Genomic DNA, 72,089 nt, shown 5'->3' on the forward strand with positions numbered 1-72,089 from the left:
ATAGATATATCACGCCTTCTTTATTTGTGCAGGCTGATATAGATACAAACTAGCATAGCAATAGCCAACCTAACAAATGGAGAAGGTTTCTTTTAATGAGAGTCCTTGGGTAAAAAGTGAGTGAGGACAAACTGGGTATGATATGTGCTACAAAGATCGGGGCAGCAAAATAATCTCTCACCCTATAGTCACGATTTCGTTTTTAATTTTCTTATAGTCTTCTCTATCACGCCTTCTTTATTGTGAAGGCTGACATAGATCTTTTTCTTATAGTCTTCTCTATCATGCCTTCTTTATTTGTGAAGGCTAACATAGATCTTTTTTGAAGGCCGACATAGATCTTCTCTATCACGCCTTCATTATTTGTGAAGGCTGACATAGATATATCACGCCTTCTTTATTTGTGCAGGCTGATATAGATACAAACTAGCATAGCAATAGCCAACCTAACAAATGGAGAAGGTTTCTTTCAGTGAGAGTCCTTGGGTAAAAAGTGAGTGAGGACAAACTGGGTATGATATGTGCTACAAAGATCAGGGCAGCAAAATAATCTCTCACCCTATAATCACGATTTCGTTTTTAAAAATTTTTCTTATAGTCTTCTCTATCATGCCTTCTTTATTTGTGAAGGCTGACATAGATCTTTTTTGAATTGTAGTTAGAAAGAGATTGTGAAAATACCAGAAGTAGGCAAACACACCCAAAGGACCTTGGAATGCCAAGTGATAACAAGGAGCTCCATAAATACATAGCAAGGAAACATACTAGACCCAACTTATTGACCTTGTCATGGAGCTAGTTGTAAATCTTACAGGAGAACTGGGAGAACATGTGCAAGTGCTAGTAGATGCAATGATCTTCAAATCATGTCGGGAGTTGCACTTCAAGGATGCCTTCCATTATTTGCATGATAGCATAGAGTTCCTTTACCCCTTACAAGCAACCCGAATTGGCAATATTTGTGCATTGTCTTGTGTATCGGTATGAGTGTGGACTATTCCAAGTGTACCATTTCAAGACATTATCAATCTCAAGCTAACAAGATTTGGTTTCTTGCAGGTGTATTCTTAGGCTTATGCAAGTGGGGGATCTTCCAAATCTTCCAATGGATTGCAATGATTAGCTTATTGAGGGAGCCTCTTCCATATATCTAGAGGCATGGAGTGATAATAACATGATATCGTGGGAGCTGAAGAAGTGTCCATGGTGGTAGAGTATCCTCATGGCAAGAGACACCAGTTTGAGGCATCTCTATTTGCAGGTAATGTTCTTCCCTTTATAGAAATTGAGAGAGAGAGAGAGAGAGAGAGAGAGAGAGAGAGAGAGTACATGTGTGCAGGTGTGCGTGTGTGTGCGCACGCGTGAGTGCATAAATCAAATAAATTATTAAGATAAATTAATGTGTGTGTGTGTGTGCGTGTGTGTGTGTGTAGAAGAGATTATTTAGAGTAGGAATGAGAAATGTTTTATTAACAAACTTTAAAATAAATAGGAAATCCACTATGAATGAAGTAGCATTACTAGAGGGTGAACATTTTTGAAAAAAGGAAATGAGAGGAGTTGAGCTTTGATAAGTCATTGGCAGCATCATTTTTATTGAAGAGGGGAATCTACCTACTTGCCACCATCCAACAAGAAAAACATGGTGAGAACCAGTTAACCTTAGTTGGGAAGACAGGTGTCATAAAAACCCCTCCCTTGTTATTGGAGTCACAATAAAAATAAACCCTTAACCACTCACTTACAAAGCTAGTTGTAAAAATGTATGAGTGCAAAGTTGTATGGAGTGTGTAGATTTATGTTAAGAGAATTATGGGGGTGATAAAGTGGTACGTGCAAAGAAGAAATAGACATAAGCATTACAAAAAAAAGTGGGGATGAGAGTTTAAGCTTAATGGACAAATTAAAGTTATGAGCATATAAAGCTAGGGAAAGAAAAAAAGGTTAGGAGAGACCATTTAGAAAACATTAGACTATATAGATAAGAAGGTTAAAAAGAAATTATAAAGGGATGTTAATGCTCATGAGTGTAAGGGGGAAGGGTAAGGGACAAGGAGGTAAAATATGGCATTAGGATAAAGGGGGGGGGGGCGAGGGTAAATGGTGAGTAGAAATAAAAAGGCAAGGGTTATGAGAGCTTAGAAAACAAAGGGTTTGGGGGGGGAAGTTAATCAATGAATTGCAATATTTAAATTCTATAGTACCTATATCAAAGAGTCGGGTTCATCAAGAAGTAGAATGCCATGAAGTTGTAGGCATCGCGGGCGTCTGCATGTAGGGTAGTCAAACAGGGTAGTTTGGAAGCAGGGCAGTCAAGGTTGAGTAGTGGGGCATTCGAGGCTTGTGTGAAAGGTCACACAGTTCGGGGGTAGCGCTAGTGGGTTGTGGTAGTTGGCTAGCATAGAGGAAAAGGGAAGGTTACTGTGGTCTTGGAGTAAAAGCATACGGTGAGGCACGGTGTGCATAAATCGAGGCCCGTGAGTATCAGCAACCACAGTCACTGAGCAATGGATAGTAGCAGCGTGCGAAAAGGTCGAGACAGTAGCGCGAAAGAAGGACGAGGAGGGGAGGTTATACAGAGAGAGGGGCAAAGTAGAAGGGCAATGTACCAGAGAAGCTGTATAAGGCATAGCAAGGCACCTACAAGGAGTTTTAGAGCTGCGTGCGATCAGTAAGGTGGTGGGAGGAGCAAGAGCAGTAAGGGTTGTGGGAGGGGCGGTGCAGTGCAGGTGAGTAGATGGGTGAGTGTGGAGGCTTGTAAGGTGTTTTAAATAGGGTATGTAGTTGAGGGAGTCAGGAGAGTGAACATCATCAGAGTGAGAGAGTTTGGAGATAGGAGAAGTCAGGGGGGGTTTAGGGGGGTGGAAAGGTTAGGTGGGTTTAGGAGGATTAGGATACAGATAATTGAGAATAAATTAGAATATTTGACCAAACTAAAATAAACAAAAATTAGAGAAAATATAAGAAAAAGGAAAGTTTTAGGATAATAAGAGAATTAAAAATGCTCCTGCCATGCACAAAGCCTGTCTGAGTATCATGGATGAGGTCTGGAAGAAGGGGTTGTAATCGGATGCTGATTGCCTTGGCAAGGATTTTGTAAAGAGTGACCAAAAGAGTGATGGGTCTCCAATGGGATACAAAATTCCTGTTGCCACCTTTCAGGATAAGGTGAATGAGTCCCTCGGTCAGTGAGTCAGGCATCTCACCCGAGTCCCAAATGCCCTGCAAGGCTGAAGTAATATGGTCACCTATCATATCCCAAAAGGCTATAAAAAAAGGAGTAAGACCATCGGAACCAGGGCATTTGCCCTTATGAAGGGCAAAGAGAGCAGTCTTGAATTCTGTGTTGGTAAAGCATGCATCAAGTGAGCATAAAATCTCTGAGGTGACCAACACAGGTAAACTCTGCCAAACTTCATCTCTAGCCACCTCTCTGGCCTATGAGTTCGCATCTGCGGAAACTAGGGAGGTATAGAAAGCTGTCACTAAAAGCATGACGGTTTCTGGATGGGACTGCAAAACACCATCAGAGTTAATAAGCTGCCTGACACTCTCTCTACTATGTCTGGGACCAAGTGTAGAGAAAAAGTGTTTATTGACTCTCCCTCCCATCTATATCCAAAAGGACTCCCGTGCATGGAAGGCATACTCTGCTCTCTAATCAAGCAAGGTCTACAAGTAAGCCCTTGCCGTAGCTCGCAACAAGGCGCTCCTGTATCCAAGCAACTCATGGTCATTTATGCTCCTCCCTCTGTAGGGCTGCCAACTGCCGGCGGATACCGATCTCTCGCCTAAGTACCTCACCTCGCTGAGCACTACCAACGGAGTGATAGAAGTCACTGATACTGGCAAGTGCTGTGGCCACATGTGAAGGACCGGCCACCCCCTGCATATGAGAAACCCAAATCTCCAACACTGCCTCTGTAAGAGTCTCATCCGTGTATAAGGCGTCTGGGATCCTGATACTATGAGATCGTCCTCTTAGATGAGGCTCTGAAATGGACAAAATTACTGGAAAATGGTCTGAAGTGGAAACACCGGGTGCAATGCAAACTATCCCCCCTCTATCAAGAGCCCAGTCACCCACATAGAATCTGTCAATCTGAGCATGGATAGGCATCTGCACCCTATGGTTCGTCCACGAAAACAAAAGTGACTGAGACTGAACAAGAAATGCATCATCTGACCAAACATCTCTGCCACTGAACCTGAATAAGAAGGCATCCCAGGCTGCTCTCTCAAGGGAGTGGATACCACCTTCTTTGCCCCCTTTCTTATCAGAAGGTGCCTCAACCATGTTGAAGTCACCTCCAATAATCCACGAATCCGCAATGTCAGCCCACAAGAGCAACTCTTTCCAAAACAAAACACGGTCCCCTCTGTTGTTCGGAGCATAAAGGTTGAGGAAACCAACCTTACATCCGTCAATCAAAAGTAAAACCCACTGGGCCCTGGAGGGGATTATGGTACCGTGTCCAATCACCAGAGGGAGAATAGAGTCTGAAACTGAAATGCATGTACCTCCTCTGGTTCCCAAGGCAGGAAGCCAAAAAGTCTAGCCTGAGAGCAGCTTACTTGACTTGGAGCAATCTCTGATATCCAGTTTGTGTTCTTGAAGAAAAAGAATGTCTAGGGAACCACCTAAAACACCTGGATGGAGCTGATTCCTGATCAGCTATCTACGACGGCGATGAGGGATGCCGCCCAATCCCTGTATATTCCAACTGGCTATCCTCATCGACGGGAGGAAGTGGGTTGGAATAGAATACCTCACCGAGAAGACAATTTAGAGTAGGAATGAGAAATGTTTTATTGACAAACTTTAAAATAAATAGAAAATCCACTATGAATGAAGTAGCATCACTAGAGAGTGAACATTTTTTTTAGAAAAAAGGAAATGTGAGAAGGTGAGCTTTGATAAGTCATTGGCAACATCATGTTTATTGAAGAGGGGAATCTGCCTACCTGCCACCATCACACACACACACACACACACACACACACACACACACACACACACACACACACACACACACACACACACACACACACACACACACACACACATACATACATACATACACACATAAATACATAGATACATACGCAATAAAAATAAACACTTAACAACTGACTTACAAAGCAAGTTATAAAAATTATTAGTGCAAAGTTTGTATGGAGTACTGGTATGATCGCTAGAAGTGAAGTACTTCCATAGATTGAAAGAGAAATTAAGTTTAATGAAAAAAATTATAGTTATGAGCATATAGAAGGTAGGGAGAGAGAAAATTTTAGAAGAGACCATTAAGAAAACATTTAGGGGAAGGATAGTGAATTGGAGGGTTTAGGTGAATGTGTGATAGGTGGGAAAGACAATAAGTAAGAGGGGGAACTTTGGAAGGAGTTTAAAAGGAAAGGAGGGGGAAGAAGTTGGAAAGAGATAGGTTAAGGTATAAAGAAATAGTGTGTTAGGAGGGTGGATTAAGGGAGATAGAAAGATTAGGAAGAAAATAGAGAGATAGGTTTAGGTATTATAAAGAAATTAGAGGGGTTAATTGCAAAAAATTAAGGGTAAGGAGGGAAAGAAAAGGGAGTAAGGACACATGTTGAAAATATCAAAAAATAGAGGGGGAAATTAGAAAATAGAAAGATAAGTTAGGATTTTAAAAAATAGTGGGAAATTGCCGAAAATTAAGGGTAAGGAGGGAAAGAGAAAACTGAAGACACATGCTAAAAGTATCTAGAAATAGGGGGGGAAATCGAGGGGAAAAAAAGGGGGGAAGATGTTGAGAGTTCACGCTCAACATCATGTGATCGTGTGTGCATAGCACCATCACGTGATCATATGTGCATAACACTAACCTTATAGAGTGCTATAAAGAAAAGGGTTAGATCCCCTAACCCTAACCTTAAATGGGTTTGTATATATTCTATTTTTTCAACTAAATCTAGTGTACAGTTAGTCATTTGTGGTGTGCTCTCTAGCTGTGCCCTCTCTCCTCATCTCCACTCTTCTCCTCTCCCCTCTTCATATTTTGTCATGGTATCAGAGCTCCCTTGCCTTCCGTTGAGGCATTGCAATTCTTGAGAGAGTGAGAGTTCTCTTGAGTGTTGTCTGTGAGAGTCCCCTTCTGGTGAGAGATCTTCATCCATTATTTGAAAGAAAATTCCATCCATTTGAGAGGGATTTCCATCCATTCAACTCCATTGGGAGAGTTCTTTGATTGAAAGCAAGAGAGAGTATGGATCAAGGCAGCTTGGATAGCTTTCAATGGCCGTTGTCCATCATTCTGTAGCTCCAACGACTACAACTTTACTAAGGAAAATACTGTGGCTATATGAAAGAGAAGACGATGGTCTAGAGTTGGCAACATCAAACAAGAACGGAGCAAAAGGCCACAGTTTACCTCTGCCTCACAACTACAGAAAACACCACAGCGCCATAGCTTCCAAAGGCAACATCGACAAGCTTTGACTCGACAGCCCGCGACCACCATAAACGATGCTCCAACATGGCCTCTCAACACACGGAGATGGAGGTGAGCCCTCTGCCTTGGTCTCTTTTGTAGCGAGGCTACCTTTCCTTGCAATGGTCGTTGATGTCTGGTCCTTCTTACCCTTGATGGCTTCTGCCAACGTCTCCGTCGTCCATCGCCAGTAGCTCCAAAGCCTGCCGACTTCCATAGCACTCTCCACGACCTGCAGCCCACCGATGGGCTCAGCTCCTGCTCTCCAAACCAAACGACTCCATCCCTAGCTCAGTAGCTTCATCAACCAATGCTATCCAGCGCTCCTCTCACGGGCACTGCGAGCTGACTACTGGCTCCACGAGCTCTAGCAGCCATTCGATACGATTCCTTCAACGAGCTCATAACTTCTAACCCATGTCCTCTCGTGAAATAGTTTCCAAGCAACACCCTTCAGCGACCTCCATGATAAGCATGCAAAGCCTCTTCTTGCAGCTAGCACATGGGTAGCCAACGATCGTGCCATCCGCTCCTTCTACAAACTGTGCGCAGACGCCTCCAGTAGCTCCATGCAAAGTCTTCAATGCCAAATAATAGAATCTCGTTGATTTTGACAGTATCTCCAAAGATTTCGATCTCCACGAAGGAGACATGTGGAGGATAGGCTCGTCAAAGCTCACCACACAAGGGTTAGCTCAGAAATGCCATGTAGCAGATAAGCCATAACCATAGTTGAGAAACTAACCATGATTGGTTAGTCAAGGTTTGGTCCATAGTTGGCCACGTGGGAGTCAATCCCATCACCTAGCTTGAGTGAACTTAACTTGGGTATCTTAACCCTGTAGGAGTGGATAGGGTTGGTTACATAACTCAAGGTCAGGTTAACCCTCCGTTAAGGTATGTTTTAGGTGTGACACGTGACTCCCTATCAATCACCTCAGCAAGTGCCATGTCATCATCAAGGACACATCATCACTGCCACGTCTGTAGGCCACATCATCACTGCCATGTCATCAAGGACACGTCATCAATGACACGTCATTTGCCACATCACCAGTGACACGTCACCTATCACATCACTAGTGACACATCACCTGCCATGTCATCAAGGACACATTATCAGTGCCACATCATTTGCCACATCATTAGTGCCATGTCATCTGCTGACATCATCATTTGTGCCACCTCAACAGTGCCACGTCAGCTATCTAGTCAACACTGACCTCTGCAGGCACACACAATGCTCCACAATCACTTCATGTGATCACTCTTGCCACCTCAGCACAGGCTCCACTAGCACACCTCTTGCTAGGCACAGTGCCACATCATCACTGCATGTGACCCACAGTGACACATCATCATTGAGCACATTTGCACTCCTTTTGCCCCTTCACCTAGATCAAGTCATATCTCTTGATCCAGGAAGAATTTGAGGGCGCTCCAAAAAGGAAAGTCGCTCGTTTTTTCATGCTCTACGTGCTCATCACATCACATGCACATTTTGGTGCAAGTTACACTCACATTTGAGCCTCGCTGACAAAACCACTTCCTTCACACACGTTTGCCTCTACATCGATGCATCTGACCCAGCACTTAAAAAGAACAAAAGAAAAGGAATTATTTTGCTATTCTTTCATTGATCGACGGTTGGTATAGATCTAGATCAGAGTAAACTGAATTGCCATAGAGGGGACGCTTTGAATCTCCCCAAGTTGCCAATCTAAGCCATGCCCGAAATTCTCGACTAGTACCTACTCGGAGTCAGTCCATATACTCACATACGGTTTCACATCATTACATTACCTGAAACCTTATGTTCATCAGTTCAGTGAGTAGACTTCAGAGTTCAGAGGCATTGCAGATTGTTTCAGTGGGTAGATAGCATTTGATTTCACACACAATGCCACCATTGTAAAGCCTATTTGGCTATCTCACGGCATTGTGCACATCATTTCAACCTAATACAGATCAGAGTTTATATACTGCAGTTCTATCTTCACCAACGGTTTAGAGATATCACTTGGCATAGTTCGTGTATTTGACGACACTTTTGAGTACATTTCTTGCACCATGTCTATGACTAGCAACCTTAATCTGGAGGCATCTACTAAGTTAGAGAACTCTAATTATGGTACATGGAAATACCGAATGGAGACCATTCTTGTACTTCCCGACAAATGGGAGTATGTCGATGGGTCTACACCTAGACCATTGGCCGATCCAGCCACAAGTAGCTCTACTCCATCTATTGTCACAGCACCAGCAACGGGATCTACATCTACACAAACAATTTCCGCACCAGTAGTAGATCCTGCCAGTGCCTGAGCTCAGGTAGAATGGGATAAGAAAGACAAGTATGCCTATCACTTGATCAAGCAGAATGTGCAAGATGTCATGCTAGGACATCTTAACACAGTCAAGACATCAAAAGAAGCATGGGATATGTTCGTAGCTCTCTACGAGTCCAAGAACACATATAGGATTCTCACACTGAGAAACCAGATCAACCAGAGTTTCTGCAATAGTAGTGAAACCGGTCATGCTTATGTACTCCGCATAAAAGACTACAACAATCAACTTGCAGCAGCAGTAGAGACCATGAACCCCGCAGAAATGGTTCAAGTCATCGTGAATGGACTAGGAGAGGGATATGAGAATCTAGTCTAGAGTATTGCCAGGCCAATCATCTATCGTAGGGTTTTTTCCGACCTCCCATTTGACGGCCCCTCTATGATTGGGGGGGGAACCCGAAAAACCCACATGTAGGAGAAAGACTTAGTAATAATTATGCAAAGTGGAAGGACTAGACCTGAGAATCCATGGTCGTAGAGGGCGGTTAGTCATGACTTTCGACTCGTGGTGATTGTTGTAGACAATGTGGAGGCGCGCAGGGATCGAGATACAACCTTTGTGATCCTAGAAGGGGCAGCTATTAGAAGCGGCCAGAGTGAAGAGGCAGAGAGTAGACTGAGCAGCACAGCGGCGGATGGTGACGAGAGTCATGCTGTTGAGAGTCTGAGAGAGCGTGGATAGTCAGAGGGCAGTGAGACAGCGAGGAAGGCAGGAGAAAGGTAGCGTAGCAAGGGGAGCAAGTGACTGTATGGTTTTGGAGTAATGAGGTAAGGGAGCGTGTTATTTAAATAGGAGGTGAATGGTAGTGGAAAGGTTAGGGGAGCGGGGGAACCGAGTCGGTTTATTATAGATTTTGGGGAAGTGTGACAGTTGGGGTAGAGAAGCGTGATAGTTGGGGGTTAGGAATAGTTTAGTAGGTTTAAACTACGTGGGGTTAAATAAAAAATGTGTAGGAAAAGCAAGGAAATTAAATAAGAAAGGAGAGTTTTATTAATAAGAAAGGAAATTAGGGAGAAAAGAGTGATAAAAGTAGGGGAAATTAGATGAAATTCAAAGGATTAAAAAAAAATTTAATTAGGGGAAAGTAGGGGTTAGACAACCACAATGATATCATAATTGAAGAATTTACACGTTAGACAAACATGATGATATCATGATTGAAGAATTTGTAAACTTAGGAGTCACACTTTTCCTATTGAACATACTTTTGTACTTGTTGAGATTTAGAACTCTCAAAAGCCCATTTAGTTATTGCGCAATAAAGGACCCATGGCAGGATTTGTTGCTAATTGCTAATGCCCTTAATAGGGAGGAATAGATAGATAGATAGAGAGAGAGAGAGAGAGAGAGAGAGAGAGAGAGAGAGAGAGAGAGAGAGAGAGAGAGAGAGAGAGAGAGAGAGCAATAAATTTAATAATTTATGGTTTTAATTAATTTAAAATTTATTTTTTTAAAATAAAGTTTTTTTAGGGCAATAACCCCTTTTTAAAGTACACTTATTTTCACACTCATTTTCAACATTGCACTGTTCACACTGCTGCGTAACCCTACTTGCCACACCCTTCTCTTTCATCTTCCCTAGCATCCTTAGACACTCGTGACTTCCCTTAAAAAAGCCTTTGACTAGTGGATTTCATTCATTGATTCCCATGCCTCATCAGACCAAATTTACCCTACCTTTTGCAAGCGAATCCATCTCGAGTCAACCTTGAGATCTTTCCTTCCTACTTCTCTTTAATTTTTTGAAAGACTTATTTATGGCAAGTCTGTCATGATTGCTCTCTCTCCTCACCAATGGGATTCTTCTTCTACGTTGAGGAGCAACATCTTGGAGTTGGGATAGGAATGACTCTTTGAATGCTAGTGTTGCAACTTCACTTTATTTCAATAGGCTTGTAGGACCTTCGAACCAGTGGGCTCAAAGATAAGCTATGTCCATTGTCATGGAGGAGTTGAAAACCACGTCTTAAACCCTAAACCACCCACGATCTCCTAGGGACTCTGTAATTCCTAAATTTCAGTCTCGCCTTGATTGTCTCTTGGAAGCGAGCTTTGAGTGTTGAGGCCAAAGCTGAGGCTCACGAGATGGGCGACTTTGGAGATGTGTACATGCGCAAGGACATGGCTGGGCCTCCTGGCCGAACCAAGGCCCAGAATCGAGCAACTGTCCAGCAACTAAAGCTGGTAAACACAACTTTCTCAGATCCCAGGAGTTGCTTTAACTTCATCCCTCCTTCTGCGCCTTTTGGAGGGGTCTTTTGTGTTGCTGTGCATTCACAATGTCGTGGTAATTAGTGCGGCGGAGAGGTCTCGAGATTCCAATATCTTGGTTTGAATTTTGCGCAGATAGGTCAAAGTCACCCTACGGGTCTCACGGCGAACCTTTTGAAATTATTTGAGCCGCGGGGACCCTTGGAATTCAAAATACCTCCGGAGAAGCGGAGATGCCCTCCATACACAGGCGGGTACTCGACGTGGACAATTTTAGCCTTGTTACCACGCTAACTGGTTTTGCTATCCCCCCAAATTTTACTAATCGGCCCAATTTTTTTTAAAAATCACACGTGTTGTTGTACCTCTGACTATCCACATGATAACAGAGCACTTTTTGCTCTTTCATGTTGAGAATTATTAGTAAGCAATGCTGGTGTCACCATACGACCTTTGGGAGCTGGTGCTGTCATGCATTTTCCCATCTCGTTTTCTGACATTTGATGTTGAACATGGAGAGTTTCCTGCTTGGTTCTCCTTAGACAATATCAAGTTGCATTCCTTTGTGACTTGAGGTTTTGTGTCAATATGTATGCGGGCATTTGAAACCGGATTCTTAGTCAAGGCAGTGCAACTGCGGTTATTACATACAATCCACCTAGCGGCTTTTTGCTCATCCCCAATCAACTTACATGCCTCTGATCACTCATGCTTAACACGCTGTAATTGGTGATCCTTGCGTCCTGGCTTTAAGAGTAATGCAACAATGGCTTTAATGCAACATGTTTTCGATAATATAAAATCTTTATACCAGCTTGCCTTGGATAGATGCTATCAAGACCTATTTTTAGTTATTGTAAATCATCCTCATATTTACACTATTGCCAGAAATCTTTTTAGCACATAAAGGAAATGATCATAGTTACTTTCCCTAAAGATTAGGGTTATACATACTTTTCAGCAAGTGGGGAAAGGAAAGACCTCTTGACCTTTGAACATAAATTTTCACGGAGTTGCATATACACTTCAAGGTCTCAGCTGACTTCAGTTCATTATTTGAAGTCTCCATGGATCGGGGTCACGTATCAGAGTGTTTAACCTTAAGGTGGTTGGCATGATGTTAAATATGCATTGTTTGTTCTGTTTTCAATGTACAAGGTTGGCTTTACTCTTGAATTATGTTTTTGCATTGGAGATCATGCAAATTAATTATTGGGAAGGGTTCGTGGCTTGTTGATATTACAATAATTGGGGATAGGGGGCCTAAAGAGCTTGTCTAGGAGGGGGCTTAAAAAGCTTGTCTGGGAGGGACTAACATGAAATACTTTCGTCTTCATAGGCAATTGCAGCTTAGATGAAGAGATTGTGGAATATTTCCTGTGTGTGTAACACATGGGTATGTGTGAGAGCAAGTGTTTCTATGATATGGCTTGATCATATTGCTAGGATGTCTAGTAGCTTGGCATTGCTATGCGTGTTGGAGCCTAGTGTTTCCAACCTGAGGGATAACTCTTGAGGTTAAAAGTATATTGTTAGTTTGGTTGGGAATTGCATATTGTGATTTCTTATCAAAGTTGCGGCTTGTTGATATTGTCCATAATGTCCTAACTTCATAGTTATGATAGCCACTGGAATGTGTCCAAAGCCCATCTGCTAGCCTAGGTCTCAACCTAGGTTATCAACCTACCCTTAGTTAGTCGCCTTGAAATTATCAAGCTAACATTTTCAACCCCTTAAGCAAAATAGTTCCAAAGATGAATTATTGAAATTGCATATGTAAGGGCTCAATATCATTGCTGTTATTATATAGATACCCTTTTTTGTTTCACTTTAAATTTCCCCCTAAGTTGAGAAAATATGTTATGAGATGTCATATTAGATAGTCCTTGCTATGCGTCGTGAAGTTTATTGTTTTCAGCCTTACAAGTGACTATCATGAGATTGAAACTCCACACTGTGTAATAGCGTTTTTAGAGGATGAGTTTGGTCACAATGTGGGATTTTTATACACACACACACACACACACACACATCAGCGGACATACAAATTTCACCTTGTGAAGTTTTCGTTCAAGTTGCGGCATGCTGGTATTGTGATAATTCTTTCTATCTTAAATGGTGCGTTGCCCTATCAGCTAGATTTAGATTTAGATGCTCGTTGGGGAGAGACTAAAATGAAAACGTTTAGACTTCACAAGCAGCTGTAGCTTGAATGAAGAGATTTTGGACTACCTTTTGATTAACCTTCTCCTTTAGTGCTAGCCTTCGTCATGGCTGAGTCTGCCCTTCACCTCCGGAGTGCCGACAGAAACTCAGTACGAAGACTTTGTATAAATGGATGCTCAAATATGTGTGGGTGTGTGGATTTGTATGTGTGAGAGCATATTTTTATACTATGGTCTACACACACTGTTGGGCGCTGATGACGTCAGTGGGGATGTCATAGTAGCTAGTCCCTGCTATGCATGATGGAGTTTATGGTTTTCAACCTTGTGAGTGACTATCATGAGATTGAAACTGCACTATGTTATGTTTTTAGAGGATGAGTTTGGGAATGTTCCTGGATTCATCTAGGTATATACACTCACACATACATATATAGATGAATCCATGATTGTGCCCAAACTCAACACATTCATACATACAATAGGTGCCCTATGATACAAAAAATCCATGGAAGTCTCGCGCACGGGGGGGAGTGGTAGAAAAGGGACAAAAATTAAGGTAAGGTTGATTCGTATGTCGATGTTTTGCCACATGTCCCCGTTTGTGCACGGTATAAAGAAGGGTTGGGAAGGCGAGCTAGTATAGCGGAAGGGGGAGGTGGAGGGAGAAGTAAGGGAGAGAGGGGGAGAGAGAAGGGGCAGCTGGGTGAGGGAAGGGGGAGGCGGAGGGAGAGGGAAGGGAGAGAGGGGGGAGAGAAAAGGGGCTCCAGGGCTGTTGGGTGAGGGAAAGGGGAGGCGGAGGGAGAGGGAAGGGAGAGAGAAAGAGACGGGAGACTGAGAGGGCTGGAGGGTAAGGTGATGGAGAATGAGCATGGAGGGTAAGGTGATAGAGAAGGAGCATGGAGGTCCCTTTGCCTCTCTTGCCTCCCTTTGTCAGCCTCCCAATCTAACCCTATCATAATTTTCTCTCAAAAATTAGGAGTGTGAACCAATTGAAGTAGGTCGTTCTATATAGATTTTTGAATTCGGGAGGCTGAATAGGTGAGTTTTGTGATTTGTTGAGAAAAATTGTATTGTGTGAAAAGCGGATCCCTAGATACATACATACACACACATATATATGTATATATGTATACATACGCGTATGTGTATATGTATACATATATATATGTATGTATACATATGTGTATGTATGTATGTATGTATGTATGTATGTATGTATACATACATATACATACATATATATATTCATATACACATACATGTATGTATACATATATATATATGTATGTATATGTATACGTACATATATAGATTCATATACACATACATGTATGTATACATATATACATATGCATATATATGTTTGTGTGTGTATGCATCCAGGTATCCACTTTTCACTGTATCGAGGGATCCACTTTTTACACAGTATATTTTTCTCAACAAATCACAAAACTCACACAGTACATGTATATATATATGTATGTGTATGTATATACATACACATACATATATATATATATATATATATATATATATACATGTATTGTGTGAAAAGTGGATCCTTGTATACATACATACAGACATATATATATGTATATGTACATACATATGTACATATATATGTATGTATGTATGTATGTATACATATATCTTGCTAAGTATGTCTTCCTTTTGTTTTTCATAAAAGTTTTTGTTTACCAATTTTTTCTTCTCTTTCATTTTCTCTTTTATTTTCTGTGTAGATTTTTGGTCTTTAGAACAACAAAAAATCTAAATTTGTATGATTGGACTTATTCTAGTCTTACAAAGGTATATATATGTGTGTGTGTGTGTGTGTGTGTGTGTGTATGTGTGTGTATGTACATGTATGTATATACATATACACATATATGTATATATATGTATGTATGTATACATGGATCCACTTTTCACAATATACATTTTTCTCAACAAATCACAAAGTTCACCTATTCACATAATACATTGTATATATGTATTACATATATACATATGTATATATGTACACATACATACATACATACATACATATACATACATACATACATACATACATACATATGTATGTATTTTTTTTCTGAAGTTGATAAAATTTGCTATCCTAAACTTCTTGATTCTTATCCTACATCAAATTGGAGTGAAGCATGGGACATCGAACCAATTGGAAACTCATGGATGACGAGCTGTCCAACTCTCTCATATTCAGTTATTGACATGAAAATGAGGGTGATATACGTCATCTAGAGAACAAGTTATCTTGCTGAGTCCTCTAGTTTGCATGATTGACTTTAGAGTTGCATCACTCAATTGATAACTCATTCCTTGAGTCTCACTTTCAGTTATTAGCATGAAAACAAGGGTGATATAAGTCATCTAGAGAACAAGTTATCTTGCTAGGTCCGCTAATTTCCATGATCAACTTTAGGGCTACATACCTCAATTGGCAACTATTGACCTAATCTTGTTTTCATAATCTTATGTTCTTTCTTTTCCTTTTTAAATCTTGAAAATTTAGGGTTAATTCTTTCCATGGATCAAACCAAGTGCTCTTAACTTGAGCAACTCTCAACCTTTTTAAGCTACCTTTTATCTTAATGGTTTTAGTATATATAATCGAAGATGCAAAGGTTGGAATGGTAAGCCTTGATGTGTCTGATGCTAATCATAATAGGGTTGCCATCGCCAATCGTAAGTCTTATCATGGGTGTCTCATCTTTATTGTCATTCTTATAAAAGACTCCCTGTATTATTATTATTCCTCTCACAGTTGACTAGGATCTCTATTAGGATTCACCTCCCCATTGCATACAAGGAGGATATAGGGAGGATGACCTGCAAGAGGGTATGGGATGTGAGAGAGGCCATGCGGACATGAAAGGAAGCTACCACATGAATTGATATGAGAGAGAGAGAGAGAGAGAGAGAGAGAGAGAGAGAGAGAGAGAAAGAGAGAAGGTTGCCATGTGGGCAATTGGTATGGTATACGTGAGTATGGAATTGTGTGGTGTAGTATATTGCCTTGGAGGAAGGCTTGCTTATTGGGGGTAGAAGCAAGCCCTGGAAGGGTAGAGAAAAGGCCAATGAAGGGCCTATTTATAGGCCAAGGCAAAGGATTGGTTAGCATAGTTTTTAGAAGTCTAATGCAAGAATGGGAACGTTTTGGGATGGGGAATAGGAATGCCTTGTCATCAAATCGAATGGAAATATACCAAGTATGAAAATAGAATCACTTTTATAAGCTCTAAACTTTCTATTTCAGCTTTAAACTTTTAAAAAAACACAAAATTCCATAGAAAACTGAAATGTACTATCATGAGATTGAAACTGCACTATGTTGTGTTTTTAGAGGATGAGTTTGGGAATGTTCCTGGATTCATCTAGGTATAAAAAACTGAAATGTACATTGTGTGCCTGGATTTAGAGCCTCAGAGGTGACAGCAGTGGTTTAGACCTCCCTTTCTGCCTCAGCTGCTATTCTTTACACTTCTGCTGTAGCTTCCTCTGAATTGGCTAGACCTAGACCTGTGTCAGGTTCCAAGGTGATCTGTTTCCCTGTGTCTTCGTTGGCTGAAACATCGTGATTTTGCATATTCTCTACCTTTGTACTCTCCCCTCCCTCATCAGTGTTAGTGCCAGATGTGACCTTGTCACTTGGGATATCATCCTGCCGAGTTGTCGAGGCTAGGTTGTGAGGTGGAGAAGTATGAGGCTTGAGATTGATGGGGGAAACTGGCGTAGGAAAGATGTTTGCAATGTGCATAATGCCAAATAGATCAGGGAGCATATAAATATGCAAAATACGAGAACATGGGGCCATGCATGCAGTCTCGCCTTAAGCCCTTAATACAAAAATAGGAAAAATTGACTCGAGAGTCAAGTACATGATATAAAAAAAAAGATACAGTCAGGCAGTCAGCCCTAAGTATTTGAAGGTGGGATAGTGATACATGCCTCCCCCTCCTCTTCTAGAGCCTCATCATCATGGCCTTGCGCCTCATCATTGTCCTCATGCTGAGGAGCACGCTCTGCCCCATCATTGTCATCATCCTTTTTAGGTCGAAATTCAATATATTGTTCAAAAGTGCACTTTGCCCTAAACTTGCTAGTCAGATCCAATGTTGCATTAACAAATACAAGATTATTTGCCTTTTGATCCCCAAGCTTGATCCTCTTCTAGATACAATGTTTCCAAAATCGCTCCACGCAAAGATCTAGCGCATTGGCTAAGTATGTGAATGACCAAACTGTGCAACAATGGAGCATTTGCCCCATAGTCCTCCTATCAATGAATGGAGGAAATCTTAAACCTGTCATGATGGCATCCTTCAAACCAACCACTCTTATTTGTTGCCTGTAATATGACAACCCTTCCACACTTTCCTTCCATCATGTGCATGTGAGAGAGTCATCTTGCTACTATCTCCCATCTTTGCACCACCTCTATATCCATTTCTTGTCCTTTTCCTTGGAGCTCTAGATCCCAAGCAGAGGCTGCAACCTCCACAAGGTGAATGATATCTGCCCTCAACTCCTCCCTCGAACCATACAAAGCATCTACACTTTGAATCGTCTCAATCATCGTATACGGTTCATACACCTTTCCAATACAAGGGTTATCCCCATAAAAAAACCTCAACATAGTGAGAATAGGGTTATTGACCTCAAGCAATACGCCAACATCATCCCAAATTATGTTATCCAGAATAGTGGACTTAAGTCTTTAAGCCCCTGTAGAGTTACGTTCATGCCATGCATCCCACTTAGAAGAAACAATAACTTTTTTACTTACAAAGCTGCTTCAACATGATGAAATTATAAGCAACACGTGGGTTAGAATGCTTCAGTAGATTCTTTGGGGATATGTTGCAAAAAATAGCAAAAATATAATATTTTGTTCTCTCTTTTATTTTTTGGACTTCAGAAAAAAAATAATATGAATTTGTACGATTGGATATATTCTACTCTTACAAAGGTGTGTGTGTGTGTGTGTATAATGGTGGTGAGTGATGAAAGTGACAACATGATTGCCCATATCAATGGAAGGCTCCACCCAATCCAACTTACCAATGTCTTTCAACAGATTATTCAGCCCATGTGGCATGCAAGGAGTGAAAGTAATGCCAGTACGTGTCCTCAAGGGGACGGAGAACATAGAGTGGAGTCTCGAACTATAGCTTGAATGAAAGAGTACAACAAAATTTGGGGACCGGGGTTATGTACCCTCAATGCAAAATGAAAACCCTAATAGCCCAAGGGGGAAAAAAACCTAAGTGGAGATACAATTGCGCCTAGGGTAAGGTGTTTACACTAACCCATTACCAACATCCTACAAATCTCCAAAGTATGATAGTGTAAGCATGTACAAGGTGAAAGATTACCTAAAGCTTTGCAGAAGGCTTCAAACTTTATTCAATGTAAGGCCTTAGTGAACAAATTTGCAACATTGTGATGTGTAGGACAGTAGTCAAACTGATCTCTCAGTGTGCCAGACATAGGATTCCGTACTCACTGCAATTTGCACTCTGACTGTCAATGAGAATGGAATAGATGGCTGACACATTCTACTGTAGTAGTGAAGGCTGCCCAGTACTCAGCTTCACATGATGATGTTGCCAGAGTGGATTGTCTCTTGTTCAAACAAGAAATGCATGAATTGCTAGTAAAGTAACAGTTGCCACTAGTGGAGTACCTGGAATCATAATCACCAGCTCCCTGAAGTCATGCAACTCAGAGTCATCCCCCCTGGCATAGAGAAACTGAGTACCCTGCAGATATCTGAAAACACCCTTTACAACATTCCAATGCTGTGTCTTTGGGCTGTGCATATACTTGCTTATGTGGATAGACTGAACTGGATATTTGGACGTATATTGTAGAGAGAACTGAGACATCCAACAGCCTGACTGTATGTAACAGGATCGAATGGTTCAAGTGGTTCAATGCATCATGCATGGATAGCATCAGATGATTCGAATGCATCAAATGGTTTAAATGCATCTTGCATGGATAGCCTCAGCCCAGAGTAGAAATGGTCTTGCAGTTCTGAAACAGCAGTCCCAAGATAGTAGTGTAACAGCTCTCGATCAAACGTCTCAAATGAAGCTTTAAGATCAGTCTTGAAATCTGCAATTTTCTCTTCACTTGTGCCTGTGAGCAGCATATCTTTAACATAAAGGACGACAAATAGCAAATCCCTTTGGTCCTTCACATAAAGGGTACTTTCACTTGGACTTTTTGTAGACTTTGACTGCTCAAATATGAATGAATCTTGTCATACCAAGCCCGTGGGGCTTGTTTGAGCCCACAAAGTGCTTTATCCGTCTTGCATACTTTGTCGTCCAACTGATTTACTTTTCATCCCAAATGAGCAACCAATGAAATAACACATTTGATGGTGGTCATCCTTGAAGTGGGGGCAAAGGTTTCATATAGTCTATCCCCACTGACCCACTCAGCCTTCATGTCATCTATCTCCTCCTCTTAAGCTCCGCTATGTCCAGGGGCAGACTCAAATGTGTAAAAATCTGTAACATGTCGTTGGGCTCATTCTAACTCGGTCTCAGGTGTCAGCGTGTCCTCCTGCTCTTTGATGTGGCACAACAAGGTCTCTCTATGCCGTTGCATCCCCATCAAATAGAGACCAACGCAGACCTGATATTGGAAGTGAATCAGCCAAGAGATGCCCCAACCCGTGCCCCCTTGGAATAAGCAATGATATCGTCCTAGTATACAGGGCAAGTACATAGGAAGTGCTTCTTTGTCTCCACCTTCTCCAAGGTGCATAGTCTACAGATTCGTTGCTCTTTGGGGGTACTTGTGGCTCTCCTTGCCTTAATTCTCAATTGATGGGACAAGACCTGCATCTATCCGATGGCGATGCTCAAAGCATGTTGAATTTTGTAATTGTGACTACCTGTGGCTTGGGGTACTAGCCTAGGAGAAGTGATAATTCCTAGAAGTCCCAATTTTGTAACCGTGACTACCTTTGGCTTGGGGGGCTAGCCTAGCGGAAGTGAGAATTCCCAGAAGTGTCTAGAAATGCATCCAATGCCTAGGTGCACCCACTAGGCTAGGCTAAGGCTAGAAAAGAGGGGTCTACTTGTTGGGCCCAATTGAAACCAATGTGTCATTGGAAAGGTGGGTTAGAGTTTTTAAGTGTGTCATTGTTGTAGTGGGTTAGGACTTTATTGAAGGGGCGGTAAATTTGCCATGTGGCACAAACCCATGCACCCTTGTCTCCATCCCCTTACACTCAACCTTGGGGGAATTCTCACCATTGTATGGATTTTCACGCCTCTTCCTCTTCTCGCCATCATTTATTTCGAGGTTCCTCTCTCTCTCTCTCTCTCTCTCTCTCTCTCGGCACACATCCCAAGGTGTCTCCATTTGTTGCTGTATGGCCTAATTATTATTGTACGGACTTGTTTTTGTTGCTGTACGGCCTCATTAATGATTGTGTGGATCGGTTTTGCTGTTGTATGGATCACTCCTTTGCTGCATGGGCTGATTGGCACACACTTCAAGGTCTTTTGGCTGGTGGGTTAATGAGGAGTGCACTTGGGCCTAGTAGGTCCGAAATGTTGCAGTCTTGAGACCCACGTTTTGGGGCTAAAAAAAACCCTAATTTGCCCCGATTTTGGAAAATATGGTGTTGCATTGCATTTTCTCCCGCTCGTACATTTCAAATCGCCGCCCGTATGCTGAAATCGATCTTCAGCTGTATATTTGTCTTTAGCCCGTCCAAGTACAGCACGGACATGAATCATGATTCATGATTCCATGTATCTTTCTCAATTCTGAAATATGACCATTGATGCTTGAATCTACAATGGTGTGTTGTTAATTTTCTGATTTAGAAATTAGTAATATGTTGTTTCAAGCATCCAACTTCAAGTTCTAAGTGAAATATCAAATGTCTATGCACTATGTTTCATGAGTTTTTTTTTCAAGTATTGGATTTCTAAATATCTCTTGTGCCATTTTGGGAAAAGTGGCATCTATTGTAGTTGAGTTGACATGGCATGCAAATCTAGCACTGTGGCTAGCATTTTGAACAAGCGCCCTTCCTTGACTGCTTCTCCTACTAAATGAAATTCTCTGGATTTGTCTTTGATAGTGCATTCATTTCTGTCGAAGATGACTGGTAGTTGTGTTCCGTCATTTGACCTACTGACAAGAGGTTCTTGCTGAACTTCGGAACATAGAGTACATCTTTCACCAATCCTTTTGTACCAGTGAGATTGTTCATAGGGACAATGCATGTCCCTTGTGTTGGCAATATGGGCCTTGGTGTGGTTCTAACCCCCTCATGGTACCTTGGACTAAAATTGATTAATGAGGGGCTAATGGCCCTTAGGATGCACAGATGACACGTGGACAATTGGGCTTAAGGAAATCCCATAAGCATGGGATGATCATGGAGATCCTGGAATATAAGAAGGGCATTAGGAGATTCTTCCCATATCCCAGCCGGCTCTTTTTGGGAATGGAGAGGCATGCGTGGCTAGGAGCTAGGGGAGTGAGACCCCCCGTACTCGACGCTCCTTTCGACATGTGGCAGCCATGCGACGGGACCTCTCGTACTCGACGCTCCTTTCGACACGTGACAGCCATGCGACGGCTGTCAACAGTGGTATCAGAGCAGGGATGGCTTTGCGGATTGTGGAGACGACATGTGGTGCGGTGATTGTTTGTGAAAAGCTGCGGCGGTTGACTGTGTGGAAATGACAAATGGCGGTAATTGTTCAGAAAGTTGCACGTGGCGTATACAGAAAGTAAGGACCTGTGTATGTATTGTCTTGTGATTTGAAGGCTGGCGTAGGAATTGATAGCCTGCGTCAGTGTTTCGTGAGTTAGCTAGTGATTGATTGGTTGATTCGGCCCTTCGTGTGGTAATCGCCATTATTAGGCTGTTCGGGCCCTTAGTGGGTGTGCAGCACTTCTTGACTAGTCAAGCTCTATTCGTGGGTTAGGCCCATTGGGGGGTATGTTGGCAATATGGGTCTTGGTGTGGTCCTAACCCCCTCATGGTACCTTGGACTAAAATGGATTAATGAGGGGCTAATGGCCCTTGGGATGCACATATGACACGTGGACAATTGGGCTTAAGGAAATCCCATAAGCATGGGATGATCATGGAGATCCTGGAATGTAAGAAGGGCATTAGGAGACTCTCCCCATATCCCAATCGGCTCTTTTTGGGAATGGGGAGGCATGCGTGGCTAGGAGGTGGGGGAGTGGGACCCCCGTACTTGACGCTCCTTTCGACACGTGGCAGCCATGCGACAGTTGCCAACACCTTGAATTGGATTCGGTGTATTATCTGCCATGTAGATGACATTCTTCTGACCTTCTAATGGTTTCATCTTTGTCAACCATTCTTGATGCTTTGTCATATGAGATGATGCACCGTTGTCGATGTACCAAGGATCTTGATTTGGTTGGTCGACTTGATAGCTGAAATCCTCTTTTGAATTGCGATCTGTGTCAAGATACACTGTATCAGTCTTCTGCATTTCCTCCTTTGCAAGGAACATATTCCTAGTTCATTTGCATAATGACTGTGACTAGAATGTCCACCATGATGATTTCCTCTTCCGCAGAAATTCCCTCGATTATTACTGGATTGACCACTTTGATTGTACTGCTTCTTGCTGAAATCTATTTCATGGTGTTCAAACTCATGACAGTAGTTGCACTGAATGTTTGACACGTTAGTGGATGCATTCCCTCGTCCTTGGAATCTTCCTCGGTTGCTGAGGATGATGCTGATGCTGATTCAGACTTTGATTTTGATTTTGTTGCTGATGATGATTACTTCATTGGAATGATCTAGCTCCGCCACCGCCTCCGCCTCTGCTTCTATTTGAATCTGTGAATGCTTGATCATTGGAATGACCTTTGCGTACATGAATGGCTTGCGTCATGAGTTCTTCACCAAGTAAAACTGACTGACGTTCTTCCAGTGTCGGAATTTGCCGTTGGATGGCAATACTTTGGACTAGATTCTCGTATCCCTCTTTTAGTCCATCCAGGATGTCTTAAGCCATTTCTGCTGGATTCATGGTTTCTCTTGCTGCTGCGAGTTGATTGCTGTAATCTTTGATCCTGAGGACGTAAGCATGACCGGTTTCGCTGTTGTTGCGGAAACTCTGGTTTATCTGGTTTCTCAGTGTGAGAATCTTGCCTTAGTAATCTAACAAACAAGACAGAGAGCTTTGCTAGGGTGCTAAATGCATGTGCAACCCTTGTGATCTTTGGCTCGGCTATTATGTAGCTTGAGGCTGGCATGTTTGGTATCCCTCGATGTTTGGTATCCCTTGTGGTGAAGAGTGAATAAAAGATAGGGTGAGGTAGTTGTGAAAGGTTTGGTGTCAGTTGGTGAGGCAGGGTTTGTGCACTCCAGAAACTGCTGCCAAAAGTCCTTGGAGCTATTGGTAAATAGAATGTTTATTAATTCCTCATTCTGGAGATGAATTCCTCTTCTTTTGACGGACGAGATGGTGATATTTTTGATAAGTCTCGTGTGAATCGTGGTGTCTTTGGATGTTTGAGCTTTGCCGTTGGCATCTATGATGCCTCTTTGTAGGATGTAATCGTGGGTTACAAAAGCCAGCTTGGCACAGAGAGAGAGAGAGAGAGAGAGAGAGAGAGAGAGAGAGAGAGATGAAATGAAATGCATAATAGGAGGGAGCGTGTGGGAGGTAGATGAAATGAAATGCTCTATTAATGTCCTTTGGAGACCCAAGATATATGAGACAAACCTGATAAAGCTAAGCATATTAATTTCATGATGCAGCTCTAAGTATCTGTGCCATGCATTACATATTATGAAACCCTTAGACTATCTATTTTGTAACTCAAAAGTTTCCAATGATTGCTTTCTGAACTTCCAAATATCCCTGATGTAAGATGTTGCATGTTCTTGATGTCAAACTTCCTTTTGGTGTGCTTATAATTGCTGCAATAGAGTAGTACATGACCTTCATCCTCCTCTAGTGCGCTTGAGTATAGCTTGCAGAACCTCTTCTAGTGTGCTTGAGTATAGCTTGCAGATCCTCTCTTGGATGTAGAGTTCCCCTTAAACACTCTTGGGGTATAACTTGAGCAAATAGTGTGTCATGCAGGTTATCATCAGATACGTAGACATGGATGGTTTTCTTAAACTCACTTCTTGTCAAAAAATATGTTATTTGGACAAGAATAGTGACCTGGTTTGAATGCTTTTGCATGGATTGTATCTCATTTTTTCCTTGAATGAGTAGTTTTCTGCAAAATCCACCATAGACACATCATCTTCAGGAAACCCTTGTGTGTGTGTGCGCGCGCGCGTATAGATAGATAGAGAGAGAGAGAGAGAGAGAGAGAGAGAGAGAGAGAGAGAGATGTTTCTCATAATCTCATAGTTTGTGTTATTCTATCAGGTATAGCACAATTCGTAAACAATTTTGCAGAGCCGGGTGATCTTGAATATGCTCCACCAGTCACTAAGGGCGAGACTTCAGTAGGTTTTAATAAATCTAAATTTGGCTCATGGTCTTCAGGTGTAGAAGAGAATATTCATATTCACAAGAATATGTTCGATTGATTTCTATAATTCATTTAAAGAATTAAAGCCTTGAGGCTTGCATGCATTGTGCATCTTCGCAATATGTTTTCCTTTCTTGATAGAGGTAGGTTGCTAGGACTGATGCTCAATATGAAGTTTGGCTATTCGATGGGGTGTCTGGTAGGCACTGCAGGCCGCTTGTTGTGTGACAACTTTCTTATATGCTTAGGGGACTTTTATAAAGCGTATCAAATATACAGATCTTGGAGATCCTGTTCTTGAGTCTTGAACTTTTAATCAGCACAATGATTTTTCGGCTGTTGAACTCCTTAGGCACAGCGAAGAGCTCGCATTCATATCCTTCGTCTGGAAAAAGGGGCTGAGAAAGCAGCTGAGGAGTTGGAGAAATGTAAGTAGAGGAGTTGGAGTTGTTATAGCTGCTTTAGCATTAAAAATTTAATTCAACATGGACTCTTATCCCCATGTTGTTAAAACAATATTTCTGCATTTTCTTGAGACTAAGGATGATCAAGGGATAATTGTTTCAGATGATGCTCATCATGATCCTGCCATTGAAGGTGATCCGTATAAAACTTTATTTGTTGCTAGAACTGTAAGTATGCCACCTTCGCCTCTGAAGGCTATTTTGGTACTGCTTTTTGTATTCTAGTTCTTTTGATGCTGATAAACAAGGATGATTCATTCTGAACATTTGGTTGCAATTTTTGAAATTTTATGTGTCTGTACATCAACAGTGCTACCTTACATGCCAAATGACATATTCCTTGACAATTCTTTGTTCTGAGCAAAGCCAATGCGAGACGTGACTATGGATTGCATTCTGTTTGTATTGATTGAAAATTAAAGATTTTCCATCAGTTTAGATCTACATCATGCTGAATGCAGACATAGTAGGGGAGTGAAGTCTGGTGTTTAAGACCAACTTAGATCACAATAGATTCAATTGGAATCTGTTCACCAAATTCCTTGTCATTCAAGTTTTCCAGGCAATGGCTCTAGAAACACAAATCGGGATAATTATCTTAAGCATAAGAGCTTGGAGTATAGCTGTACATATATGTTCTTTTTGTTAATGTGACAAGCACAGTTTCAAGTTGTAGCCTGCAAAGATCTGCTGATAGTTACCAGAATCTCCCAGCCCTTCTCGTATAAGTTGGGAGATATAGACTCGTCCCATCATATTCTAAGCCCTTGTTTCAAGCCCTTTTGTTTGAAAAATTTCTTCTGGGTATATGTTACTAGAGCTAGTGCTTGGAGTTGTAGAATACTTGAAATTTTGTAAAAGGACACCATCTGAATGGTGCTGAGACTCTAGTTATTCCCTAGAAATTTGCTCCCAAGCAGGTGACCACATGTTGAAAAGAAACATGCTCTTTGAATTAGCTCTACATCCATCTAAGTCTGGTTTCAGGACAAGAAAAGCTTAGCATTTTCTGGAGCTTTGTACAGCGGATGGGTGGTCTTCTTCTATTTCGGTAAGCGCTAATACTCTTCTTTTACTGATGTTTCTCTAAGGCCATTTTTCCTTAACTGCAGAGCTATGAAACAACGGAGCACAAAATCAAAAGAGAGTTTGAGGCATATGGTCCCATTAAGCGGGTAAGTATTGAAGGTTTGATGCACAATGGGCCGAAGGCTTAAATTTTGGTGGTTATTTGGAATCTTTTTCCTTGGCATTCCCTGGTAGGCACGCATGGACACAAGTTCTATGCACAGAAGCATGGTTTTGTGAGTTGTATACTTTACTCTATTTCACAAGAAAAGTGAACCTTCTGCTTTTAATTTTCATATTTGGTAAGGGGTTTTTAGTGTAATACTTGAGGTTTAGTTAATTCTGCTTGGAGGTTATCATGCCATCACCATCAACATATGTGCATTCACTGCTAAATTTGCATGCCAATGTGTAACCTTAAAAGATGAGCATGGCTGAAGAGGCATTGTAGTGCCTTCGCTACTGTGCTGTTTTAGGATGAAAAATGAAGTATTTGATTTCTTCCACAGCATACAGGTCAGACTACCCAGTCTCTATTGATTGACATATTTAATAGCTAGCTGCATCATGTAGGGTCTCCTGTTGTTTGGATATTTCAAGCTTAAGGTGGAAATGTTTTTATTTCAGGTCCGGCTTGTTCAGGATAAAGTAACTGGCAAGCCAAGGGGCTATGCTTTTATTGAATACCAGCATACACGAGATATGAAAAGTATGTAGCAGACTAATATTTTTTTTCTGCAGATGATCTTGCCTTCGAAAATTTGCAGTCTGTATGGGTTCTTTGATCATTGTATTGATGCAGCGGCATACAAGCAAGCTGATGGGCGAAAAATCGACAATAGGAGGGTACTGGTGGATGTGGAGAGAGGACGTACAGTTCCAAACTGGCGACCAAGAAGGCTTGGTGGCGGTTTAGGATCCACTCGTGTTGGAGGTGATGAAGTAAATCAGAAATATTCTGGGAGGTCTGTGAACTGAAATTGTCTGTCAAGACTCTGAATATTGTATCAATTCAAACTGCACAGAAATTCCGGAGGATGACTAAAATAAAATCAAAGCTGAAGTTCTTTATTGTGCCCCTTCTTGCAGGGAACCTCAAGTTGGTCCAGCTGCTCCAATGTCTAGAACCGAGGAACCCAAACCACGTGAACCTGAACGGGGTCACGAGGAAAGGTGGGCTAGTGAAATGATCATTGCTAGTCTTCTTTGCATTTGGAAAGTGAGCATGTAAACATTGTCTGTATAAGCAGTATTTTAAGCCATTTGTGATAAGATGGGTTAAAAGGTTCTATGACAAGTGGATGGAGGAGCTGTTGCTCTAGGGAAAAATAATAAAAAGTTTTTTGTTCGTGATTTCAGGGAACCAGAAAGACGTGACAGAGATCGCGTAGATCGTGTAGATCGTGAGCGTGGTGAACGCGACAGGGAACGAGACCGTGATCGAGACAGGGAACGAGTAAGAGATCATGAAAGGTACCGAGATCGTGATCGTGAACGAGGAGATAGGGATCATGACAGAGATCGTGAACGTGGACGCGATCGTGATAGACATCATGACCGCGACCGAGATCGGGGTCGGGAGAGGGACAGAGAGAAAGAAAAAGAACGTGGTGGGCGTTCTCACTCACATGAACATGATCGTGAGAGGTAAGGCATGCTTCTGGGTTCCCAGAGGACCATGGCTTTTTTGGTATGTTAGCTTCTGCCTGTGATTTTGGTCTGCATATTGCATGGTTAGATGTCATACATTCTGTGTTCTGGCTTGTTTATGCTGTTGAGGGTCTGTGTTATGTGACAGAGACAGACGAGGACATGATATTACAGGTGAGGTGAGGCATTAAGTGCCATTCTGCAATTGTTGGTCTCAGTAACATGGTATCAATTGGCTGAGCTGTCTTGCGTTCACATTTGCATCAAACTTGTGGTGGCTTTGTTTATTGGTGGAAATCATTTTCCATATCATTTGGATGCAAATGGTAAGAAGCACAGAGTTCAAAGTCCTTGCATGTGCCTGGAAGCGTTTTACATCTTCGACCCACTCGGATCAGTGCAGAAGCTAATGGGGTAAAGAGGTTTTCTTGTCACAATATGATTGTAAGCTCTTTCTAATCAAAGGCCAGTAAAACTTTAATTTTTAAAAAATAATGAAGCCCTAATATAAAGTACTGAGTCAGGGGAAGGCTAATAGTGAGCTTCATGTCCTGGAATTTTTAATCTGTCTCAATGCCTATGAAGGATTGACACCACTCTTGATGCCAACAAAGACATGACTACATTTGGTTGGTAATCCTTACTTTGTTGGGATTATTACTAGCTTGATTTAATGTTAGTGGTGCATCTTGAATTTTCAAAGGCGATCTTCATGGTGTACTGATCTTTACATTTTTTAAGGTCGGCATTTGTCACGTCTTCTTTTGTTGAAGTTGATATGTATTTCTAACTACCTTCCTGCACTTTTAGCATCAGGGTTCCGTGCTTTTTTTCATGTCAAAGTTTGTGAGCCTTACCTCCTCGCTCAAGAGAAGACTTGTCTACCATCCCAAATTTTGGGAAAAAAAGACCGTCTCTTTGCTTTTTCTTGTATTTGGGTTCCAAATGACTTCGAATAGCCTAGTAATTGCAATTGCGGGTTTTCTGGAAGCATTGGACTAATAGCCTCCTATGTTAAAGTTACCTTTGCCTCTTGGATCCATGTCACCCTCTAATTGGAAGAAGTATAATGATCATGTGAGGAAGATGGTGTTGCTTGGTAATTTTGAGAATGTCTACCAAGACTAAGTGTATAGCTACCTTTGGCTTGATGATTGTTTCTACTTGACATATTGATTTTCTGTCTCTATCTCTTTGGAAGCTTTTGCTTTCAGCAAAGAGTGCTTGCTTTTTGAATTTTCAATTTTCAGTGGAACTTCTTTGCATCTACTCGTGCATAAGAATGTTGGAAATGATTTCAAGTGTCTTTCGTGATATGGCTATAACAAATTGGTCATAGTCCTTGGTTAGATTGTTCAATGCAAATTGAATTAGCCTTTCACTCTTTGATTACTATCCAATTGACACCAATTGATTTGCAAGGACTTTAAGGTAGATAAAGTACTTTGGGCGGCTATACTTGACATTGAAATTGATGAAGTCAAGTGCCAATTGAGTTCTTTCATCCTAATGTGCTTGTTGTTCACTAAGATCTTTTCTTGGGCTAGGGTATTGTTGAGCTTGCTGGAGGAGGTTCTTGTCTTTGACAAACAATTTCTTCAATTGGAAGATATTGACAAGTTTGTGATGTCGAGTTACCATAATTTTTATCACTATTGATGGTAGGCTTGTATCAAAGGCCGATCCTTGTGCTAAATAAAATAGGCTAGCAAAGATAAAACTAAAATTAATAAAGGAGGCCAAGCTATAACATAAATTGTTTCAAATAGTGCAATTTTTTTTTTCAAGTGAGACTTTTTCCAAATATGCTAGAAATAGCTAAGGGTGGTGGTGAAGATTCCATTGAAATTGAATACAAGATGACCAAAAGATATGGCTTGATGTGCTAAAAAAAGTGCAAATAGATGCACTCATAGCCATAAATAACAATGTGTAATGATAGATGTCGCTACATCAAAATGATGCGAATATCATGTGATTTCAATGTGAAACCATGGGTACGAATTGGATACTAAAAAGCTAAGATATGGGCACCTAAATTTGGGTGTATTTCTTGAACATCATTTAGCAAATTCAGCTGGTCACCTTTGCCACGTTGGTCAAAAGGTTCTTGTGAGGTTATAATGACATAGGTGTCCTCCTAAATTATTGCAATATCCAATTGGATGTATGGGTATGACTAGGCTAACTAATGTAGAGTTGCACTTTTTAATGCAATTAAGAATGAGCAAGATGAAATGATGACATGATGTGTGTTTGTGAGTAACACGTGTAAGCAATCAAGGGTCAGCTATTGTGTATAATTATAGGTGATTGTGTAGCAATGTGGGTTGTGAGCTATTGTGTATAATTATAGGTGATTGTGTAGCAATGTGGGTTGTGAGGTGGCATTATGCATATTGCATACACGAGCAATGCTATTGTGACAACTTTACTACATGGTCTTCCAAGAAAGTAACTTGAAGTAGCTTAGGGGGTATTTTCTCTTTGTGGCTCTTTGGAAAAAAAATCAATGGGGAAAATAGTAAAGAAAAAGGGATCTTGGACTAAGGAAAGGGATATGACAGTGGTGAGGCTAGAGGGCAATGAGAGGACTTAAGGAACATTGGTTAAAAAGAGTGGAGGTGATGATTAGGCTAAGATGAGTGAGGGAAATTGTTGTTATAAAAAACATAATGGGCATAAGAGAGATTGGTTAAGAAGAGTGGAGGTGATGACTAGTTTAGGATGAGTGGAGGTGATGACTAGTCTAAGATGAGTGGGGGATTCAAATTGTTGTTGCAAAAGACACGATGGATTGTGGAAAAGTCTATAGTCTCTCGAAGGAGACTACTAATTGTGTGGCCTGGAAGGCAATTCCATCCAACGTGGCTCATTGGTCGTAAATATCAAGGCACACTGTAGAGTTGTGATTCGATGGTAAGGAGGTCCAGTAGTGCGATGTGACACATAGTACTACAGGGGAGGTGGATATGTCCCCTAAACTTTGGTCTATTGTAGTTGGAGTTGGTAGAGGCTATAGAGGGGTGGTGTAGCTGCATGTAACCTAGGAGCTATGTTGGTCTATTAGATGCATGACCAACGATACTACATGAGACCGATGATCTCCTAGGGCCTTTGCTTGAGTGCTTCAAGCGATGTAGCCTATAACAAAAAGGGGAGTTCCATCTGAGGCCTCCCATTGTAAAAAGCTTACTAAGGGCTTCAAGGGTCGTCTCTTTGAGATGGAAGACCTAGATTAGTGCTTAAGCTATTTGTGACCTTAGAAGTTAGCACTTGCAAACCATGTTTAAATTAGGCCAATTAACCTACAAAGGACAATAAAGTGTAAGAAATTGTAGCCTTAACATCAATAGGTTGAACCTATAGTCCATCTTCACCCCATGCAAATGTGGAAACTGTGTATATAATTTACATCATCAGCACTACTTCTACAATGAAAGCAACTCAAAGGCAAGCTGCCGAGGTGATATTATTTTTCAACAAGGGCTGCAAACAATCTAAGAGATATTAGAAATAATAGTTAATGAAGAGGATAGGTTGATAACAATAATTTTGTTTCATGAATACGTTTGGTTCGTCTATGGATTTCAACAAAAATCTATTTCTAATGTGAAAGATTGTTTTCTCATTCAAAAAAAGCAAGTAAGGTCATCATAAGGCCTATTAAGGGTGTTTCTTTGTTGCGAGTCGTCATAAGGCATATGAACCCTTGTAATAAAATATTGTTGAATACGTGTGTGTGTGCGTGCACGCACGTGTGCATTCGTGCATGTGTGTTCGTGCGTGTGTATTTTGTGTGTGTGTGTGTGCATGTGCGTGTGTGCGCATGTGTGTGCCAATGCGCATGCGTTCATGCGTGCATGTGCATGTGTGTACACACACACACACACACACACAGATGATATGATATGATTGTATTAAAGTCCTTTCTAGACCCTCAGGATCTATGGGAGTGGTGACCACTATGAAATCAAATAGTGGTCCATTACAACCATTGAAATTAAAGTCTCCCAAATCTTTCTACATTGTGAGTATTTGCTGGACTATTTTCTCTGCTGGTCTGAGAATGTTGTTGCGATGTTCCAAGATTTCTTTTAAGTAGCTTCCAAACTTGTGGGTTGGCTATTCCCGTAGATTCTTTAGATTAGAACTATTGTTGCCATGGTTCTCCCTTATGTGTGCGAATGCTCGACATTTTAGGATTGTGAGCTGCTCGTCTTCTACCTCCCCTGTAGGGCAGATTTTGCATATCCTCTCTTCCCTTGGGATCTTGGGTCGTATCCATCTACCCTTCTCCACTTCTAGATAATGTGAGCTGGTCCTTATTTTGCATATTAAATTCCCTTTGTATATTTAGAGAGAGAGAGAGAGAGAGAGAGAGAGAGAGAGAGAGAGAGAGAGAGAGAGAGAGAGAGAGAGAGATGATATGATATGATATGATTGTATTAAAGTCCTTTTGAGACCCTCAGGATCTATGGGAGTGGTTACCACTATTAAATTAACACGAGACGACTTTAATAAAACCTTTAAGAGTAGGTCCCCATGCGCTCGAAACCCCATGAATTGTCCGAGTCGTTCCCACCAGTGTATGTGGTTGGTGAGAGTCCCCATGAAGGTGGCCATCTCCCACCTTCATGAGGGGGCTACTGGCCTTGGACTCGCAATTCCTAGATGTTGATGAAGGTTACATCAACTGTAGCTTACGTGCAGGGGCTGCCATGGTGTTCAGCAAGAAAGCCACACGGGGTGGAGCATTAAATATGAACTTAAGTTGAGAAGTCAGACTTCTAGGGCGTGCCTTCGCCCACCCCTGCAGTTCCCCACATAGGCTAGTGGTGTTGACCCAGCATCACTAGCAAGATAGTATTGCAGCCCCATGTAAGGCGAGGGTTGGGTGAGGATGCTGGGCTAGTATTGCAACTCTGGCGTAGCATCTATAAATGTGGTGATTCTAGGCGAGGCTTGCAATGCCCAAGCATTGTCATTCGCCGGAGCATGTTGATTGGGACATAATTGGGTCCAAAACTGTGTTCAGCCTCGAACAACCTCCACGACTTGCAACTCCGGGGCTGTCAGGGGGCTGTGATTTTGTACTCCTAGTGGGGCAGTGGGCTGCTGGAGAGTGCGCCTTGTTGGCTTCCACTAGGAGGGCTCCTTCATGGGGCATTTTCCGGTTCATTTGGTGCAACAAGTCTTTCTAAGGTTGTGCCCGCAGATGTGCTACTCGAGAGGTCTCTTTATTGAACAAAGCTTTGGTTAGTATCTTTGTTCTGATTAGCTCTAAGCTGTCGCTCTCCTCAAGGCCATGGAATATGCATTAGGTGGAGGCATGCTTTGGGCGGACCTGGGCAGGGCTTTGTCAGTTACTATATTTCCGCTGCTGTGGTGTCGAATGAATTTAGTGTTAGCCGAAAGAGTAAATCTATGGCGCTCGTATCGGGCGCGATTGAACCAACGTATTTGGAAAGAAGGCAAACAGTACTTTTCACGCGGTCGGGCCCTCGGGCTAGCGTTAGGGGAACGGTTACAAAATCAAACTCCAGTAAGCGCAGCCGTGAAGCTCTGGAATCGTCGTCTGTTCTTTTAAGGTGTATTGGGTGGGGATCCAACTGGGCCAAGCTTGCAGAAGAGCTGCAACCTTGCAAGTCCTATGGTACACAAAAATTATATGCGTACCATCCGCAGCGCCTAGCAAGGGTTAGGGATACGAAAATACAATTCGGTAAGCACCAGGGGGGATCGTTGTCCATCCCCTATTTCAGGTTGATGGCTACTGAGCTACAGGGTTGTTGCAGGTTCAATTGGATGAAGCTTTCTAAAGACATTCCAAACGAACTATGCACCTGCAAGGCTTGTCATAGGAATACGTTAGATGGGCACCCTCAGATCGTTCTTGTGAACAATGCAGATTTCTGTCCTGAAACCTTGAATGAAGAGACAGATGTTGCTACCTATGCCTCGCTTTTGAGGCGTTGCACCCAATCCAAGGCCTTGTGTGACGATGAGCTTGTGCATGAGCACATGTCTAGACGTGGATACATAGGGAATAGATTTCTGAGTAACCTTCTTGTTCAAATGTACAGCAAGTGTGGGAGCCTGGGGACTGCACGTGCTGTGTTCGATAAAATACTCCATCGGAACGTGTACTCTTGGACGATTATGATCGCTGCATGTGCTCAGAACGGGCATGGTAAAGAAGCCCTGCAACTGTTTGGTCACATGCAGATAGAAGGCTTTGAGCCTGACAAGATTACTTTCATATGTGCTTTGGATGCATGTGCCAGTCTGGCAACCCTACAAGAGGGTCGGCAGATGCATGCTACTGTTGCTGGCATGGGATGGGAGTCAGATGTCGTGGTGGGAACGGCCCTCGTCAATATGTATGGCAAGTGCAGGAGCCTGGATGATGCGAAGGACGTGTTTGCAGAGATGCCTCTGCGGAATGTGGTCTCCTGGAGTGCCTTGATGGCAGCATGTGCCCAGAACGGGCACGGTAAAGAGGCCCTACAGCTTTTTGGTCAAATGCAGGCCGAAGGCTTCCAACCAGACCAGGTCACCTTCATCAGTGTATTAGATGCGTGTACCAGTGTGGCAGCCTTAGAAGAGGGTCGAGAGATGCATGCTACTTTTACTAGCAATGGATGGGAGTCAGAAGTCATCGTGGGCAATACCCTTATCAATATGTATGGGAAGTGTGGAAGTCTGGATGATGCAAGGGCTGTATTTGTAGAGATGTCACTGCGTAGTGTGGTCTCCTGGAGTGCCATGATGGCAGCATGTGTCCAAAATGGGTTTGGGAAGCAGGCCCTAGAGCTGATTGGGCAAATGCAGGCAGAAGGCTTTGAGCCTGACAAGATTGCCTCCGTCTGTGTTCTGGATGTATCTGCCAGTGTGGCAGCTCTGGAAGAGGGTCAAGCGATGCATGCTACTGTTGCTGGCAATGGATGGGAGTCAGATGTTGTTGTGGGGAATGCCCTTGTCAATATGTATATTAAGTGCAGGAGCCTGGTTGATTCAAGGTCTGTGTTTGCAGAGATGTCACGGCGGGATGTGATTTCCTTTAATACCATGATGGCAGCATGTGCCCTGAACGGGCATGGCGAAGAGGCCGTTCAACTTTCAAATCAAATGCAGGCAGAAGGCTTACTGCCAGACAGGATCACTTTCCTCTGCCTTTTGGATTCATATGCCAGCTTGGCAGCCCTAGATGAAGGTCGAGTGATGCATGCTGCCGTAGCTAGTAATGGTTGGGAGTCTGATATGGTTATGGGAACAGCCCTTGTCAATATGTATTTCAAGTGCGGAGGCCTGGATGACGCAAGGGCTGTGTTTGCAGAGATGTCACGGTGGGATGTGTTCTCGTGGAATGCCATGCTTGCAGGATGTGCCCAGAATGGTCTCGGAAAGGAGGCTCTACAGCTGTTTGGTCAAATGCGGGCAGAAGGCTTGGAACCAGACAGGATCACTTTCATCTGTATTCTCACCGCATGCAGTCACACAGGTCTGCTTGCTGAAGGGAGGCAATACTTTGCCTATATGAGTAGAAACCATGGCATAACCCTCTCGGTGGAGCATTATGTGTGCATGATTGATCTTCTTGGTCGAGGAGGACTATTGGAAGAGGCAGAGGACCTGATTCTCAGCATGCCCTTTGAACGTATTGCTCCAGCATGGTTGAGCCTGCTTTCATCATGCAGAACTCACAGCGATAGGGAGCGGGCTGTGCGTGCTGCAGATTTTGTTTTTGAGCTAGATCCAGGGAATGCTTTGCTAGCAAACATTCATGTTAATGCTTGTAGGTCAGATGAAGCATTATACATGAAGCGGCAATGATGCATTGAAGATGAAGACAGTGTCAGGTAGTGATTGTACATGAGTCTGTTGCATCCTTGAAAGGGTATCTGCATGCTGAGTTGCAGTTGAGTAGGTGCATAAACAAGGGAGGATATATGCCTTAAAATGCAATGTGTTCAGTTGTGGAGGGAGAAGTGTTTGCTATGTGATACTGAAGCGAAGGTGGCCATTGCTTTTGGGCTCATTTCCATATTTCCCCCTGTGGTACACTTAGTTCCAACGCCAAGAACCTTATGGCATGCTTCAACTCTCATTGTGGCTGCAAAATCATGGGTTAGGTTCAGTAGAACATACTTGTCAAAGATGTGCATCAGGTTTATCTCATAAACATGGATTACTGGTGAGATTGTTGTGAAACATGTTCCTTGTGTGAGAAATGCAGTGGAACTGAACAACAATGGAGAGAGAGAGCAAACTACTCACAAACTGAATTGGGAAGGAGAGAAAAACAAGAGAGACTGCAAAGGGATCTCAGGAGAAAACCTTGCCACTGCTGGGGGAAAACCTCTCAAAGATTTAGTCTATAGATGCTCCAGAATGAGATGCCAAACAAGAGGGGAGGAGCCCCCATATATAGGCCCCCTCTCCCCACCTGCCCTAGGTGGCCGACTGTTGGGGTGGGACGGCCGACCAGGGTCGTCCTTGGGTCAGGTTGTACCCGACCTGTAGGTCGGGTGCTTGGACCACGGTCGGGGGCTAGGTACCATGTAGGCAGCATAGTGGCAGCCCAAACGAGGCCATAGGGGCGGGCAGAAACAGCCCTGCACCCTCTCCTTGACCTGCTGCTGACACGGCACCAGACCAGCACCGTACGGCAGGTAGAAAAAACAGCCCCGCACCCCCCGAGACTATTTGTGGCAGATGCGCCTCTGGGGTGATCAGCAAACGAACCCTCTCTACCTCTCCTTGGTGGGCAGAACCACAACCAAGGCCCTCACTCTCCCTCACACGGGCGGGCAGACCCACAACCAAGGCTCTCACTCTATGATACAGGAGGTGTCACCTTTAACATCCATGGATCAAACCTCAGGGAGCAGGAATGGTCTCCAAGTAGTTGCTGTGCCAAGGGCTTGGTGAAGAGGTCGGCATTATTATCCTCCACCTTAAGAATAGATGAGCTAGATCACGTCAGCAGCGAGCACCTTTTCCCAGATATAATGGTATACTGGGTTACGAACAAGTGCAATACAACTGTGATTGTCACTGTGAAAGATCTGTGAGAACCCAATCTCCCCAAGTAAATGGCGGAGTCGAATTGCCGCAGGTAGCGGAACAAGCGGCATGGTACTCAGCCTTGGTCAAAGACAAGGCTACAGTGGGTTGCCTTTTACTACTCCATGTGACTGTTGCTGAGCTGAGGGTAAAGCAATAATCGATGGTTGAACGGTGAGTGTCTGACTCACCTTGCCAGTCTGAATCAGTCCAGCCTAGTAGCCGAATCTTGGACTGCTGCCCTGATTGATATAATAACCCTCGATTACAAGAACCTTGATGGTACCTGAGGATCCTTATACCAACATCCCCTTTGGTGTTTGCATGAACGAACTCAACGAAGTAGTATATATCCAACCTGGTATGTAGTAGCCAAATCAAAGATCCAATCAACTAACGGTACTGGCTTGCATCCACTAGCTCACTAGGATCATACTTAGTTGGGGTGTGAAAGCAAACTAGAAACCCTAAAACGGATCCATAGTCAGCTTTGAAACGCTAAAATGAATAGATGCTCAGCCTTGAAACCCTAAAAGGATTGGATTAGCCTTAAAACCCTAAAAACGAATCACTCTTGGTAGAAATGCAGCTTGGATCTTCGATAATCATCAAGATAGATTTTGAATTTCATAGATAACAGGGAAAAACAACAATTGATAGCTTCATCTTTCGAGGAGTCGTAACATATTTCTTCTAAGAGTCCAAACAAACTGAGAGAGGGAGAGAAAGAACATAGAACACACACACGAGGACCCAGAAATAAGGGTTGGATCCCCTCGAAGGTCTTTATTGCAATAGAAAAAGCTTTGTGCAATTGGCTCATAAAAGAGCATTAGGTTGAGTACAACTATTGAACGATTTGGGAGCCTCGAGCCTTTTCTTTTATAGACATGGGCTAGCAAAAAGCTAGACTCGCTTTTATTTCTTATAAAAAAAGACTTTCTTGCTTTTTTTGACCATAGTGGGGCCACTTTTTAAGCCTTTTCTAGAACCTGTGTGGTCTTCCTTAATGGTGCCATCTCTCTAGTGCTTTTTTGCCTTGTGGGACTTGCTCTTTGGCACTTGCCCCATCATTTGTGAGCTCTTTTGCACAAAGCTTTGTACAACTGGCCCATAAAAAAGCATTAGCGTGAGTACAACTCTTGAATGATTTGGGAGCCTTGAGGCCCTTCTTTTATAGACATGGGCTAGCAAAAGGCTAAACTTGCTTTTAATAGCTACTTCTTACAAAAATAGACTTTCTTGCTTTTTGACCACCGTGAGGCCACTTTTAAAGCCTTTTCTAGAACCCCATGAGGTCTTCTTAGATGGTGCCATCTTCTTGGTGTCTTTTGGCCTTGTGGGACTTGCTTTTTGGCACTTGCTCCATCATTTGCGAGCTCTTTTACAAATTTTCAAGCCCTACAAAATACCAACACTTTAACCCATTAGAGGTTAGCGAAATGCATGCATGCTTAGTTCTTGGACTAATCCTAATCCTTTGCAGGCGTCCCCAGAGTTGTCTTTTACCAACACAAAGCAAAAGTAAAAAAAATATAACTTATTCTAGTTAACCAAAGTCAACTTTCTTTGATCGTAGTCAATCTAATAAAGATTCCTCTTTATTTCTTGAGAGAGATACCGATTGGTCACAAGTCCATGGGTGATGAGATGGAGTGACACTGTCATCTGAAAGGCATCTAGAAGTTCCTAAACATACCGCTTCGATGATATAGAGTAACCTTCTTTGCCTTGTCGAATCTCCAATCCTAGAAAGAAATGCAGGAGCTCTAGATCCGTCATCTCAAAGGCCTAAGAAAGGGCACCCTTTGTTTCAAAAATATGGGCTATGCGACTGCCTGTAATGAGCAAGTCATCAACATACAAGGTTATGTAAGACCATCTTGTTAGAAGATGTCTAGATTTGGATCAGCTCAAAGCGCTCTCGTACAAAGAACTCATCTATCTTCTAGTTCCAGGATTGGGGAGCTTGCTTAAGGCTATACAGAGCCTCCTTCAACCGGTATACCATCCCTGCTAACTTGGTAAACCTTGGAGGTTATTCCACATAAATGTCCTCCTTTATACGCAATTGAGGAAGGTTGATTTGACATCCATTTGATAAATCGGACATTGCTCATGAGCAACAACTGCCAAGACTGTCCTGAGAGTGGCCAGCAGTGTCATAATCAATCCCTGGTCGCTGTGAGTATCCTTAGGCCATGAGACAGGCTTTACATTTATCCATAGTTACATCGGATGATTACTTGGTCTTGTAGACCCACTAACACCAATTACCAAATGTCACTTGGGTCTCGGAACAAACTAAGCTGGCTGAAATCATCAACCAGTAGCATGAAATAGAGCGCACCTCCAAGACTTGGAACTGTCATAGGCCCACAAAGATCCATGTGAACCAACTCTAGAGGTGTAGAAGCTGACTGTGAGGCTTGTTTTGGAAAAGCGTCCTTGTGTTGCTTCCCCTAGATACAAAAACGACACTGACTATGCTTATTCTCCATATCAGGTAAACCAAGAACCATTTGTTTCGAAGCAGCTCAACGGAGTGCTTCGATATTGAAATGCCACAAGCCACCTATAGGGGATGACGTGATTGAGGAAAGAGTTGACAAAGTGTAAATACCATGGTCCACTGTACTAGTCTCAACTACTTGGCCAGATGCTTTATCCTTGACGTCCATAAAGTGTTCATCAAATAGAACAGCCGTGCTAAGCCAGCAAGTCTCATAAGCAGACAACATGTTGAAAGCAAGGGAGGGAACAAATAGTACCTTTGAGGAGTGCATTCCCCCCTCTACCATTTGGAGATAATGTTGAGACTGCCTTCTCCACAAACTTTGATGATAGAGTTACCACCGATGCAGATGTCTCCCCCTGAAAAGGCCCTAAAACTATGAAATCCTAGAGTCCGTAGCTGGAGAGGGCTCATATTATGAGAGATCCCACTATCGACAATCTAGGTCCTAGAATCTTTGGCTTGGAGTGCAATCCCTTCTCGAACAAAAGACACCAGAGAATCAAGAATCTCAATATGGATGAAGGTGGGAGAAATGGTGGCAAAGGAACAACTGGTATCCTTACAGACGGTCCGTAGAAGGCACTTGCTCCAGTAGTGGCCACAATGATTGCACAAACGCTCCATCTTTAGATCTTCCTTCTCTGCGTCTGTCCTTGTGTTAGAGGTCCGTTATTTCCCTTTTGCGGAGCTGCCAAGGCTTCTGAGCCTCCGTCATGGGAAGAAGTATGAAATCTCTCCTCTTGATAGAGCATCATCGGTACCAATTCTTCCTGTTCATCCTAACACTACTAATAGAAGGCATAGTTCTGAGAAGACAAGTGAGAGAGTATTTTAATGGCCATATCCTTAGAGGATATCTCCTTCCTTGCCTGAAGAATCCGCTATTGAAGCTCTTGGAGCTTGTTGATATGCTCCCACATCGATGAAGATTTTGCGGGATCCAATACCCTCATCTAAACTTCTAGAGAAACCCTCTTCATGGAAGAGGTCCTGTTATGCAAGGATTGCTCCCATATGCTTTTGGCTATAGTCATATGCTTAACATGATTTCTAATTTGAGGAATATAGTTGAGAAAGATAAAAGAATGTACCCTTGCATTGACTCTATCATAGAGTTGAGCTAGATTCTCGACCTCATTTCTGATCAAGGATCCTTGAGTCCACTGCAAGGGGGTCTGGCTATTGTACACCCACCAAAATGAAGTCTGCTAAATCATATGACTGCAGGACAGACTCCATAATAACAAGCCACACACTGTAGTTATTGCCATCCAGTTGATGATCTTCTAGGAAGGTGGGTAAAACTGGAATCTTCACCTTATTCGCAGCCATCTCTAACAAGCTGGCCATGTCGAACAGAAGAGGAAGTGGAAAGGAAGGAGAAAGTCAGGTAGAAGGATAAGATAAAGGGATATGAATGGGGAAGAGAGGAGAGTGCTTTTGGCAAAAGATACTAAAGAAAGGTTGCAACAAACACAACCTTCAAGTTTCCTACCCTTTTTCTATGCTCCCAACTAGTCTTGTCCTCCTCTTCAAACAGCTCCAAACAACCACCCAAAAACCTCCACAGCTTGTTGGCACCAAGTCCTCTCCATAGCATAGGTCTCTAGCCAACCTTTGGCTTTGATACCATGCGAGAAGTGTAGCGGAACTAAACAACAATGGAGAGAGAGAGAAAAACCATTCACAAATTGAATGGAAAGGAGAGAAAAACAAGAGAGACTGCAAAGGGATCTCAAGAGAAAATCCTACCATTGCTAGGAGAAAACCTCTACTTAAAGATGCATTGGATGATCAAGAATGAGATGCTAAACAAGAGGGGAGGATCCCCTATATATTGCCCCCCCCTTCCCTAAGTGGCTGACTGGAGGGACAGTACGGATGACCAGGGCCAACCCTGGTTGGCGGATTGTACCCAACCTCTAGGTTGAGTGTCTGGACCACGCTTGGGGGTTGGCCCTAACCATGGCACCACTTAGGCGCCATGATATCGTCTGTGAAAGACTGTACTACTACTAATGAGTAAAGCTCAATTTACCATGATATCCTTTATCTAGTTCACTAGTTATTTTGCCAGGTTACCAACATGTTGATGTTATTTTCAAGCTATTATGGACCAAAAATGATGATTGTGAATGACACATTGACACAAACATGAAAGACGTCAACAAAATCCTTGCTTAGGCATAGTGGGCCACATGGAAGTAGCCACATGTCCAAGGAAACTATAAATAGGGCGAGTGGTTTAATGAAGTAGGTAATGAGGGCATGGCAATAGGTGGAGGAGTAGGCATGGTTGGTATGGCTTTGTTGGTCATAGCTACTATGATGCAGTTGCCAGGGATCTATATGGATACAGACGCACCAAAAAGCAGCAAACAACTACAATGACAAAGAGGCAGATGGGCTAGATGAGCGATAGCTACAGAGTAGTTATTTGCAGATCATAGATGGAAGATAAAGTCGTTATCCATAGATGGAAGAGAGGATAGTCGAAATTTCAAGCCATGGTGGGCGCTCCAGTCATGGAGGCCTTGATTTAATGGTATACATACATACATACATACACACATACATACATGCATGCATACATACGTACGCACGTACATGTGTGTGTGTGCGTGTGCACGTGCATGTGCGTACACACACATGTGCATGCGTGCACGCACGCTTGCTTGCCACATTTATGTGCGTGTAATTCATGTTGGTGTGTTGTAGCTAAAATGTCGAGTAGGAAGGAGCTTCTACGTAACATGTGTGTGCATGGCGTGACTCTAGTTCCCTCTAGAGGGAGAGCTTCAAACATGAGTTTCTTGAAAATATCACTCAATTGTGTCAGCATTGTTATGGGTTTCATGTATCAAACGAGTCCTTGTGTAAGCTTTTTATAACACCTTGCAATTGTAAACTATTTCTTCACTTACGTAAAGCTTTCATTTGCAATTTTGATTTGTTCCCACATTCAAAAACCTTTTACATTTTTGATTTTATGTCTCATTTTGTCTTCTTTTTTTTGGGGATAAATTGGCCAACTTATAATAAAGGTAGGCCAAACTCAAAACAAAAGACTAGATATGCAAAAACAGAAGCATCTCCTACAAAATAGCTAACACAACATAGGAGCATATTTATAGATATGCAAAAACAAAAGCATCTCCTACAAAATAGCTAACACAACATAGGAGCATATTTCTTGAGGCCTACAATGCATAGCAACCAAACACACTAACCCTACAAGAGTTGACAAATATCCTACAGAGCCTTACAACTAGTTCCTTACTTTGATAACCACACAAAAATCCAACAAATTTCTTTTCAACAAAGCACTAGCAGACAGTCTTCTAAACAAATCTCCTTCTCAAACTCCACCCACATTCTAGATTGCCAACAAATGAGCATGTCTCAAATAAGGCAAAGACATAGCAACACTTGACATGAAACCTTGAGGATCCCCCAGAAGCACCGATTTCTAGGCAAACTTACACAAAACCCTCAACATCAGCCCCAACTTATGAATTGAGTCCTCTAGCTGCTTCCAAACACCCCTCACAACCACACATTCCCACGATCTACAAAAGCGATGAAGGACCTTTCTTCAGGGTAGAAAGTTAACAACACCATCGAGATCCAAATATTTTCCAAACTACCTCTCAACCAATTAACATGACACCTTAATCTCAACTTGTCATTCAACCTTTTCACCAATGATCTGGCATTAGCATAGCGCTAAGATTGCTTTAGCAAAAATGTTCCTGAACACACAACCTCCTCCCAGCGTCCATTGATTCCCTACCCCATTAGAACTCACCACATAACTAGTAGGCCACAATTGTGGAGCAACTTTGACACATAGCTCAAGGCCTCAAATTTTGCTAATAAAGCTAAAAATGCACACTAAGGGATTCCAAAGGCTTCAGGTCAACCTTATTTCCATCCCAAAGTTACCTGATAAGCTCAGCCCTTTCCTCTGTATCTCCCTAGATTTAGGAGGATCAATCATTGCCAAAGGATTGCCTTCCCAAGATACTACCTTATTTCACCAAATGCTTTCCAAAGTATTCCCATCACCTCTGGGAGCCTTCCTACCTTTCCATTGCAAATAAGACCCATTGGCTTTCTAGGTAGATACTAGACATGAAGTCAAATTCGATCCCACAATCTTCAATGGAAAGGACATAGTTAATCTATCATACCAACTCATATGCCTCCACATTACCACTTGCACAACTTTATATTTTTCAAATAAAACATTTTTTAATTGCCAGTTAGGGAGCACTGCATTCAAACAATTGCTTACCAAGGATAGATTTCTTACCCCTAACATCAGGGAGGACAAGAGAAGAAAAGAGTGAATGGTGGAAAAGAACATCACTTGAAGGAGAGGATCTTGGAGGGAGAGAACTACTAGGATTTATACTTGATATTAAATGAAAACATATGCTTTGTATATCATGGAGCTTCAACCTACACATTAAGAGCATCACATTCCTTTGTAGTACCTTTATTAGAGATTAATTAGAAAAGATATCAAATTAATTGCAAGAAGATAGGGCGAGAGGTAAAAGCAACTGCACAATTTTTTGCTCTCATGACATTTTGGATTTAGAGCAATGTATGCTATAGAAAGGGATAATTCAGACTTATTGGAATGCTTATGGCCAAATGCATCAAGGAAGCAAAGAGTGGTACCACAATCATGCCCTGACCTTGTAGAAGATATTGGGAATATTACAACCAACCCATGCAATTGAGTACCATCTCAATGAAGAAACTAGTAATTATGTCTAGTTTGGCTTAGAAGCTCAAAGTTATAGACATTAGATCCATTTTTTAAATCCTTATAACCGGTGCCAATGGCTTCTCACAGTCAATTCTTAGTCACCAATCTTGCCTTGTCTTTGTTAGAACACTAGTAATTATGTCTAGTCTTAGAAGTTCAAATTAGAGACAGATTCATTTTCTTCATCCTTATAATGGGTGCCAGTGTCTCCTCATAGTGAATTCTTTGTCACCAATCTTACCTTATATTTGTCTACACTCCAGTCAATGTCGTGCTTGACCTTGTATACCCATTTGTAGCCAATGATATTATTCCCTTGGGTGGTTCCACCAACCCTCAATCATCACTTTTCAAAATTCCATTATATTATTCTTGGATGGCATTTATCCATTCCTTGGATTGTCTATATCTATGAAGCTAACAGGTTTGTGCTAGACGCCTAGTAGTGTCGATGTAGACATTGATCCCACAAGTGTGATTTTCAACACCTTTATTGTGGCAAACACGATTAATAAATGATGAAGGAATTGTAGAAGATTATGATCATGTCAGATATGCATGACATAAAATAAAAGCACATATTGGACCTTCAACCATGAGTGATGATATACAAACTAACCTCCATTCTTGTATGTACGATTTGATTGAGGAATATATTCTTGTATTTATAATTAGTAGAAGTACGTGTTTTGGAAGTCGTAGAAGATTATGATAATGTCATGTATGCATGACATAAAATAAAAGCAAATATTGGACCTTCAAACAGGAGGGGTGATCTAACCTCCATTCTTGCATATACAATTTGATCGAGGAATATATTCTTGTATTTATAGTTAGTAGAAGTACATGTTTTGGAAGTTGTATGTACCTATATTTTTTTATTCTATATGGATAAAAGAGTGTAAGTCTTGCAAGTCTCTTTTGTTCAATGTGCTCTCACAAGAGCTACCTTGGATATATGTTTGATTTTTTGGTGCATAATTGAGTGCTTGTAAATATGTTTGAAAATATTTTGATATTGGCAACATATGTTGAAATTGGGATTTTAGGGGTCACGTCCCTAGTTGTGAGCACCATGGACCTAGGGGAGGTCTACCAGCAACACATAGGGAAAAAAGAGAGACCATGTGGGCTATCGTAGGGGCAAAATTGATAGTAGTCGTGGGGTTGCCACATGGGTAGCATGCAAGGTCCCATTTGAATCATAGATATGTCTGCATGGAAGCAATGCTATAGGGTAGTAGCAAGCCCCAAAAGTACAGATTGAAACTGGGCATATTTATACGTAGGATCAGTGCAACAAATGACAATAGAAGGTCTATAAGAACGCAAAATGAGCTAATTGTATAGTTGGTCATACAGCTTGCAAGGCTAACTGGTTAGTTAAGCTAGCTTAATTGGTTAGTAATATTCCTAGTGCACTCCAACCCTATAAAAAGGGCTTTTGGAGGGGTAATCCAATCAGTCTTCAGTGCCTCAATTTTTGGCTGTAGTATCGGTAACAAGAAGGTCTAGAGATACACACTTAGTGCCTCACAATTTGCTTGCGATTGCAAACAACAAGGAGGCCTAAAAGCATTGAGCCTTGCGTCTCCCCATTTGCTATAAATAGAAGTAGCACAGATGTCAAGGATCAAGGCATCAATAGTACCTCACCATTGCTTTAACTAGCATTACAACTTTGGAAAGGTCAAGGCCCTTAACCTTTAAGGAGCTAGGGGCCATGGTGGTGTAGGAGGAAGCTAGGTCAAGTATGTACAAAGGTGAGAGTAGCAATGACAAAGCCTTTGTTGCACAACACTAGAGCAAGGGGCTATATGCAAGGTAATGTGGTACACTTCTTGCACTTTATAGTGGACAAGTTTCTAGCACTTTGTAGTGGACAAGTTTCTAGTGCCAGACAAGCACATAGGTGGGAGTACTTTTGGAGATTCAAATTGTGCATGCTCGAGACACATGCAATAGGAGCTTGCAATAGGATTGCCTTCAAGCTCAATTCTCATCATTCAAAGGCACTTGCAAGCACACTTCATCCCCCTTGAATTTCAAATATACTTCGTTCCCCCCATTTTTTAGACGCACTTCATCCCCCCAATTGTCATCTTTGTAGAGATTTACGTTAGGTTACTGAATGGCCACTTTCTTGAACTCAAAAGATACACCTTCCCCATCATTGTATTTGCAAAGATTGATGTTAGGTTACCAAGTGGCCACCGTCTTGAATTAGAGCTCAAAAGGTACACCTTTGCCTCCTCTATCTCTCTCTCTTCCTCCCCCTCCCCGCATAGAAGGCATGAACTTGAGTAAAAAACTCTTGCTGCATTGCTGCTACAAATTGCTGCAAAGTAACAAACCTCCTGTGTGTGTTTAATTAATTAATTTTTCAATAGCGTTCATTTTAGGAACATCTCATTGGCACACACCGAACATGAGTCACCTCACTAGACACGATTTTGCCAATCCAAGGAGGACTTCAATAAGGAGTATGGGTTGAGTTTGATCAATCAAAACCCTTGCTATTTGTCAGATAGAGATATTCCTAAAATAGTGTGGCTCTCTGTATTCACCAAAGCTCGTTCTGGGTAGGGTATGGTTCACTGCCAAATTTTGTATAAAGAGATGGTATTTCTTCTTTTGCACACCATTTCACTTTGGAGCAATGTAGGACATAGTGTCCTTCCAAGAATAAAACTATACAGTGGCATGGGTAGAGTTTGCAAAGAGCGTTGTTAAAACCATGGAGAGACAAGGAAAGCTTCACAAGAAGATGGATCATTGGAGGCATGACAACGATGCATTAAGCATTGTTTCTCATTGCAATATATCTAGCATGAGTCAACAATATGATTTTGTAGAGTTTAAAGGGTGGAGTGTAATTAAATAAGGTAGCAATGATGCTCGCTCCAACATTCAATGAAAAGAAGCAAGCTCCACAAAATACAACTGGTGCATTGGATGATGCAAATAAAATAAAATATCAACATGAAGAGGTGTCACATGCTATTCATGCACTACAAAAGCAATTGAAAAGTTTGCAAATAATAGTAAATGATATTTTGAAGTGCGGAAACTTAATGGAAGAGCCTACATGTCGCAAGCAAGAGGTAGAAAGCTACCCTAAATAAAACACTCGTTGATAGCATAATGTGATGCATCAACATGAACATGGAAGATCACATCCCACCTGGGTTGCCTTAACATTGGCATCCTAGTTGCTCATAAAACCTTTTCAAAGCAGGCAAGGGTGCAATGTTTGCCAAGTAAACACAAAAATCATCCAAATATATGGCAATGAACTTGGTTAGGTGCTTTATGAAAGTTTCAACCATAAATCTCTGAAACTTAATGGCACATTTCGTAGACCAAATGTCATATCTTTGCAGGTATATGCCCCCCACTCTATGATGAATGCAATATTCTTCTGATCCTTGGGTACCAATGAGATTTGATTGTACTCCCTATAACCATCCATAAATGAGTACACCTCGTATCCTAGTCTAGAATACTAGCAGTGGAAGGGATTGGAAATGGATTGTTGGAAAGGTCACCTCCCCATCTCTAAGCCCCCAAATGAGGAGTGCATGGGGGAGGGAGACCTAGGGCAGGATAGGCCCAAAAAAGAAAGGATAAGTGGCTGCCACATGGACAGCAGCAAGGCTGCCATGTGAGCAGCACATAAGGAGATCCACGTGGAGCCTTAGAGGCTGCATCAAGGGATCAGATGGACAGGAAATATGGCAAGGCAATATGCGTTGGATCTGGCCTCTCATGAAGTGACTGAGGAGCAGCAAGAAGGCGCAAGAGTGGAGTTGGAAAAGCAATTACTGCAGACCATGGCCTGGTAGAAGGCAGGGGTACAAAGCATCCAATGGGCCAGGGGATCTAGAGATATCCGGCAGATAGTAGAAATATCTTGTGGTAAGATGAGAGGACCACATCCTGGTGGGACTCTGGATCTATCTTTTGTATTGAGTCCATTGCTTTGGACGGAAATACATTGTTTTGGTGGTTTCTATATCTGGCTGGATCATTGTCTATTTACTAGTCTGCACATCTATTTGAAGCATAAAAAGTTAAGAAGTTTGTGATTCCACTCCCCACACACACTATGTGAGCTCCTAGGCTATTCTATCAGTCTTCCGTTGTGCGTACCCTCTGCTGGTTGATATCTAACATAGTATCAGAGCCCAAGTAGGAGGCTCACAAGTGTGGGAGCTTGAAGGCAGGGACCTTGCTGAAGGACGACCCTGATTCAGAGGCTCTAGGAATCGACTTCCATGATTGGAGGACTGTGCCCTTGCGAGGAGGGTGACATAGGTTCAGTCACTTGTGTACAAAGTTCTTGTCTACAAACGGTTGAGTTCGCTTTCGATTTTGCTGTGTGGTTTAGCAGCAAAGATGTTGATTTTAGAAGCAGAAGCCTCTTCAGCCCCTTCTCTCCCTTCCTCCTCCCCCTATGAGTTCCTTCTTTCACTGTCCCTAGCCCGGGAGACTAGATGGGACTAACTATCCTATATGGAAGGTGAAGATCCGGAGTCATTTCGTAGTTCGAAAACTGTGGAAGTTGACAATGGGAGTAGAGGCAAAGACGGAGGACGTGATAGACAAACAGGGGAGGATACTTCAACCAGTAGACAGAGAGGAACTTGAAGCATGGGAGGATAGAGATGCCCACGCCCTGGCAATGATTATAGGGACTACGACGGACTCTGTGATTCCTCACATCCAGATTGTTCCAGAGGGTTCCATCATGGGAGTTGCTGGAGCAACACCATCAATGTCTTGGCATTGGGCTGAGATGTGTCAGTGAGAGGGGGTGTTGGAAAGGTCACCTCCCCATCTATAAGCCGCCAAATGAGGAGTGCATGGGGGAGGGAGACCTGGGGCAGGATAGGCCCAGAAAAAGGGTAAGTGGCTGCCACATGGACAGCAGCAAGGCTGCTATGTGGGCAGCACATAAGGAGATCCACCCGGAGCCTCAGAGGCTGCATCAGGGGAGCAGATGGACAGGAAAGATGGCGAGGCAATATGCCTTGGATCTGGCCTTAGCAGGAAGCGACTGAGGAGCACAAAGAAGGCGCAGGAGTGGAGCTGGAAAGGGAGCCCTGGCAGAAGGTACAATAAGGGTAGACCATGGCCTGGCAGAAGGCACGGGTGCAAAGCATCCAAGGGGCCAGGTGTTGCAGCAAAGTGAGCAACTGCAAGCGGGCAGCACGCTGCCCTCTGAAGGCTGGTTGGCTGGCCAACCAAATTGGCCAGCCCACAGCCCCATATAGGGGAGATGGTGGGGTCGGTTGGGACAGGCTGAGTCGGCCAATATGCAGCAGACTGATCGGTTATTTGGAGCCCCTTGGGGGCCTATAAAGGGAGCCCATTGGCAGGGCAGTATATCATCCAGCAGCCAACTGATTTTGGGAGCAGCAGGAGGGACACTCTCAGGCCTATATCGAAGAGGCAGAGAAGTGCCATTGGTGCTGCAGACTCAGCTCATCTAGGGCTGGACCCTAGGCTGTCTTCTAGGGCAGCAAGGTGCTGAGGTGTTTGGACAGAGAGTCTACATACGCTCAAGGTGGAGCACGTAGGCTCGATCTAGAGATATCCGGCAGATAGTAGAAGTACCTTGTGGTAAGATCAGAGGACCACATCCTGGTGGGACTCTGGATCTATCTTTTGTATTGTGTCCATAGCTTTGGACGAAAATATATTGTTTTGGTGGTTTCTATAACTGGCTGGATCATTGTCTATTTACTAGTCGGCACATCTATTTGAAGCACATAAAGTTAATAAGTTTGTGATTGCACTCCCTACACACACTGCATGAGCTGGGCTATTCTATCAGTCTTCCACTGTGCGTACCCTCTGTTGGTTGATTTCTAACAGATCTGGTACTGTGTCTGAGAATTGAGCTTCCTGAATCAACATATACGTTAAACTTCCCATTCTTCTTGGACACCACCATGATTAGAAATATCCAATCACTCTGATCGATTGCATAAATGAAGCCTGCTCGGCTTAGCTAATCGAGCTCAGCCTTCACTTGCTTGGCATAGTTTGGATTCATCCTATGTCTTTGTTGATGAACTGGCTTGGCATTTGGAATTAACGGGATCAGGGACCGGCATATCTCCAATGGAGCCCCTGTAAATCAGTGTAGCTCCAAGCACATACATTCTTATATTGCATAAAAAGACTCTTCACAGCATGAAGTTGATCACCCATAACATTTGCCAAGACTATGTTTTGTTTTGAGAGCCGGCTTTGTTGTGTGCTTACACCCACCAGACTATGCATGGTTCATAAGTTGTTCCCAAATTCAGGTCTTGGGTTGGTTCTAGATTAGAACCAATCCAAGTAATGGGCATTCCTGGCACATCTTCACTAAAATTTCCGTAGTACAGGTATTTCTTCTCTTCCAGCTTCTCTTCTTTGATATTTTGTTTGATTTTCGGTAGCTACCTGGGAAAGGTCTATTTCGCCTGCCAAGACAGTGATGATGCGTTTTGGGAGACTATTCCTAGCAGATCTAGGCCATCAGAGCTCTCTAGGGGTATGAGTCATCTTATCCTAAAAAAGGGAGATCAATTATTGGTACGCCAGTGGAGACCAGACCACCCTCTTCAGGATTGTGTACAACAGCAGGTGCTTTGGTGCTGATCAGGGTGGTAGGCCAAGTGAAAGAATTGCAAATAAATTTTGAATTGTGCAAGGATATTACACAAACTCGTAGATTTTGTAGCCCTATTTCACATAGGATTCATTCACAAAAGAAACAAAATTTCATTTATAAAAGAATACAGCACAAAAACTCATACATAATTCATACAAGAGATCATAATAACTCAAACAAACTTCTAGGTCCTTGGGTCGACAACTGCTCCATACCTTGCTAGGATTGGTGGGGATTTTTACCTCAGTATCCCCAGTTTTGATTGTCATCATTTTGGAACCCCAATCATGTAGTATTGAAGCACTTTTCAACCAAGGTCTACGCAATAAAAATCGATAGGCATTCATTTCCATAGCAGTGGCAATTACACTTATTGTATAATGCGTGATTTCAATCGTAATAACCACATTCGAGAGCACACCCTTGGGTTCCATGGGTCCCTGGTCTGCCCTATGCACTTGAAATGGAGAAGGCTTTGGATTCTTCCATTTCAACCATTTGACCTCGGTTTCTGAGATGATATTTACTCCTAAGCCACCATCCACGATGACACCTAGTATGCTTTGCTTCTTGATCTTGGCTATTACAACTGGGACTGCCTCATCCACGACCCAGATATCAATGACTAGAATAGTGAAAAGGGAATCCCACAATTGGTGGTGTCTTCTTCTCGATTTTAATATGCTCAAGGAGGAATTCTCAATAGTTATAACAGTCAGCCACCATTGTAAGGCTTACCTTCATGCTCCAGAATGTTTTCCATGCCAAGGTCATGTCGACGCTCGAGCCTTCAGTCTGACTTGGCTCCGAATGGGACTTGTTAGACGATGCTCTGCCTAGATTGGTCGGTTGTGGGACCATAACCTACTCCGGTGGTAGATTAGCTGTGAATTTCTTAACTTCCAGCTCTTTTGCCAAGTTGGATGCCAGCTGTTTCTATGCCTTCCAATTGATGTCTTTGGATTGGGGTGTCGGAATTAATGATCCTTGAGACTCAGTGACTACGTTGGCATCCATTGAATCTGCTACCTCTACCAAGATTGCTCTTCCTGTTGGTCAGTTGTGGGGCCGGAATCTACTCAGGTGGTAGATTAGTTGTAGATGCCTTACGTTTCAGATCTTTTGCCGACTTGGATGCCAGATGTTTCTGCTCCTTTCAACTGATGTCTTTGTTTTGGGGTGCCGGAACTGGTTACTGATCCTTGAGACCAAATGACTGTGTTGGCATCCATTGAATCTGCTACGTCTACCAAGATTGCTTGGCAGTGGAGGATCAATTTACCTTCTTTCTGCATTGCTCATGAGTAGCTTGATGTGCTCCATGCTCTCCCCAGAAGTAGCATTTGAGCTGTGGTGGTCCCTGGCTTGTCCCTTTGTCATTTTTACCTTTGTCCTTCCCTAGGCCTTGCTTGGGTCTTAGTGGTTGCTTGCCTTTAGGCTTGGTGTCTGCACCACCTCGTTGACATTCACAGTGCGTTTCTTGCCATACCAACACTCCAAGTCATCATGCCCAAACTTGGTACAGGTGTTACAATACTTAGTTCTACAGTCGTCTTCAGTGTGTCCATGCAGAGACCACTTATTGAACCACTTCTCATTGGGGCCAAGCTTCCCTCGCATACCCAATTCTTGCAGGGCCTTCTTAAGCTAGGACTTCAATTTATCCTTCTTGGAGGAAGTATCTTCTGCTTCATTTTCCTCGCCTTTCTTCTTTTGCTTGGACTTAGCCATACGACCTTTCTCCAAAGCAACAGCTCGGTTCAGGAGCTCTTCGTATGTTTTGGTCGGACTAATTTTCAGGGGGGCCTGCGTGAAACTCGTGATCACCCAAGCACGTAAGGATGTCATCTGGTGGTGTGCTCAACTAATTAATGAGGATCCACATCCGTAAGATGAAATCCTAGATGGACTCGTTCTTTTTCTGCTTCAATTTAATCAGTAGAAGTGGACATCTTCCTCATCGATCTCATGTCTTAACTATCTCAGAAATGCCTCCGACATGTGCTACCAATTCGTAAAATAACCAATCAAAAATTGGTTGAACCATCTTTGAGACATTTTGGCCAAGGTACACGAAAAATAATTCATGTATTCCTCCTTTGTCGTTGCTCCATTAATATGGCATACCGGTTGATAGTGCTTGTAGGGATCCTCTTCCTCCGTCCCCTTGAAGGCTTGGAACCTCCCCATAAAGAGGTGCAGATTTTGGTTTAGTACTTACCGGCTCAAGGCTCCTTGGCCGCGGTTGTTCCCTCTAGACTCGGTGAGGACTTCAAACTTGGGTTCTTGCATTCTGATGACCATCTAGTCCATACTCTAGGTGTCGCCTTGCTCCATGTCGGCAATCCTCGCTATGGACATGCCTGGGTGCTCGGCTTGGAATTTTGCGTCTTGTCTATCACCACATCTTCAAGCAGATGACTGTGCTTGGGCTCATTGATTTCCACCAATGCCTTCCACCAACAGGATCCTGTCTTGTCGACTCCTTTCGCATGCTTAGTGTGTGGCTGGTACTTCGTCGATTCATGACTTCATTCCCAATGAGTAGCCTGCTGAGTACTTCAAGCTTTGGCCAATGCTTGACACACGCTTGGAAAGGCACCAAAGGTATGCGATCAAGCAAGAGGAACACCTACGCCAAGGCCGAAGAAGTCGGTAGAATCCGTCCATGGAAGTTGGAATGATTTCAGAGCCAAGGATGGAAGACCGATGATAGAATGGTAGTAGTAGACCTTAGCAACAAGAGCACGAAGATTGAGAAGGCCTGGCCATGCACTTGGAGAGATGGCATTTGACTAGTATACCAACACCAGGAGTGAATTTGCACCCAAGACGCCCTGAAAAAGTTTGTCATGGAAGAGTCCAAACACTCGTCCATAGAAAGCCAGGACTTCAAGTCATCCAACGATTGTTTCCCTGAGCCAAGCCACGAGTGCAACAATTGACCTATTGAGCGCGTGTTGAGACCAGAGTCTAGGCAGGCCTTGAAACAAGAACAAACAAGAACAAGAACAACAATTGTTTCCATGACCCAAGGCACGAGTGCGGCCAAGTGCCTATTGAGCGCATGTTGAAACTAGAGTCTAGGCGGGCACTGAAACAACAAAGATAAAGAAGACCTCCTCATACAATAGAGGTAGTGCAATAGCCGAGCCATGGGTATGATCGTCTAGGTCCCTGGGAGTAATTCCTAGTCCACACAGTGGTCGTGAAGCAACTCTTCAAAAGCCATAAGTCGTCTTCGGACACTCAGATGATTCTTCCATATAATATGCTAAACCAAGCAATTGTCGTAACTCGTTGCTCATCAGCATGAACCGTTGCTCTCATTGACTTGTTCACTCAGACCTACAGTGTGCTACTGCTCAATCCACTCAATTCTTCCACTCGTTTTTGACAGCACTCCCCCAACAGGAGCGCCCAATGTTGACTATCTTTTTCTCACCCCTTAGTTGACCCGTTTTTCTGGTTGCTCATAGTGTGCACAATGCTTAGTGAGCATCAAAGCTCTTGGTATGAAAGATGCCCTCTCTTGCACTCCCAGGTATGCTTGACATGTAGCATTCTACTTGGTGCTTGGATGCAGAGAACTAGTGTCGTGCTACCATGAGGTTGTGCAGGCATAAGCTGGCTGATCTGAGTGCTACATGAACACCTTGGGCTCTAATACTAGGTAGAAAAATAAATAGAGAAAGACTTCCCCAAAAATTATTCACAGTACTAAGCATGTGAACATAGATTCAACTCACAAATAACACAATGTACAAACCTATGTACTTATTGCAGCACCAAAATGGTGAACTTGTGAACAAGGATCCACTATAGGGCATCGTTACCAAGGAACGGGTATGTTCCAGGAATGTCCGATGCCGGAACAGGAATGTTCCGGGATGGGGGAACGTGGAAGGGGGAACGTGAACGTCACGATATGACACATTATTCAATCACATGGAAATAAAGCAAAATGTGAAAACAAAGCCTGCATGGAACACCAAAGAGATCCAGGCACCAATGCACCACCATAAGTTCCAACTTCATCCTATCAAGCTAGTGAGTTGACAGCCTTTAGTGCTAATAAGATGACATACAGCAATCATAGACTTCTGCACACCAAAAGGGTTTACTACAAATTGTGATTTAGACAAAACCTTGCAAGTGCATTGAAGACAGACCATCATCATCTAATTAGAACAATGCGATTTCCTTGAAAGCAGACATTGACCCATGCAATAAAATAACTGTTCCTGAAATGCAAGATTTCTGAATCAAGATCAACCTGAATTACATATTTTATGGAACAAGGACAGCAGCTCCTTCTAATCGGCCTCCCCGAAGTGCAGATAATGCTTCGTTCGCTTGCTCCAATGGAAAGACCACTGTATGTGTCTTGACTGGAACTTTTGGAGCTAGCTCCAAAAATTCTATTGCATCTTGTCGTGTCAAATTGGCGACCGAAACCACTTGCCTCTCACCCCATAAAATTGAGTAAGGAAACTCAGGAATAGGTGACATATGAATACCACCTGTCACAACTACTCCTCCTTTTCGTACTGTCCGGAGTGCTACAGGAACAAGGGCTCCTAAAGGTGCAAAAATGATAGCGGCATCCAACAGCTGTGGTGGAAGAGTCCACGACTCTCCAGCCCATGTGGCACCCAATTTGATTGCAAAAGCTTGTGCATCTGCATCACCTGACCGAGTGAATGCATACACTTTGTGTCCTTCATATATTGCCACCTGGTTGAAAAATTAATAAGTAAATGCACCATTGAAGCAGGAAAGAATCACACATGCACAATCCTTTTCTAATATAATTATTTCAGCTCACAAGAAGATCTTCCTGGGAAAACCTGTGCAATAATATGAGCCGCAGCACCGAACCCATAAATTCCAATGTTCTTCTTCTTACTCTGCCCCGGGTTGAATCCTGTTTTCCTCAGTGAACGATAACCTATTAAACCAGCACATAAAAAAGGAGCAACTTCCACATCTGTATAATCCTCAGGCAAAGGGAAGCAATACTCAGCATGAGCTACTGCATACTCGGCGTATCCCCCATCTAGATGATAGCCTGTGGTCAAACGAAAAAAAAACTGGTCCACTTACATTTAACAAAGTAGTCATTGCAGGAAAAAACACCACTATGGAATCAAGTACGGTATACAAGCGAATCAAATAAAACCTCAAAATCACAAGAATGAACCTATAGTTGTATGGAAGAATAATCAAGAGCTCACAAATTCTCCCTTTACATGTGGTCGCTAACATTATGTTGGAAAAATGAGTGAAGTACGGATTTAGTTCATTGGTTCACTCTTGGGGTACTTTTATCTGTTAACAGATAGTAACTCCACATGTTAACAGATGGTAATTTTCTTTGGGGAAAAAAAGGGCCATTAATATGTTGCTACATTGGTAGCTTGACCTTAGGGCCTAGGTGGACCATGCCATGACACTATATCACTGGTGGTTCTTAGAGATTTTTAAGAGCCACACGGATGGCACCTCCCTCATACATCCATTATGTACTGCCACCCAAACCATGGACTTCGGGTTAATCTAAGTAACCTAGCCCATGTTATGAGCCCAATAAGCCTAGGCTGTGTTTGTTCCAGGCCTATTGTTTGATAAGGGGCCATGGGTTAAACTTTTCGAGAAAGATTAGTTTCTAATTATATAATTTAACTCTATTTATCTGAGCCCTATTTATCAATTTATCTGCTCGTAATTTCTTGAAGAAAATTCCCTTGACCCCTCCGATTGTCTGCTAGCTTTGCATGCTTGATTAAGTTAGTTCTTTGCACGCTTATTAAGCTTAATCGTAAGCATTCGTCAAATGCAATGATAGCTCCCAAGGAGTGCAAAAGCAACCCCACTTTATTGAGAGAGAGAGAGAGAGAGAGAGAGAGAGAGAGAGAGAGCCTGCGAGTGAGAGAGACTTGGGTGAGAAAGAAAGAAAGAAAGATATATCAACGTCCTCAGGAGGCTTCACGGGCCTATTCTCATCTTGTTCTGGAAGCATACTTTGGCTTGTGTCCCCTACTGTAAGACAGCTATTACATCTTCAGGTTCCCACTCTAATTGTGGGATTCTCTCCATGATATTTTCTAGCTTTTCCTTTTGACTTCCTTCAAACCAGCCCTCTAGTAGCCCCTCTAAGAGCAAGAGAGCCTGAGGGAGAGATCAAGAGAATTAGCTGCTTGTGCGCGCTCGGCATTAGCATAGGTTAATAGTTCCCCTCTCCTCCTCGCTCTATATATGCTGGTGCGGAGAAGCTTCCTCAAGAAGCAGAAGGATCAAGAGGGAGAAGCTTCTCGATGCGGGCAATAATGGAGACACGTCAACCTTACCTTAATACTTTCGTTCAAACACTCGCGGCAACTAATTAATGGAATTTCACTTTTTGAACATCGTGGGCACCTATTTAGTCTAGGACCATTATTTATCATCACTATTAATTTAATTAATTGATTCAAAAAGCTGATTTCAAGTTTTCACAACTTTTCTTACCTTTTTACCTTTTCCTGCTTCTATCTTTTGATTTTAATGTCTTTCTCCTTCAATCTCTTCCTGCTATAGAGCCCCTTCCTTCTTCTGCCACCTTCTCTTGCTCCCACACACGTCTTCTAGCTTCCAAAACTTCCTATCTACACCTGCGACTGATCTTGGGAGCTGGCTGAGCACTTATGTCAGTGTTTTGCTGAACCCACAGCCTCTTTCATGCTTAAATTGCCTGATTATTGCTGCTGTCCATTCCTGTCTTGAACTGCACTTGGAAATCCAGCCACCTATACATGCAGGCCATGAAACCATGTTTGATCTAGAACATCCAGCAGCCAATTCCTACCTCCTTTCAACATCTGGTAGCCAAAGTGAACATTTTCTACCATGATTTGACTCTCCACGCCTGTGGCTCACCTAGGTTCATCCCCTGGGCTGACCAGGGCTGCACCAGACAGGGCCTTGAAGAAAATTTGTGATCTGCTCTAGATCCCTACTCGTATATTGCGACTGACTCATGGCTATCAACTTACAGTCCTCTGCCAACGCATTTGGCCTACTTCTGGATCTGACCAGGAGACTTTGGAAAGCCCCTACTCAGTTTTGGTCATTATTCACACTCCTATCTTAAAGAGACAGATGTGGCCTCTCATATTTTGTATATTTCTAGAAATGTAGTTATGTCCAGATTGTGAGATTATGATTGTAACAATAAATGAGGCATCATTGAAATGGAGAAAGATTCTAGAGTTCATCTCTGGAAGGAGGTGGTCCTCTATGTGGTGTGCTTGTTTCTCTATTTCTCGCTCTATACACCATTCCTATGTGCAAATCTTGAAGAACTTGTTGCTTCGAATTGTTTTAACTTGAAGACCATTTAAATTTCTAAGTATTAATTAAGTTAAATCTCTAGGAACATACTTCCACTATGGCATGACTCTAAAAGGAGGAAGGAGGGAGAGGAGGGTTGCTCTGAAGCTAGTGAACAAAAGAACACCCAAAGATCTCTTATCAAGGATGTCTTCATCATCAACTATGACCTTCGATACCAATCATAATGGATATGAAATCTTGTACTTAGCTTTTCATGGAACACACGCCTAAGTTGCTTGGCGGCAGATTTGATAGGTCCCAAACTTGCGCATATGAACCATGTTGAGGTTTCACAAAATTGCAAGAGACTTGTCCTCATTAGGCAGAATATGGAAAGATGGTGTCTTCCTGTAAGGTCAAATGCCGAAATGTGCTATGCTCAATGTTGAATAGTCTGACATGTTGGATTAGTTAATGATTAGATTGTTAGTTACATTTACCGTTTTTAAAGGATTGATGGTCTTTATTAGCACTGCCTCCTTAGAGACAATACTATAGTGAAGGACTGAAACTCCTTTGTGAATTTCCACGTGTGAATTTAAAAAGAATTAACTAAGTTGTAAGTTTCAAATTGCCATTTATGGAGATCATCCTACAAAAATTGCTTTTTTATTAATAGTCCAACTCCCTTTAAAAATTTGCTTGCTTTCATCCAAAAGCACTTGCTTTACCATTATACTAGGATGCAGTGCCCACTCACATAGTTGTGTACTCTTATAAGATGTATCACAAGGGCTCCACACCCTCCACAATTAATGGCATCTTCCTCCGTCTTATCCCCTAGTTAAAGTTTTGCTTGTCCTTAACGATGCGAGGTGCTAACATTACCAAACGTTTGGTGATATGACGCACTTTCTATACCCAAAACACTCATTGCGTACAAATGCGTGACAGCTATATTAGCAAAGGGAGCAAAAGAATCAAAATAATAATGATTAAAAGAAACATAAGTTGCTGTCACTAAATTTCGTTACCGTCCTCTTAGAAAGAACGGAGGAGGGAATAACAAGGCAAAGTCATTTTGACGAAACAACGGACGGAATGGTAAGGCATAAGATCCCGTGACCACTTACCTGTAAATCCAGGATTGTCACACAAATTCTCCTGTCCTTCCACACAAAAAGCGCAATACCCGCAAGTGCGACCAAGCCAAGGAATCCCTACTCTTAGGCCAAGAGGAAACCGCCTCTTATCAACGTCATCTCCCAGCTTGTCGACTTCACCGACAATCTCATGGCCCGGAATGAGAGGAAGCTTGGGGTTCTCCAGCTCTCCATCAACCTATGCAAATCTGTGGTCAGCAAAAGGAAGAATTGATTGAAAGACTGCTTGAGGAGCAAAAGTGTGAGGCGAGGGTACCACATGAAGGTCAGTTCTACAGACTGCGCAAGCCAAGACGCGGATCCGGAGCTGAGAAGGCCCTGGCAAGGGAATGGGGACTCTGATGCTCTTGAGCAAGGTTTTGGGAGCTTCCAGGAGCATGGCACGCATAGATCGCGGCTGGTCCTCATGGACATGCTCTGGCGTATCCATGCAATGCAATTAGCACAAGGTGGTGAACATTTCGAGAAGCGCCACTAGCTATCCCTCTTCATCTTCATCTTTGGTAAAAACACAAGATCTCCTAAGGAGGCCTTAGCACCTCCCCGCACTAGCACGTGGCACTATATGCCAGCCCAGAGAACTTGAAATCTGGGATTCCAACCCATCATTGGACTGCTGGGTGGACACGGGACCAAATTGCAGGTTCAAGGAGGAGGAGCCCCCTTCACGATACAATTTGGCTGCTGCAGCTCCTACACATGGGGATGGAATTCATGCTGAAGCTGGAAGGCTGGACTCAGCAAGTCCATCTCTAGCAGCACGCACGGAGTTGATCTAACATTCAAGGGATGGGAGAGGGCACATGGTGTGTTTAGGAGGTGGGGACAAAGACACATATGATTTCAAAAAAGGGACCCATGTTGGTCTAGCATGGGAGTAATTATGACAAATAGAATCCTGCTTGTCCCATCCATGTGTTAAGGCATGCAAATTTCATTCCTTAGCATGAAATCAAGGCTTTTACTTATGACTAAGCCAAAGCAATCCTTTAGAAACTCAGAGGAAAAGAGTTTAGATAACTAGCATGAAGGGAATGAACTATGGTAAAGCAGTATGTAGGTGAACACGACTTGGCCCACCATTAACATCAAAGCAATATGCGTTTTATTGAAACATTGACATTTGTTACAAATTAGACTATAAAAGCAACTAAAATTTCTCTAATTGGAAAAAATAACAAACACTATTTATGAGAATTGTTGCACAATGAAGGATGTAAAATTTTCATAATGAATATGCACAATTTAGAGAAGTCAAGGATGAACAGTTTTGCAATAAAGATTTCATAAGATTTATAAAACAAATATGCATAATTTAGAGAACTTATTACATGAGTTTTATACAACAAAAATGTAGATAACTAGTTGAAGAGCAATCAAAACTCAATACATTGGATGTGGGTTGTAGGGTATTGGGGGTGCAACGTGTTGGGTTGGTTATGCCTTATACTATGGAGGAGTTGTGGAAGGCTTTATGCTCTATGGAAAGGAAAAATCATCGAGTCCTGATATTTAACACTTGAGTTCTCTGTGGCTTTATAGGATTTAGTGAAGGAAGATCTGGTGGCAATGGCAATGAGGTGGCTCAAACAGAGGGTCTCTTTGAAGGTGTGAATGCCAAATTACTATAGCCTTTCTTGAAACAACACTACAGGTTAAAGGTGGGAGATTGGCATCCTAATATTGTTGAATACCTTGTAAAACAATATAGCAAAGGTCTTGGTGTTGCATTGGATTATGCAATGTTTGTTGAGCTTGAAATGGATCTTCTTTAGCTTTGATTTGGATAAATCTTATGACAGAATTTGTTGAGATTATACTCGCAGAGTTGCATGTGGGGTTTGGGGATGCCTTTGTAGGGATGGTTAAGATGTTATTTGGGCGGTCTTGTGCTTGAATGGGGGAATAGTGGGTGATTTGCACTTCAAGAGATCCAGCCCACAGGATTTGTTAGTTTTTTAAAATTAGTATGGTGTGGTTGATCAACTTTTCCAAAAGGGCCTTGCGAAGGTAGGATTGAGGGATTGAAGTTGCCATCAAGAAAACAATTTTGTTTGTACTTGTTTACAAAGGATATAGTGCTTTATCTATTACCTGACATGATAATGTGGATGATTTGGTTGGGTTGCTTTTGTCATTTTGTGAGGTCTTAGGGTCTACATTTAGCTAAAGAAGACTTTTGCCTCATCGATGAGTACAGATGGGAGAGAGTACTGAGCAGAGGATATGCATGCTCTATGGATCAAGAGAGGGAAAATTATGAGGTATTTGGGTGCTCCATTAGATTTGGGTCATTTCCTTGGCTCTCGGTACATGTGCAAGCCTACACATGGACGTGCAATTGGTTAGACGACCATTTTAAGACACCAAAAAACTAGAAATTCAAAGCATAACAGGAAGCATGACAGTGGATTCATACCTATTGACCTCGGCTAGTGCTAACAGCACCTCACCCTCCTGTGTACACTCGAACAGCAAGAACTTGCAGCGAACTCGAATATGCTGATCCATCATATTTGAATGCATTGTAAAGCAAGTTCATTCTTAAAATTTAAAAGGGAAAAAAAAAACACATGCTAGAAATAAAATTTTACATACACTAAATGCAAAAGAACGTACCTGTGTTTATCCTCCCTAACCATGCCTTGAGTCGATGCTTTCCATCCCAAACCAGAAATTTATTTCCCTTTAGGTTGACCCAATCTGGTCTTGTATCCAGTTCATTCTCAAATTCACGGTTTACCAATTCCCACGTAGGGCCTTCACAGTTAGCCCTGTGGTGGTGTTCAGAATGATAGATTGCATCTCATTATTAAGCCAAGAACCAGTGTGGTGGTCTCTCCAAGCCAACCTTGAAATTTGATGATCTGCATGGGTGCGCTACCCAGTGGATGATAGGTGGCAAAGCTACGGCAAAAAACTGTGTGATGATAGGTGGTCAGGTCAGAGACCGGCGCTGCACGAAGCAGTGCAGAGATGCATCATGTAGTGCAGAGCTGCAGTGTGTCAAGCCCAACGGTGTTCAGAATAAATAGATTGCATCTCATTATTATGCCAGTGTGGCATCATGATGTCGGGAAAATTTCCAACAAGAGCAGGGGTTCGCACAAAATTCAAAATCTCACCCTGGAGTGTGTCACATCCCTGTCGCATCGTGGCCCCTAAATGGCCCCAAAAATAGTTCCGCGATTGGCTACACCCAAGAAAACGTTGACCCATCACTTCTTGAACTGCATGATACAATTTATAACCCTCACACATTGGCAATTCCCCAACAAACTGCGCACATCAATAGTATCATCAAGCTTCAACAAGTAAGGTAGCAACTATGCAATTAGACCATTATAATCATTGTCAACATTCAATGTACACATAAAAATGAAATTTCATGGGGGCCCCTAACACAACCCTTGTGAGTCACCATGATGCTTGAAAATACACCCAAAATTTAGGGGCCCATATATCTTGGCTATTCAACATCCAATCAGAATTTTCACAATGATTTCACATATTGAAATGAAATTATATTCACACAAAGGTTTCACAAATTGAAATTGAATGATATTCACATCATTTTGATGTAGTTAATCTATCATTACACACTGCAATTTATGGCTATCAATGGACCTATTAGCATTCTTTTGTTAGCACACCAAGCCATATATTTTGGTCATATTCAACCAACCACCACGTTTGTGATGGCATCCTATACTACTACTTTTCTTATTGTGATCCTAAATTGTGAAACCACTTATGTTGTACTACCACCGTGTTGATTGAGATCCTAAAATAGCTTGTTTGATTAAAGGAAGATCCTAAAACATCTTGTTTGTATAAAGGAATCTTGTATTCAAATGGCTGCAAATATTCAACAACTCTAGCAATAATTAAAGAGCGGTTTCATTAATATTTGAACATAATCATCTCATACGTTGAGGACTTCCAGCTACATCTTGTCGCTTGGAGCATCGCTCCTTTTCTTTAGGGGGCTAGTTCCACATTGCCGCTTTGAGCTCTTTGGGCTATGTTCGATCCTTGATGGGAGGTTATGCCCTGAAGAAGGGAACCTGAAGGGAAGAAGTCCAAGCTTGAGCCTTCATTTTGGATCAACCGTTCTTCCTGAGGCTTGAGCTTGGACTTCTTTTCTTCAAGCTCCCTTCTTTAAGGGGGCTAGTTCTTCCCTTCTTTGCTTTAGGTTCCCTTCTTTAAGTGGGCTAGTTCTTCCCTTCTTTAAGGGGGATAGTTCTTACCTTTAAGGGTGATAGTTCTTACCTTTAAGGGGGATAGTTCTTACCTTCAAGCCCTTTTCTTTTGGCCTGGTAGACCCATTTGGCAATTTCTATTGTAGCATCTCATCTCTCAATGTGGATAGATGTAGCAGGCAGGCACAATTAATGTTCCACAATGTGGATAGTGGGTAGCCACAACCAAGTTCCTGTAAGGCGAGTTTGCACCCCCAAGCAAAACACATGTAGAGTGTGGGTGAACTAAGGCCATCGGATCATGCACTCTTGCACAACCGTAGTGTAATTCAATTTCATGGACTTGTACATATCCTATCAAAATTGCACATTCTCTTTGTCTCCTCTACCATGGTTACTCTCTACTTGATCTGCATCCTTCCTTAACTTGAAGCTCTCTCGCAACTCCTCCATCAATGCTCTGGTTTTTGCACTCTCCTTTTTTAGTTTCTCTATCATTTCGTCTTTATCAATGTTCAATGCGTTCTGCATTTTGTAGAGCCATTGGTAAAGAGCCTCCTTGTTGGCTCTCTGATCTTCAAGAACTTTTTTCACCCCTGCTAGAGTCTTGCTCCGCTTTGTCCCCATCCATTCTAATGTCATCAAGCATGTGTGTCTCTGATTCTTCTCTTCTATGCTTTTCCATCTCGGCCATTTTTTCAGAGGCCTCATCTTGAAGCTCTCATGCCTGCAAGGCCTTTGCTTCTACCTCCTTCACCTTGGCTTCTGGACCCTCCCTAAACATTCTCTCACTTTGCGCTATCTTTGCTGCATCGGTGGCTTTCATATGTAAAAACTTCATCTTCCTATTGTACTTCTCAAAAACTAATTTGAGGGAAGTCCCCATCAGGTGCATAGCAAGTCCAATTGACTGAGATGACAATTTGGATTTGCCATCCTTGCAATTCTTCAAGTTAGTCATCACGCTCTTGGAGATCACCTTTGAGAAAGAGATCATACATCCGATCAATTGCTCTACTACTACTTGAACATGCTAGAACTTCATGGTTCATCTCTTATTAGGAAAGTACTGCCTTGTCTGTTTCAACACATCTTGGACATCAATTGGCAATCTCAAAACCATGACTCCACTATCTACATTAATATGAGCATTCAGATATACATCTAAATCATGGATGATTTTTTCAAGTTAGTTTTGTTAAGAAGCTAAGCTTTTATATTAGCATCAAAAGTTTCTAGCCCTAATAAAAATATATGCTTGAAACATTCGCCAAGATTTGAAACTTTTATGAAAAAAAATTCAAGTTTCGTCAAGATTTACATTTTCTCCTTCAAAATTTAAAAGAAAATACATAAAGAAGTACTACATTCTACCAATATTGTGAAACCAAAAAAATGAGCTTGAAAACTTTCGCCAAGATTTTATAAATAAATATATAAGCATAGCTTCAATAAAAGCAGTATCAATCTAAATATCTAATCTCTTCAAGGACTTCTCTAAGAATTGTGTTTGCAAATTGCCTCAGGAATACCTAGCACCTTTTCAAATGCTTGCACTGATGTTAATCTTTTGACTTTGATAGACAATGTATCCATCCTTCAAGTTCACTTCATCTATCAACTTCAGTGAAGTTGGAGAAGATGATTCATTGAATTCAATGGCATTTCGATAGACTAGTGGTGGTCGACTAGGTTCTTGTGTGACTACCCGATAGGAAATACAAGATATCCTTGGTGTGTGATCCTCCTTTATTGGCACTTTTCCCTTATCCTTGAGAGCAAGTTCTTTCGGTTCCACCTTTTTCAAGCTTGTGGTTCTTATTCCCCAATCTTTGCCTTGATTTTTCATAATCACTAGGCTTGAATTTGATGTTTGCCTCTCATTTGTTGGTGATGATAATTTTAAAAGCTTTGGCCTCTAGTATTTCTTGTTCTCTTTATTGAGCACATTCTTATTGCTACTTGAAGATGACAGAGCTGAATTTATTACACCTAGTACCTTCGGTACCCAAATATAAGTGTTTCCAAGGTAATATAGGTGCGTCTATATTGTGAAACACGTCTATAGGCACGTCTAAAACATAGTGTAGATGTGCTTATAGACATGCTTTTAGACACGTGGATTGGTTTTTAAACCTACTTTTTGCTCATTTCCTCACTCTACTGCGCTTGCTCTCCTTTCAATACATAGGTCTCCAAGCATACACACATAGCTCCGGGCACCCACACTCATCTCTAGGCACCCACACTCATTTGTAGGCATACACACTCATCCCCAAGCATACAAGAGAAGAGGGTGAACAAGGAAGCCACTAAAGCGTCCATACCTCAACTCAAGGTAAGTCTCTTGGTGGTTGGTCTTCTCTGGAAGTTCTTCTCTTTAGATTCGTCCTTTGTGGTATGCAGAGAAAGGATGTTTTTGGTACTGTTGTTCTTTTTGGGGTTGGGCGCATGTCCTTTTTACCTTTTTGTTGAAAAGCGTTTGTTGGAGCACGTCTATAGACGCATCTAACGTCACATCAAATGTTATGTAAAATAGGGTAGCCACACCTATAGATGCGCTGTTTGCCGCATCTATAGACGTGCTCTAACATACATTTTCTAACATGCATTTTTTCCCTTCCCCTTTCCCCTTCCCCTTCCCCTTCCCTTTCCCCTTCTCCTTATCCTTTCCCCTTCCCCTCCCCCTTTCTCCTTCTGTTCTCCCTCCTCCTTCCATTCTCCCATCCTCCCTTCTCTTTCCTTTCTCCTTTCCCTTTCATGCATGTTTAAGTTGAATTTTCAATGCCATAAGCATTCGTGACGAAATAAGGGATTGCATGAATGATGGAAATAAGTGATTGCATGAGGGAAATTGGATTGCAGCATGAGGGCGGGATAAAGAAAGAGGGCATGTATGATGGAAATCCCCTTCCCCCTCTCTTTCCCCTTCCCATCTCCCTTCTCCTTAATCCATTCCCCCTTTTCTCCTTCCATTCTCTCTCCTCCTTCCATTCTCCCATCCTCCCTTCTCTTTCCTTTCTCCTTTCCCTTGCATGCATGTTTAAGTCAAATTTTCAATGCCTTAAGCATTCGTGAGGAAATAAGGGATTGCATGAATGATGGAAATAAGTGATTGCATGAGGGAAATTGGACTGCAGCATGAGGGTGAGATAAAGAAAGAGGGCATGCATGATGGAAATCACGGGATTGCATGCATGATGGAAAGAGGGCATGCATGATGGAAATCTTCTTCTCTTCTTTTCTGAAGTTCATTATGTGGCTAGGAAGCTCTTCAGGAGCCTTGCTTGATCTAAGGATACTGTATTACAACAGTTATATAATATTTTGGGGCACCCTCCCACTCCTCAGGAGTTATACACATACATGACGAGTACTCAAAACACCCCCCAGGAGTCGGCAGTATAGACTCCAAACCACCTCATACCCACACCAGCTGAGATTACTCCTGTGGAGTCGAGACAGTCCAGTAGGCAATAGAGTTGCCAGCCTTCTTCTCGATCATCAAGAGTCCCTTCTCCCCTGTGGTTTGTAGTCCCTTCTCTCCAATCATCAGCACTCCCTTCTCCCCTGCAGCGGCCCTTTTGCCTTGCAGAGCTGCCAGCGTACTCTCGTACGATCGGCAGTCCCTTTTCTAGAGACGAGTGCCCAGCGTACTAGCTCATCACGATAAGGCAACAGGGAAAGCTTTGAGGGATGCATGGCATAGTGCTTTGGTGGGGGCGGGGAGGATTTAGATGATGTCGACATGCTAGAGGGTGACGATACGATCTTCTATGACATCACTCAGAGAGGAGGCATCTTGATGGATGCATGGGGGAAGGACATCATGGCCTTCATGCACTTTGTAGTTGCTAACAACTACAGAGATTTCTTTATTCCATACAAAGAGCATCCAAAAAGGTTGGCTGATGAGACCATCAATGCTGTACGCTCTAGGTATCCCAATCCCTCCAATGTTGACTCTTCACACAGAAATGTGCAAAGTCAAAGATTGTTGTTATACTTGCCAATAAAAGATCTTTGCTTAAAAGGCAGGCACTAGCCGAGATTTCTAGAAGAGAGGGAGGTCAACCACCAAGAGGCCAGCCCCACACCACTCATAAGCGCGAGTGGAAGAAAGCAATGTAGGCAGCAAAGGTAGACCCCAATCTGTAGCACGTGGAGGCACGAAGGATCCAAATGGAGCAATATGGAAACATGCATTTTGGAGTAGGGGGTGTTGAATCATGGGAGGCCCAATTTGTAAGTATCGATCTCAAATTATATTGTGTTTATGTGGTTTATTAGGAGGTTGTTTCTTTGTACTAACCCCTCTGCAAATTGTGTCATCTTGCAGCTTGATATCGTCAAGACCCTACTCCTTTCGAGACAGCCTACCATCGTGGACATCGCAGAGGACATACATAGAGGCACTTCTATGATGAGGGGTTGATTACTGAGGAGTAGTAAATCCTGGCTACTAGAGCGCCACCCCAGGTATTTAAAAGTACTTAAATAATGTCAATATTGTAAATAACGATTTGATTTTTTATAAATTGATACATGTTGTCCCTCATTTATAGGCCCTTGGGGATATTCAGGAGGAAGAAGGCGAGGATATTGAGGAGGAAGAAGGCGATGAAGAAGGGAGCGAGGACACAGATGACTTAGATTAGTCGTAGAAGTAGTGCTAGAATTATTGCTAGCTACTCTTTTTTGTACTTGAAGCCATTGGCTTGGCTTCATGCCTCTCTTGTATATACACTCCTCTTATTTTTTGTACTTGAAGCCACAGGTGGCTTGGCTTTGTGCTATATGTATATACAAGCACTTTTTGCACTATGAATTAATATACACTCCTTTTATTTTGTTGGCATTCAATTTCCTTGTGTAATGTTCTATCAATGAATGCCTTGTGGACTAAACGTTTTGGAGTTGTAATGTTTTATTCAAAATTATAATCGTCGGCTATAGACGTGCGTGGAATTGTGCTAATTAAAATGCCAACCATGCTAATTAAAATGTGGTTGGCTGTAAGAATTGAATTGGACACTGTGAAAATGGGATTCTTGCAACCACATAGCATACACAACATTCTGTTCAACCACACAAAATTTTGCTGAAAAAAAAATAATTTTGTAGAGCATTTATAAGCATGTCTATGTGGGGGTTAAAGGCCTCTGTACCTTAACCCCAGTTATGTATAATACTCAAACACATATATATATGGATGAAATAGAAGATTAGGGTGTTTTGCACCCACCAAAACTTGTGTCTCTCAAGCTCCCTCTCTCCCTCTCAGCTTTTGTTGTGTCCTCACAACTGGTATCAGAGCTTGGCAGTAGAGCCTGGTAGTAGCGTGAGCAGGCTGGTGTAGCCTCTAGCCCAGAGAGAGAGTGGTGCATTCCAAAGATCCTTATTCATCAGGAGGAGCTATAGATTTTGGAGCTGCTATAGTAGTTGGAGAGCAAGGGGCAAAATCCTCTTGGGCATTTGTTTTACTGGGTTGCAAAGTTGAAGGCGCAGGATATAAGCAAATCTTCTCAGACACACATACGTAGTGGCATAAATATATGGAGTTAGAGACAGAATTTCAACTTGGAGTCTTCAAAGAAGTTGTAGATTAGATTAAGAGATACATTTTCACTTTTAACATCTCTGTCATCCGATTTTTCAGTGAAAAGTTATAGTTCTTGCAAAAAGTGATGAAATTCAGTTCCTACGAGGATTTCGTGTGTTGGATCTCTATATGCAGGCCACCATTCTGACACTGCCAGTGGATCTAGAGTGATCCAAAATTTCTACTTGAGAAGCTGCTTCTGGTCCTGTGAACTTTTGAAGCTGTGGTGAATCTCTGTCTACTCCGATGTCTTCATTTCACCATTTCCTGTGTGAGTGGGATCTCAACATCCGGGCCTCGATTTGCTTCTTTTGAATAAGCACATCCCTTATCTGTTCTTTCCACAAAGAAAAGTTTGTCCCATCAAACTTTTTAATGCTGAAAAACTCCTTTTCAGACATGGAAGAGGATGCCATGATGCAAATGAAACAAAATCCCAAATGCTAGTATTTGCAAAAGAGAAATCACACCAAATACCAGGTGCACCCAATATGTCTTCTTTAATGAAGAATAGTGTCACCAAAACTCAAGGGTCAAAGCATCAAAATGCATCTGACTCATGTGCATATACTATGCATCCATATGAGCAAATCTGGCCCAAAAGAAAATGTCAACCCACAATGACAAAACAATGGCAAATATAATGCCAATAAGAGCCAAATGCCTCAAGCATAAACACCGTCCATGGGCATAAGCATCAATAATGTCTCATCCAAAAGATCATAGCACAACCTGTGCATCCACTGCAATATGTCAAAGCTGTCCCTTAGCATAAAATAGCATCTATGTGCTGAGCGTCCATTAATAAAGCATCCCACAAGGCAATCTGGGCCTATCAGTGCATCCAACAAGGATTGCTATGCATCCAAATGGCATGTAAAGCATCCACTGCAACCCAATGCAAACCACAAATGAGCACACACGGCTTAGACTACAACCAGAGTGATTTGCATAACGTATATCTAAGAAATCATGGCCTTATGGCAATGACCGCTAGTGAAAGCAGAACCTGGGATGTCTCAAAACATTGGCGTCACTGCATAATCGAACTCAACAAGACAATCTGCAAATATCTCTGTTCTACCACAACTCCAAAATCTCATCCAAGAATGGAGTAAGAGCTAGTCAACCCTTGTATTTACTTGCAAAAATGAATCTTAGGAAACTTAACCTTAGCCAAAATGCCACATGGCAATCAATGAGAAGGTCTTGGAAGCTTTGAGAAATTTTCTTCAAAGAGACGACGGCAAAACACAGAGAATCACAACTCCCTCGATTCTTCACAGAATGGCAAGCAGCTTTGTAGACATATGTTTCAGGTAGTCTCGGATCCAAGGAGACAAACGGAGCATAAGAGAAGGAGACATATGCTTATGCTTATGCATAAGAGGAAGAAGAGGGAAAGGAAACAAAGCATATGCTTATGCTTATGCATTCATGAGCATATAAGCATAAAAGAAAAAGAGAGAAAGCTTAAGCATAAAAGAAAAAGAGAGAAAAAGAGATTGAAAGAGAGGAAAGAGGGGGGGAAAGAGAGAGGAAAAGAGATTGAAAGAGGGAGACATATGCTCATGCATATGCATAAGCATAAGAGAAGGAGACATATGCTCATGCTTATGCTTATGCTTATGCATGAGCATAGGAGAAGGAGACATATGCTCATGCTTATGCTTATGCATGAGCATAAGAGAAGGAGACATATGCTTATGCTTATGCATAAGAGGAAGAAGAGGGAAAGGAAGAAGAGGGGAAAAGAGATTGAAAGAGAGAAAAAAGAAGAGAAGGAAAGGAGGAAAAAAGAAACTAAAAGAGGGGAAAAAAGAAGAGGGAAAAAGAGATTGAAAGAGGGAAAAAAGAAGAGAAGGAAAAGAGGGAAAAAAAGATTGAAAGAGGGGGAAAAAGAAGAGGGGAAAAGAGATTGAAAGAGGGGAAAAAGAAGAGGGAAAAAGAAGAGAAGGAAGAGGAGAAAAGAGGGAAAGAAGAGGGAAGAGAGGGGAAGAGGGAAGAGAGGGTTCCTACGCCCATCACTGCAACTAGCGCCTTACAGCTAGTGCTAAGGCGCTAGCTGCAGGCCAATGCAAATAACAAAAATAACAAAAGGATAAAAGAGGAAGCACTTTCTTACCTGGTGTTTTGTGGATTGGCACTACAAAAGAGAGGAAACATACCATTTTTCAAATAACTAGTTAGAGGAAGGAGGAGTTTAAAGAAGCAACTTCTCAAAGGGATTGGATTGAGGAGACAAGGAGAAAGAGGAGGAAGAGAAATACAAAAAAGACTAGAAGAGGTGAGTCTTCTTTCTTTCATAAAATCTCATTTTTATCTTTAACCCTTGAAAATCAAGCATGAAAACTAGCACCTAGCCTTAGCAATACAAGGACAAACATGCTTCAACACTCATAAAATGAATTCTCACAAAAAATGAACCTACATTACTCAAAGAGACTCACCTTCTTGAAAAACTTCTTTTCACACAAGCAAAGAGGGAGAAGGGTGGAGAGGGAGCACGTGTTAGGAGAGGGGTGAGTAGTGGTGAGGAGTGGAGAATAGAGAGGAGGAAAGCGAGGTTGTCGGATATAGGTGGAAGGAGAGATTGCTTTTCTCAGAATAGAGATTGCTAAAGAAAGCACCGCATCATGGGGTTTCGGGTGTTAGCCCACAACGTCGCTATATAGCGACGCTGATAAGTCACTATATAGCGACGCTTATATTTAAAAGTGTTGCTATATAGCGATGGAATAGAACAAATCATCGCTATATAGTGACGGAATAGAGCAAAATGTCGATATATAGCGATGCTTCAGGACACTTATTGTTTAAAGTTAAAAAAGAAGCTCATACATGCTA

At 42.3% G+C, this 72,089-nt stretch overlaps 3 protein-coding genes across 5 annotated transcripts; 2 read left to right on the forward strand and 1 right to left on the reverse strand.

Moving 5' to 3' along the window:
* Positions 1-10,647: 10,647 nt before the first annotated feature.
* LOC147899731 (U1 small nuclear ribonucleoprotein 70 kDa-like) lies at positions 10,648-28,683 on the forward strand. Of its 3 annotated transcripts, none has more exons than XM_087377959.1 (12): positions 10,648-10,752; positions 10,816-11,003; positions 11,166-11,280; positions 24,640-24,719; positions 25,098-25,173; positions 25,313-25,377; positions 26,322-26,384; positions 26,905-26,986; positions 27,080-27,242; positions 27,367-27,450; positions 27,637-27,924; positions 28,076-28,682. In XM_087377959.1, the coding sequence occupies exons 2-12, from the start codon at positions 10,905-10,907 to the stop codon at positions 28,116-28,118; spliced, it is 1,158 nt and encodes a 385-aa protein (XP_087234085.1). In that variant the 5' UTR covers positions 10,648-10,752; positions 10,816-10,904; the 3' UTR covers positions 28,119-28,682. The 3 variants fall into 3 exon arrangements, 2 of the variants coding, with proteins under 2 accessions (XP_087234085.1, XP_087234084.1); XR_015541402.1 differs by having other exon boundaries at positions 10,650-11,003; positions 28,076-28,357; positions 28,393-28,683; XM_087377958.1 differs by having other exon boundaries at positions 10,650-11,003.
* A 4,671-nt stretch (positions 28,684-33,354) lies between these two features.
* LOC147899732 (pentatricopeptide repeat-containing protein At1g03540-like) lies at positions 33,355-35,763 on the forward strand. The gene is made up of 2 exons (XM_087377786.1): positions 33,355-34,867; positions 34,964-35,763. The coding sequence occupies exons 1-2, from the start codon at positions 33,355-33,357 to the stop codon at positions 35,761-35,763; spliced, it is 2,313 nt and encodes a 770-aa protein (XP_087233912.1).
* Positions 35,764-55,041: 19,278 nt separating this feature from the next.
* LOC147899733 (uncharacterized) lies at positions 55,042-59,915 on the reverse strand. Its single transcript, XM_087378502.1, has 4 exons — positions 59,695-59,915; positions 59,409-59,616; positions 55,812-56,032; positions 55,042-55,698 (listed from the first exon to the last, which is right to left on the reverse strand). The coding sequence occupies exons 1-4, from the start codon at positions 59,866-59,868 to the stop codon at positions 55,252-55,254; spliced, it is 1,050 nt and encodes a 349-aa protein (XP_087234628.1). The 5' UTR covers positions 59,869-59,915; the 3' UTR covers positions 55,042-55,251.
* Between the last annotated feature and the right edge of the window lie 12,174 nt (positions 59,916-72,089).

This window comes from Dipteris shenzhenensis, chromosome 8 (genome assembly GCF_047967505.1).
Source record: "Dipteris shenzhenensis isolate YYH24624 ecotype China chromosome 8, Dip_SZ_1.0, whole genome shotgun sequence".
Classification (NCBI taxonomy): domain Eukaryota; kingdom Viridiplantae; phylum Streptophyta; class Polypodiopsida; order Gleicheniales; family Dipteridaceae; genus Dipteris; species Dipteris shenzhenensis.

What these genes read in the sequence shown, in the direction of transcription:
- LOC147899731 (XM_087377959.1), top strand. Translation starts at nt 10,905, where the DNA reads ATGGGCGACTTTGGAGATGTGTACATGCGCAAGGACATGGCTGGGCCT. An exon ending in GCATACACGAGATATGAAAA is followed by an intron (nt 26,987 to 27,079) that starts GTATGTAGCAGA and finishes GTATTGATGCAG; the next exon opens with CGGCATACAAGCAAGCTGAT. An exon ending in CATGAACATGATCGTGAGAG is followed by an intron (nt 27,925 to 28,075) that starts GTAAGGCATGCT and finishes GTTATGTGACAG; the next exon opens with AGACAGACGAGGACATGATA.
- LOC147899732 (XM_087377786.1), top strand. Translation starts at nt 33,355, where the DNA reads ATGGCGCTCGTATCGGGCGCGATTGAACCAACGTATTTGGAAAGAAGG. An exon ending in GATGCATGCTACTGTTGCTG is followed by an intron (nt 34,868 to 34,963) that starts GCAATGGATGGG and finishes CTGTGTTTGCAG; the next exon opens with AGATGTCACGGCGGGATGTG.
- LOC147899733 (XM_087378502.1), bottom strand. Translation starts at nt 59,868, where the DNA reads ATGGATACGCCAGAGCATGTCCATGAGGACCAGCCGCGATCTATGCGT. An exon ending in GTAGAACTGACCTTCATGTG is followed by an intron (nt 59,617 to 59,694) that starts GTACCCTCGCCT and finishes AGATTTGCATAG; the next exon opens with GTTGATGGAGAGCTGGAGAA. An exon ending in CGGCTCATATTATTGCACAG is followed by an intron (nt 55,699 to 55,811) that starts GTTTTCCCAGGA and finishes TTTTTCAACCAG; the next exon opens with GTGGCAATATATGAAGGACA.